The sequence below is a fragment of the Manis pentadactyla genome, chromosome 6 (genome assembly GCF_030020395.1).
Source record: "Manis pentadactyla isolate mManPen7 chromosome 6, mManPen7.hap1, whole genome shotgun sequence".
NCBI classification, from domain to species: domain Eukaryota; kingdom Metazoa; phylum Chordata; class Mammalia; order Pholidota; family Manidae; genus Manis; species Manis pentadactyla.
This window is the reverse complement of record NC_080024.1, coordinates 73,021,030-73,088,992: the sequence shown is the minus strand read 5'-3', so window position 1 is coordinate 73,088,992 and position 67,963 is coordinate 73,021,030.

Below are 67,963 nucleotides of genomic sequence, written 5' to 3'. Positions count from 1 at the left end.
AGTGAGTGTGAGTGCGTGTGTGTCTGTAAGTGTTTGTGTGAGTAGGGGTGTGAGTGTGTGTGACAGTGGGATTGTGTGTGTGAATGCGTGTGAGTCTTTGTGTCTGTGTGTTTGTGAAGTGTGTCTATATGTGTGTAGGTGTGTGACTGTTTATGGCACTGTGTCAATGTGCGTGAGTGCTCATGTGTTTGTGTGTGTGTGTGAGTTTGTGAGTGTGTAGGAGTGATTGGAAATGAGTGTGTGAGTGTGTATATGAGTGTGTCATTGTGTTTGTGTGTGTGTGAGTGTGATTTTGTTTAGGTGTGTGTGTGACATTGTGTGAGTCTATGTGGGAGTGTATTTCTGTCTGAGTGTGTGTGTGTCTGTGAGTAAGGGTGAGAGTGTGTTAGGGTGTTTGTGGGAGTGCAGGTGTGTGAGTGGGAGTGAGTGAGTGAATGTGTATATGAGTGGGTGACTGTGTGTGTGTGCATGTGTGTGCCTGACAGTCTGAATATGTGGGTGTCTCTGTGTGTAGGTGTGTGAGTGTGTGTGTGACATTGTGTGAGTGTGTGTGAGTGCATGAGAATCTGTGTGTGTTGGTGTGTGAGTAGGTGTGCGAGAGCTTGTGGCAGTGTGTGAGTGTGTGTGTTTGTGACATTCTGTGATTGTGTGTTGGTGTCTCTGTGTGTGTAGATGTGTGAGTGCAGCAGTGTGTGAGTGTGTGAGTGCGAATGAGTCTGTGAGTGTGTGTGGGTGTGCGTTTCTTTGTGAAATTCTAGTTGTGTGAGTGGGACTGATTGTGTGAGTGTGTATATAAGTGTGCGATTGTGAGTGAGTATGTGTGTGTGTCTATATGTGTGTGTATCTATGTGTAGGTGCTTAATTGTGTGTGTGCAATTGTGTGTGAGAATGTGGTTGTTTCTGTGTGTAGGTGTGTGAATGTGTGAGTGTGTTTGTGAGAGTGTAGTTGTGTGAGTGTTTGTGTGTGTGTGAGTGTGTATACGGATGTGTGATTCTGTCTGAGTTTTTGTGATTGTGTGTGAGAATGTGAGTGAATGTGTCTGTGTGTATGTGTGTGAGTGTGTGAAACAGTGTCTCAGTCTTCGTGATTTTGTGTGGGTGTGTGAGAGTGTGTGAGCGTTTGAGTGTAGGTGTTTCTGTTTGAGGGCATTTGTGGTTATTATATGTGTGTGTGTGAGTGTGTGTGTAAGTGTGAGTGGGAGTGATAGTGGGAGTGTGTGTACGTGTGTGTTATTGTGTGTGATTGTGTTTGTGGGGGAGTTTCTGAGCGTCTATGTGTGCAGGTGTGTGTGTCTGACCGTTTTAGTGTGGGTGTGAGTGCATGTGACTCTGAGAGTGAGTGTGTGTAGTTGTGTGTGTGGAAGTGTGTGTGTGAATGTGTATACGATTGGGTGATTGTGTGTGTGTGTGATTGTGTGTGAGAATGTGTGTGAGTGATTCTGTGTGTGTAGGTGTTTGATTGTGCTGAAATCTGCGTGATTGTGTGTGTTTGTGAGTGTGTGTGACAGTGTGTGTGAGTGTAGGAGTGTCTGAGTGCCTGTGTGATTTCTGTATGTGAGTGTGTGTGTGTTTGATGATGCGTTTATTTGTGTGTGTGTAGATGTGTTAGTGGGAGAGAGTGTGTATACGAGTGTGTGATTGTGTGTGAGTGTTTTTGTCTGTGAGTGGGTGTGAGTGTGTCTGTGTGTGCAGGTGAGAGTGTGTGACTATTTGTGAGTGTGTTTGTGTTTGCATGTGAGCATGTGTTTGTGTGTTGGTTTGTGTGAGTAGGTGTGTGAGTGTGTGTGACCGGGTGATTGTGTGTGTGAATGCTTGTGAGTCTGTGTGTCTGTGTGTTTGTGGGTGTGTCTACATGTGTGTAGGTGTGTGACTTTTTATGGCACTGTGTCAATGTGCGTGAGTGCTCATGTGTCTGTGTGTGTGTGTGAGTTTGTGAGAGTGTAGGTGTGATTGGGAATGAGTGTGTGAGTGTGTATATGAGTGTGTCATTGTGTTTGTGTGTGTGTGAGTGTGTTTCTGTTTAGGTGTGTGTGTGACATTGTGTGAGTCTATGTGGGAGTGCATTTCTGTCTGAGTGTGTGTGTGTCTGTGTGTAAGTGTGAGAGTGTGTTAGGGTGTTTGTGAGAGTGCAGGGGTGTGAGTGGGAGTGAGTGAGTGAATGTGTATATGAGTGGGTGACTGTGTGTGTGTGCATGTGTGTGCCTGACTGTCTGAATATGTGGGTGTTTCTGTGTGTAGGTGTGTGAGTGTGTGTGTGACATTGTGTGAGTGTGTGTGTGACATTGTGTGAGTGTGTGTGAGTGCATGTGAATCTGTGTGTGTTGGTGTGTGAGTAGGTGTGCGAGAGCTTGTGGCAGTGTGTGAGTGTGTCTGTTTGTGACATTCTGTGAATGTGTGTTGGTGTCTCTGTGTGTGTAGATGTGTGAGTGCAGCAGTGTGTGAGTGTGTGAGTGCGAATGAGTCTGTGAGTGTGTGCGTGTGTGAGTGTGTTTCTTTGTGAAATTTCAGTTGCGTGAGTTGGAGTGATTGTGTGAGTGTGTATATAAGTGTGCGATAGTGTGTGAGTGTGTGTGATTGTGTGTGAGTATGTGTGTGTGCCTATATGTGTTTGTGTCTATGTGTAGGTGCGTAATTGTGTGTGTGCAATTGTGTGTGAGAATGTGGTTGTTTCTGTGTGTAGGTGTGTGAATGTGTGAGCGTGTTTGTGAGAGTGTAGTTGTGTGAGTGTTTGTGTGTGTGTGAGTGAGTATACGGGTGTGTGATTGTGTCTGAGTTTTTGTGATTGTGTGTGAGAATGTGAGTGAATGTTTCTGTGTATGTGTGTGAGTGTGTGAAACAGTGTCTCAGTCTTCGTGATTTTGTGTGGGTGTGTGAGAGTGTGTGTGAGCGTTTGAGTGTAGGTGTGTCTTTTTGAGTGCCTTTGTGGTTATTATATGTGTGTGTGTGAAAGTGTGTGTGTAAGTGTGAGTGGGAGTGAGAGTGGGACTGTGTGTACGAGTGTGTTATTGAGTGTGATTGTGTTTGTGGTTGAGTGTCTGAGCGTCTTTGGGTGCAGGTGTGTGTGTCTGACCGTTTTAGTGTGGGTGTGAGTGCATGTGACTCTGAGAGTGAGTGTGTGTAGTTGTGTGTGTGGAAGTGTGTGTGTGAATGTGTATACGATTGGGTGATTGTGTGTGTGTGTGATTGTGTGTGAGAATGTGTGTGAGTGAGTCTGTGTGTGTAGGTGTGTGTTTGTGCCGAAATCTGTGTGATTGCGTGTGTTTGTGAGTGTGTGTGACAGTGTGTGTGAGTGTAGGAGTGTCTGAGTGCCTCTGTGATTTCTGTATGTGAGTGTGTGTGTTTGATGATGCGTTTTTTTTTGTGTGTGTAGGTGAGTTAGTGGGAGAGAGTGTGTATACGAGTGTGTGATTGTGTGTGAGTGTTTATGTCTGTGAGTGGGTGTGAGTGTGTCTGTGTGTGCAGGTGAGAGTGTGTCACTATTTGTGAGTGTGCTTGTGATTGCATGTGAGCCTGTGTTTGTGTTTTTGTTTGTTTGTGTGTGTAGGTGTGCGAGTGTGTTTGAAAGTGTTTCAGTGTTATTGCGTGTGTGTCTGTAAGTGTTTGTGTGAGTAGGTGTGTGAGTGTGTGTGACCGGGTGATTGTGAGTGTGAATGCATGTGAGTCTTTGTGTCTGTGTGTTTGTGGGTGTGTCTACATGTGTGTAGGTGTGTGACTGTTTATGGCACTGTGTCAATGTGCGTGAGTACTCATGTGTCTGTGTGTGTGTGTGAGTTTGTGAGAGTGTAAGTGTAATTGGGAATGAGTGTGTGAGTATGTATATGAGTGTGTCATTGTGTTTGTGTGTGTGTGAGTGTGTTTTTGTTTAGGTCTGTGTGTGACATTGTGTGAGTCTATGTGGGAGTGCATTTCTGTCTGAGTGTGTGTGTGTCTGTGAGTAACGGTGGGAGTGTGTTTGGGTGTTTGTGAGAGTGCAGGTGTGTGAGTGGGAGTGAGTGAGTGAATGTGTATATGAGTGGGTGACAGTGTGTGTGTGCATGTGTGTGCCTGACAGTCTGAATATGTGGGTGTTTCTGTGTGTAGGTGTGTGAGTGTGTGTGTGACATTGTGTGAGTGTGTGTGTGAGTGCATGTGTATCTGTGTGTGTTGGTGCGTGAGTATGTGTGCGAGAGTTGTGGCAGTGTGTGAGAGTGTGTGTTTGAGACATTCTGAGAATGTGTGTTGGTGTCTCTGTGTGTGTAGATGAGTGAGTGCAGCAGTGTGTGAGTGTGTGAGTGCGAATGGGTCTGTGAGTGTGTGTTGGTGTGAGTGTGTATCTTTGTGAAATTTATGTTGTGTGAGTGGGAGTGAATGTGTGAGTGTGTATATAAGTGTGTGATTGTGTGGGAGTGTGTGTGATTGTGTGTGATTATGTGTGTGTGCCTATATGTGTGTGCGTCTATGTGTAGGTGCGTAATTGTGTGTGTGCAATTGTGTGTGAAAATGTGGGTGATTCTGTGTGTACGTTTGTGAATGTGTGTGTTTGTGAGTGTGTAGTTGTGTGAGTGTTTGTGTGTGTGTGAGTGTGTAAACGGGTGTGTGATTGTGTCGGAGCTTTTGTCATTGTGTGTGAGAATGTGAGTGAATGTGTCTGTGTGTATGTGTGTGAGTGTGTGAAACTGTGTATCAGTCTTCGTGATTTTGTGTGGGTGTGTGAGAGTGTGTGTGAGCGTTTGAGTGTAGGTGTTTCTTTTTGAGGGCCTTTGTGGTTAATATATGTGTGTGTGTGTGAGTGTGTGTGTGTGTAAGTGTGAGTGGGAGTGAGAGTGGGAGTGTGTGTACGAGTGTGTTATTGTGTGTGATTGTGTTTGTGGTTGAGTTTCTGAGCGTCTTTGTGTGCATGTGTGTGTGTCTGACTGTTTCAGTGTGGGTGTGAGTGCATGTGACTCTGTGAGTGTGTGTGTGTGTAGTTGTGTGAGTGGGAGTGAGTGTGTGAATGTGTATACGATTGGGTGATTGTGTGTGTGTGATTGTGTGTGAGAATGTGTGTGAGTGAGTCTGTGTGTGTAGGTGTGTGATTGTGCCGAAATCTGTGTGATTGCGTGTGTTTGTGAGTGTGTGTGACAGTGTGTGTGAGTGTAGGAGTGTCTGAGTGCCTCTGTGATTTCTGTATGTGAGTGTGTGTGTGTTTGATGATGCGTTTGTTAGGGTGTGTGTAGGTGTGTTAGTGGGAGAGTGTGTGTATATGAGTGTGTGATTGTGTGTGAGTGATTTTGTCTGTGAATGGGTGTGAGTGTGTCTGTGAGTGCAGGTGAGAGTGTGTGACTATTTGTGAGTGTGTGTGTGATTGCATGTGAGCCTGTGTTTGTGTGTTGTTTTGTTTGTGTGTGTAGGGGTGCGAGTGTGTTTGACAGTGTTTGAGTGAGTGTTAGTGCGTGTGTGTCTGTAAGTGTTTGTGTGAGTAGGTGTGTGAGTGTGTGTGACAGTGTGATTGTGTGTGTGAGTGCGTGTGAGTCTGTGTGTCTGTGTGTTTGTGATGTGTGTCTATATGTGTGTAGGTGTGTGAGTCTTTATGGCACTGTGTCAATGTGCTTGAGTGCTCATGTGTCTGTGTCTGTGTGTGTGTTTGTGAGTGTGTAGGTGTGATTGGGAATGAGTGTGTGAGTGTGTATATGAGTGTGTCATTGTGTTTGTGTGTGTGTGTGAGTGTGTTTTTGTTTAGGTGTGTGTGTGACATTGTGTGAGTCTATGTGGGAGTGCATTTCTGTCTGAGTGTGTGTGTGTCTATGTGTAAGTGTGAGAGTGTGTTAGGGTGTTTGTGAGAGTGCAGGTGTGTGAGTGGGTGTGAGTGAGTGAATGTGTATATGAGTGGGTGACTGTGTGTGTGCATGTGTGAGCCTGACAATCTGAATATGTGGGTGTTTCTGTGTGTAGGTGTGTGAGTGTGTGTGTGACATTGTGTGAGTGTGTGTGTGACATTGTGTGAGTGTGTGTGAGTGCATGTGAATCTGTGTGTGTTGGTGTGTGAAAAGGTGTGCGAGAGCTTGTGGCAGTGTGTGAGTGTGTGTGTTTGTGACATTCGGAGATTGTGTGTTGGTGTCTCTGTGTGTGTAGATGTGTGAGTGCAGCACTGTGTGAGTGTGTGAGTGGGAATGTGTCTGTGAGTGTGTGTGGGTGTGAGTGTGTTTTTTTTGAAATTCTAGTTGTGTGTGTGGGAGTGATTGTGTGTGTGTATATAAGTGTGCGTTTGTGTGTGAGTTTGTGTGATTGTGTGTATGTGTGTGTAACTATATGTGTGTGTGTCTATGTGTAGGTGCGTAATTGTGTGTGTGAGAATGTGGGTGCTTCTGTGTGTAGGTCTGTGAATGTGTGAGTGTGTTTGTGAGAGTGAAGTTGTGTGAGTGTTTGTGTGTGTGTGAGTGTGTATACGGTGTGTGATTGTGTCTGAGTTTTTGTGACTGTGTGTGAGAATGTGAGTGAAGGTGTCTGTGTGTATGTGTGTGAATGTGTGAAACAGTGTCTCAGTCTTCGTGATTTTGTGTGGGTGTGTGAGAGTGTGTGTGAGCGTTTGAGTGTAGGTGTTTCTTTTTGAGGGCTTTTGTGGTTAATATATGTGTGTGTGTGAGTGTGTGTGTGTGTAAGTGTGAGTGTGAGTGAGAGTGGAAGTGTGTGTACAAGTGTGTTATTGTGTGTGATTGTGTTTGTGGGTGAGTTTCTGAGATTTGTGTGCAGGTGTGTGTGTCTGACGGTTTAGTGTGGGTGTGAGTGCATGAGACTGTGAGAGTGTGTGTGTAGTTGTGTGAGTGGGAGTGAGTGTGTGAATGTGTTCACGATTCTGTGATTGTGTGTGTGTGTGATTGTGTGTGAGAATGTGTGTGAGTGAGTCTGTGTGTGTAGGTGTGTGATTGTGCCGAAATCTATGTGATTGCGTGTTTTTGTGAGTGTGTGTGACAGTGTGTGTGAGTGTAGGAGTGTCTGAGTGCCTGTGTGATTTCTGTATGTGAGTGTGTGTGTGTTTGATGATGCGTTTTTTTTGTGTGTGTAGGTGTGTTAGTGGGAGAGTGTGTGTATACGAGTGTGTGAATGTGTGTGAGTGTTTATGTCTGTGAGTGGGTGTGAGTGTGTCTGTGTGTGCAGGTGTGAGTGTGTCAGTATTTGTGAGTGTGTTTGTGATTGAATGTGAGCCTGTGTTTGTGTGTTGGTTTGTTTGTGTGTGTAGGTGTGCGAGTGTGTTTGACAGGGTTTAAGTGTGAGTGCGTGTGTGTCTGTAAGTGTTTGTGTGAGTAGGTGAGTGAGTGTGTGTGACCGGGTGATTGTGTGAGTGAATGAGGGTGAGTCTGTGTGTCTGTGTGTTTGTGGGTGTGTCTACATGTGTGCAGGTGTGTGACTGTTTATGGCACTGTGTCAATGCGCGTGAGTGCTCATGTGTCTGTGTGTGTGTGTGTGAGTTGGTGAGAGTGTCAGTGTGATTGGGAATGAGTGTGTGAGTATGTATATGAGTGTGTCATTGTGTTTGTGTGTGTGTGAGTGTGTTTTTGTTTAGGTCTGAGTGTGACATTGTGTGAGTCTATGTGGGAGTGCATTTCTGTCTGAGTGTGTGTGTGTCTGTGTGTAAGTGTGAGAGTGTGTTAGGGTGTTTGTGAGAGTGCAGGGGTGTGAGTGGGAGTGAGTGAGTGAATGTGTATATGAGTGGGTGACTGTGTGTGTGTGCATGTGTGTTGCCTGACAGTCTGAATATGTGGGTGTTTCTGTGTGTAGGTGTGTGAGTGTGTGTGTGACATTGTGTGAGTGTGTGTGAGTGCATGTGAATCTGTGTGTGTTGGTGTGTGAGTAGGTGTGCGAGAGCTTGTGGCAGTGTGTGAGTGTGTGTGTTTGTGACATTCTCTGATTGTGTGTTGGTGTCTCGGTGTGTGTAGATGTGTGAGTGCAGCAGTGTGTGAGTGTGTGAGTGGGAATGTGTCTGTGAGTGTGTGTGGGTGTGAGTGTGTTACTTTTTGAAATTCTAGTTGTGTGAGTGGGAGTGATTGTGTGAGTGTGTATATAAGTGGGCGTTTGTGTGTGAGTGTGTGTGATTGTGTGTGAGTATGTGTGTGTGTCTATGTGTAGGTGCGTAATTGTGTGTGTACAAATGTGTGTGAGAATGTGGGGGCTTCTGTGTGTAGGTGTGTGAATGTGTGAGTGCGTTTGTGAGAGTGTAGTTGTGTGAGTGTTTGTGTGTGTGTGAGTGTGTATACGGGTGTGTGATTGTGTCTGAGTTTTTGTGATTGTGTGTGAGAATGTGAGTGAATGTGTCTGTGTGTATGTGTGTGAGTGTGTGAAACAGTGTCTCAGTCTTCGTGATTTTGTGTGGGTTTGTGAGAGTGTGTGTGAGCGTTTGAGTGTAGGTGTTTCTTTTTGAGGGCCTTTGTGGTTAATATATGTGTGTGTGTGAGTGTGTGTGTGTGTAAGTGTGAGTGTGAGTGAGAGTGGGAGTGTGTGTACGAGTGTGTTATTGTGTGTGATTGTGTTTGTGGTTGAGTTTCTGAGCGTCTGTGTGCAGGTGTGTGTGTCTGACAGTTTTAGTGTGGGTGTGAGTGCATGTGACTGTGAGAGTGTGTGTGTGTAGTTGTGTGAGTGGGAGTGAGTGTGTGAATGTGTATACGATTGGGTGATTGTGTGTGTGTGTGATTGTGTGTGAGAATGTGTGTGAGTGAGTCTGTGTGTGTAGGTTTGTGATTGTGCCAATATCTGTGTGATTGCGTGTGTTTGTGAGTGTGTGTGACAGTGTGTGTGAGTGTAGGATTGTCTGAGTGCCTGTGTGATTTCTGTATGTGAGTGTGTGTGTTTGATGATGCGTTTTTTTGTGTGTGTAAGTGTGTTAGTGGGAGAGAGTGTGTATACGAGTGTGTGATTGTGTGTGAGTGTTTTTGTCTGTGAGTGGGTGTGAGTGTGTCTGTGAGTGCAGGTGAGTGTGTGACTATTTGTGAGTGTGTTTGTGATTGCATGTGAGACTGTGTTTGTGTGCTGTTTTGTTTGTGTGTTGGTGTGCGAGTGGGTTTGACAGTGTTTGAGTGTTAGTGCGTGTGTGTCTGTAAGTGTTTGTGTGATTAGGTGTGTGTGTGTGTGACAGTGTGATTGTGTGTGTGAATGCGTGTGACTCTGTGTGTCTGTGTGTTTGTGGGTGTGTCTATATGTGTGTAGGTGTGTGACTGTTTATAGCACTGTGTCAATGTGCGTGATTGCGCATGTGTCTGCGTGTGTGTGAGTTTGTGAGAGTGTAGGTGAGATTGGGAATGAGTGTGTGAGTGTGTATATGAGTGTGTCATTGTGTTTGTGTGTGTGAGTGTGTTTTTGTTTAGGTGTGTGTGTGACATTGTGTGAGTCTATGTGGGAGTGCATTTCTGTCTGAGTGTGTGTGTGTCTGTGTGTAAGTGTGAGACTGTGTTAGGGTGTTTGTGAGAGTGCAGGTGTGTGAGTGGGAGTGAGTGAGTGAATGTGTATATGAGTGGGTGACAGTGTGTTTGCATGTGTGTTGCCTGACAGTCTGAATATGTGGGTGTTTCTGTGTGTAGGTGTGTGAGTGTGTGTGTGACATTGTGTGAGTGTGTGTGAGTGCATGTGAATCTGTGAGTGTTGGTGTGTGAGTAGGTGTGCGAGAGCTTGTGGCAGTGTGTGAGTGTGTGTGTTTGTGACATTCTGTGATTGTGTGTTGGTGGCTCTGTGTGTGTAGATGTGTGAGTGCAGCAGTGTGTGAGTGTGTGAGTGGGAATGTGTGTGGGTGTGAGTGTGTTTCTTTGTGAAATTCTAGCTGTGTGAGTGGGACTGATTGTGTGAGTGTGTATATAAGTGTGCGATTGTGTGTGAGTACGTGTGTGTGTCTATATGTGTGTGTATCTATGTGTAGTTGCGTAATTGTGTGTGTGCAATTGTGTGTGAAAATGTGGGTGATTCTGTGTGTAGGTGTGTGAATGTGTGAGTGTGTATGGAGAGTGTAGTTGTGTGAGTGTTTGTGTGTGTGTGAGTGTGTATACGGGTGTGTGATTGTGTCTGAGTTTTTGTGATTGGGTGTGAGAATGGGAGTGAATGTGTCTGTGTGTACGTGTGTGAGTGTGTTAAACAGTGTCTCAGTCTTCGTGATTTAGTGTGGGTTTGTGAGAGTGTGTGTGAGCGTTTGAGTGTAGGTATTTCTTTTTGAGGGACTTTGTGGTTAATATATGTGTGTGTGTGAGTGTGTGTGTGTAAGTATGAGTGGGAGTGAGAGTGGGAGTGTGTGTACAAGTGTGTTATTGTGTGTGATTGTGTTTGTGGTTGAGTTTCTGAGCTTTGTGTGCAGGTGTGTGTGTCTGACAGTTTTAGTGTGGGTGTGAGTGCATGTGACTGTGAGAGTGTGTGTGTGTAGTTGTGTGAGTGGGAGTGAGTGTGTGAATGTGTATACGATTGGGTGATTGTGTGTGTGTGTGATTGTGTGTGAGAATGTGTGTGAGTGAGTCTGTGTGTGTAGGTGTGTGATTGTGCCGAAATCTGTGTGATTGCGTGTGTTTGTGAGTGTGTGTGACAGTGTGTGTGAGTGTAGGAGTGTCTGAGTGCCTGTGTGATTTCTGCATGTGAGTGTATGTGTGTTTGATGATGCGTTTGTTTGTGTGTGTGTAGGTGTGTTAGTGGGAGAGAGTGTGTATACGAGTGTGTGATTGTGTGTGAGTGTTTTTGTCTGAGTGGGTGTGAGTGTGTCTGTGTGTGCAGGTGAGAGTGTGTGACTATTTGTGAGTGTGTTTGTGATTGCATGTGAGCCTGTGTTTGTGTGTTGGTTTGTTTGAGTGTGTAGGAGTGCGAGTGTGTTTGACAGTGTTTCAGAGTTAGTGCGTGTGTGTCTGTGTTTGTGTGAGTAGGTGTGTGAGTGTGTGTGACCGGGTGATTGTGAGTGTGAATGCGTGTGAGTCTGTGTGTCTGTGTGTTTGTGGGTGTGTCTACATGTGTGTAGGTGTGTGACTCTTTATGGCACTGTGTCAATGTGCGTGAGTGCTCATGTGTCTGTGTGTGTGTGTGAGTTTGTGAGAGTGTAAGTGTGATTGGGAATGAGTGTGTGAATATGTATATGTGTGTGTGTCATTGTGTTTGTGTGTGTGTGAGTGTGTTTTTGTTTAGGTCTGTGTGTGACATTGTGTGGGTCTATGTGGGAGTGCATTTCTGTCTGAGTGTGTGTGTGTCTGTGAGTAAGGGTGAGAGTGTGTTAGGGTGTTTGTGAGAGTGCAGGTGTGTGAGTGGGAGTGAGTGAGTGAATGTGTATATGAGTGGGTGACTGTGTGTGTGTGCATGTTTGTGCCTGACAGTGTGAATATGTGGGTGTTTCTCTGTGTAGGTGTGTGAGTGTGTGTGTGACATTGTGTGAGTGTGTGTGTGAGTGCATGTGAATCTGTGTGTGTTGGTGTGTGAGTAGGTGTGCGAGAGCTTGTGGCAGTGTGTGAGAGTGTGTGTTTGAGACATTCTGAGAATGTGTGTTGGTGTCTCTGTGTGTGTAGTTGAGTGAGTGCAGCAGTGTGTGAGTGTGTGAGTGCGAATGAGTCTGTGAGTGTGTGTGGGTGTGAGTGTGTTTCTTTGTGAAATTTCATTTGTGTGAGTGGGAGTGATTGTGTGAGTGTGTATATAAGTGTGCGATTGTGTGTGAGTGTGTGTGATTGTGTGTGAGTATGATTGTGTGCCTATATGTGTGTGTCTATGTGTAGGAGCGTAATTGTGTGTGTGCAATTGTTTGTGTGAATGTGGTTGTTTCTGTGTGTAGGTGTGTGAATGTGTGAGTGTGTTTGTGAGAGTGTAGTTGTGTGAGTGTTTGTGTGTGTGAGTGAGAATACGGGTGTGTGATTGTGTCTGAGATTTTGTGATTGTTTGTGAGAATGTGAGTGAACGTGTCTGTGTGTATGTGTGTGAGTGTGTGAAACAGTGTCTCAGTCTTCGTGAATTTGTGTGGGTGTGTGAGAGTGTGTGTGAGCGTTTGAGTGTAGGTGTTTCTTTTTGAGGGCTATTGTGGTTAATATATGTGTGTGTGTGAGTGTGTGTGTGTGTAAGTGGGAGTGGGAGTGAGAGTGGGAGTGTGTGTACGAGTGTGTTATTGTGTGTGATTGTGTTTGTGGGTTTGTTTCTGAGCGTCTTTGTGTGCAGGTGTGTGTGTCTGACGGTTTTAGTGTGGGTGTGAGTGCATGTGACTCTGTGAGAGTGTGTGTGTGTAGTTGTGTGAGTGGGAGTGAGTGTGTGAATGTGTATACGATTGGGTGATTGTGTGTGAGTGAGTGAGTGTGAATGAGTCTGTGAGTGTGTGTGGTTGTGAGTGTGTTTCTTTGTGAAATTCTAGTTGTGTGAGTGTGTGTGACCGGGTTATTGTGTGTGTGAATGCGTGTGAGTCTGTGTGTATGTGTGTTTGTGGGTGTGTCTACATGTGTGTAGGTGTGTGACAGTTTATGGCACTGTGTTAATATGCGTGAGTGCTCATGTGTCTGTGTGTGTGTGTTTGTGAGAGTGTAGGTGTGATTGGGAATGAGTGTGTGAGTGTGTATATGAGAGTGTCATTGTGTTTGTGTGTGTGTGAGTGTGTTTTTGTTTAGATGTGTGTGTGACATTGTGTGAGTCTATGTGGGATTGCATTTCTGTCTGAGAGTGTGTGTCTGTGTGTAAGTGTGAGAGTGTGTTAGGGTGTTTGTGAGAGTGCAGGGGTGTGAGTGGGAGTGAGTGAGTGAATGTGTATATGAGTGGGTGACTGTGTGTGTGTGCATGTGTGTGCCTGACAGTCTGAATATGTTGGTGTTTCTGTGTGTAGGTGTGTGAGTGTGTGTGTGACATTGTGTGAGTGTGTGTGTGACATTGTGTGAGTGTTTGTGAGTGCATGTGAATCTGTGTGTGTTTGTGTGTTAGTAGGTGTGCGAGAGCTTGTGGCAGTGTGTGAGAGTGTGTGTTTGAGACATTCTGAGAATGTGTGTTGGTGTCTCTGTGTGTGTAGATGAGTGAGTGCAGCAGTGTGTGAGTGTGTGAGTGCGAATGGGTCTGTGAGTGTGTGTGGGTGTGAGTGTGTTTCTTTGTGAAATTCTAGATGTGTGAGTGGGAGTGAATGTGTGAGTGTGTATATAAGTGTGCGATTGTGTGTGAGTGTGTGTGATTGTGTGTTAGTGTGTGTCTATATGTGTGTGTCTATATGTAGGTGCGTAATTGTGTGTGTGCAATTGTGTGTGAGAATGTGGTTGTTTCTGTGTGTAGGTGTGTGAATGTGTGAGTGTTTGTGAGAGTGTAGTTGTGTGAGTGTTTGTGTGTGTGTGAGTGTGTATACGGGTGTGTGATTGTGTCTGAGTTTTGTGATTGTGTGTGAGAATGTGAGTGAATGTGTCTGTGTGTACGTGTGTGAGTGTGTGAAACAGTGTCTCAGTCTTCGTGATTTTGTGTGGGTGTGTGAGAGTGTGTGTGAGCGTTTGAGTGTAGGTGTTTCTTTTTGAGGGCTTTGTGGTTAATATATGTGTGTGTGTGAGTGTGTGTGTGTAAGTGTGAGTGTGTGTGAGAGTGGGAGTGTGTGTACGAGTGTGTTATTGTGTGTGATTGTGTTTGTGGTTGAGTTTCTGTGCGTCTGTGTGCAGGTGTGAGAGTCTGAGTGTTTTAGTGTGGGTGTGAGTGCATGTGACTCTGTGAGAGTGTGTGTGTGTAGTTGTGTGAGTGGGAGTGAGTGTGTGAATGTGTATACGATTGGGTGATTGTGTGTGTGTGTGATTGTGTGTGAGAATGTGTGTGAGTGATTCTGTGTGTGTAGGTGTGTGATTGTGCCGAAATCTGTGTGATTGCGTGTGTTTGTGAGTGTGTGTGACAGTGTGTGTGAATGTAGGAGTGTCTGAGTGCCTGTGTGATTTCTGTATGTGAGTGTGTGTGTGTTTGATGATGCGTTTGTGTGTGTGTAGGTGTGTTAGTGGGAGTGAGTGTGTATACTAGTGTTTGATTGTGTGTGAGTGTTTTTGTCTGTGAGTGGGTGTGAGTGTGTCTGTGAGTGCAGGTGAGTGTGTGACTATTTGTGAGTGTGTTTGTGATTGCATGTGAGACTGTGTTTGTGTGCTGTTTTGTTTGTGTGTTGGTGTGCGAGTGGGTTTGACAGTGTTTGAGTGTTAGTGCGTGTGTGTCTGTAAGTGTTTGTGTGATTAGGTGTGTGTGTGTGTGACAGTGTGATTGTGTGTGTGAATGCGTGTGACTCTGTGTGTCTGTGTGTTTGTGGGTGTGTCTATATGTGTGTAGGTGTATGACTGTTTATAGCACTGTGTCAATGTGCGTGATTGCGCATGTGTCTGCGTGTGTGTGAGTTTGTGAGAGTGTAGGTGAGATTGGGAATGAGTGTGTGAGTGTGTATATGAGTGTGTCATTGTGTTTGTGTGTGTGAGTGTGTTTTTGTTTAGGTGTGTGTGTGACATTGTGTGAGTCTATGTGGGAGTGCATTTCTGTCTGAGTGTGTGTGTGTCTGTGTGTAAGTGTGAGACTGTGTTAGGGTGTTTGTGAGAGTGCAGGTGTGTGAGTGGGAGTGAGTGAGTGAATGTGTATATGAGTGGGTGACAGTGTGTTTGCATGTGTGTTGCCTGACAGTCTGAATATGTGGGTGTTTCTGTGTGTAGGTGTGTGAGTGTGTGTGTGACATTGTGTGAGTGTGTGTGAGTGCATGTGAATCTGTGAGTGTTGGTGTGTGAGTAGGTGTGCGAGAGCTTGTGGCAGTGTGTGAGTGTGTGTGTTTGTGACATTCTGTGATTGTGTGTTGGTGGCTCTGTGTGTGTAGATGTGTGAGTGCAGCAGTGTGTGAGTGTGTGAGTGGGAATGTGTGTGGGTGTGAGTGTGTTTCTTTGTGAAATTCTAGCTGTGTGAGTGGGACTGATTGTGTGAGTGTGTATATAAGTGTGCGATTGTGTGTGAGTACGTGTGTGTGTCTATATGTGTGTGTATCTATGTGTAGTTGCGTAATTGTGTGTGTGCAATTGTGTGTGAAAATGTGGGTGATTCTGTGTGTAGGTGTGTGAATGTGTGAGTGTGTATGGAGAGTGTAGTTGTGTGAGTGTTTGTGTGTGTGTGAGTGTGTATACGGGTTTGTGATTGTGTCTGAGTTTTTGTGATTGTGTGTGAGAATGGGAGTGAATGTGTCTGTGTGTACGTGTGTGAGTGTGTTAAACAGTGTCTCAGTCTTCGTGATTTAGTGTGGGTTTGTGAGAGTGTGTGTGAGCGTTTGAGTGTAGGTGTTTCTTTTTGAGGGCCTTTGTGGTTAATATATGTGTGTGTGTGAGTGTGTGTGTGTGTGTAAGTGTGAGTGTGAGTGAGAGTGGGAGTGTGTGTACGAGTGTGTTATTGTGTGTGATTGTGTTTGTGGTTGAGTTTCTGAGCGTCTGTGTGCAGGTGTGAGTGTCTGAGAGTTTTAGTGTGGGTGTGAGTGCATGTGACTCTGTGAGAGTGTGTGTGTGTAGGTGTGTGAGTGGGAGTGAGTGTGTGAATGTGTATACGATTGGGTGATTGTGTGTGTGTGTGATTGTGTGTGAGAATGTGTGTGAGTGAGTCTGTGTGTGTAGGTGTGTGTTTGTGCCGAAATCTGTGTGATTGCGTGTGTTTGTGAGTGTGTGTGACAGTGTGTGTGAGTGTAGGAGTGTCTGAGTGCCTCTGTGATTTCTGTATGTGAGTGTGTGTGTTTGATGATGCGTTTTTTTTTGTGTGTGTAGGTGAGTTAGTGGGAGAGAGTGTGTATACGAGTGTGTGATTGTGTGTGAGTGTTTATGTCTGTGAGTGGGTGTGAGTGTGTCTGTGTGTGCAGGTGAGAGTGTGTCACTATTTGTGAGTGTGCTTGTGATTGCATGTGAGCCTGTGTTTGTGTTTTTGTTTGTTTGTGTGTGTAGGTGTGCGAGTGTGTTTGAAAGTGTTTCAGTGTTATTGCGTGTGTGTCTGTAAGTGTTTGTGTGAGTAGGTGTGTGAGTGTGTGTGACCGGGTGATTGTGAGTGTGAATGCGTGTGAGTCTTTGTGTCTGTGTGTTTGTGGGTGTGTCTACATGTGTGTAGGTGTGTGACTGTTTATGGCACTGTGTCAATGTGCGTGAGTGCTCATGTGTCTGTGTGTGTGTGAGTTTGTGAGAGTGTAAGTGTAATTGGGAATGAGTGTGTGAGTATGTATATGAGTGTGTCATTGTGTTTGTGTGTGTGTGAGTGTGTTTTTGTTTAGGTCTGTGTGTGACATTGTGTGAGTCTATGTGGGAGTGCATTTCTGTCTGAGTGTGTGTGTGTCTATGAGTAACGGTGGGAGTGTGTTTGGGTGTTTGTGAGAGTGCAGGTGTGTGAGTGGGAGTGAGTGAGTGAATGTGTATATGAGTGGGTGACAGTGTGTGTGTGCATGTGTGTGCCTGACAGTCTGAATATGTGGGTGTTTCTGTGTGTAGGTGTGTGAGTGTGTGTGTGACATTGTGTGAGTGTGTGTGTGAGTGCATGTGTATCTGTGTGTGTTGGTGCGTGAGTATGTGTGCGAGAGTTGTGGCAGTGTGTGAGAGTGTGTGTTTGAGACATTCTGAGAATGTGTGTTGGTGTCTCTGTGTGTGTAGATGAGTGAGTGCAGCAGTGTGTGAGTGTGTGAGTGCGAATGGGTCTGTGAGTGTGTGTTGGTGTGAGTGTGTATCTTTGTGAAATTTATGTTGTGTGAGTGGGAGTGAATGTGTGAGTGTGTATATAAGTGTGTGATTGTGTGGGAGTGTGTGTGATTGTGTGTGATTATGTGTGTGTGCCTATATGTGTGTGCGTCTATGTGTAGGTGCGTAATTGTGTGTGTGCAATTGTGTGTGAAAATGTGGGTGATTCTGTGTGTACGTTTGTGAATGTGTGTGTTTGTGAGTGTGTAGTTGTGTGAGTGTTTGTGTGTGTGAGTGTGTAAACGGGTGTGTGATTGTGTCGGAGCTTTTGTCATTGTGTGTGAGAATGTGAGTGAATGTGTCTGTGTGTATGTGTGTGAGTGTGTGAAACTGTGTATCAGTCTTCGTGATTTTGTGTGGGTGTGTGAGAGTGTGTGTGAGCGTTTGAGTGTAGGTGTTTCTTTTTGAGGGCCTTTGTGGTTAATATATGTGTGTGTGTGTGAGTGTGTGTGTGTGTAAGTGTGAGTGGGAGTGAGAGTGGGAGTGTGTGTACGAGTGTGTTATTGTGTGTGATTGTGTTTGTGGTTGAGTTTCTGAGCGTCTTTGTGTGCATGTGTGTGTGTCTGACTGTTTCAGTGTGGGTGTGAGTGCATGTGACTCTGTGAGTGTGTGTGTGTGTAGTTGTGTGAGTGGGAGTGAGTGTGTGAATGTGTATACGATTGGGTGATTGTGTGTGTGTGATTGTGTGTGAGAATGTGTGTGAGTGAGTCTGTGTGTGTAGGTGTGTGATTGTGCCGAAATCTGTGTGATTGCGTGTGTTTGTGAGTGTGTGTGACAGTGTGTGTGAGTGTAGGAGTGTCTGAGTGCCTCTGTGATTTCTGTATGTGAGTGTGTGTGTGTTTGATGATGCGTTTGTTAGGGTGTGTGTAGGTGTGTTAGTGGGAGAGTGTGTGTATATGAGTGTGTGATTGTGTGTGAGTGATTTTGTCTGTGAATGGGTGTGAGTGTGTCTGTGAGTGCAGGTGAGAGTGTGTGACTATTTGTGAGTGTGTGTGTGATTGCATGTGAGCCTGTGTTTGTGTGTTGTTTTGTTTGTGTGTGTAGGGGTGCGAGTGTGTTTGACAGTGTTTGAGTGAGTGTTAGTGCGTGTGTGTCTGTAAGTGTTTGTGTGAGTAGGTGTGTGAGTGTGTGTGACAGTGTGATTGTGTGTGTGAGTGCGTGTGAGTCTGTGTGTCTGTGTGTTTGTGATGTGTGTCTATATGTGTGTAGGTGTGTGAGTCTTTATGGCACTGTGTCAATGTGCTTGAGTGCTCATGTGTCTGTGTCTGTGTGTGTGTTTGTGAGTGTGTAGGTGTGATTGGGAATGAGTGTGTGAGTGTGTATATGAGTGTGTCATTGTGTTTGTGTGTGTGTGTGAGTGTGTTTTTGTTTAGGTGTGTGTGTGACATTGTGTGAGTCTATGTGGGAGTGCATTTCTGTCTGAGTGTGTGTGTGTCTATGTGTAAGTGTGAGAGTGTGTTAGGGTGTTTGTGAGAGTGCAGGTGTGTGAGTGGGTGTGAGTGAGTGAATGTGTATATGAGTGGGTGACTGTGTGTGTGCATGTGTGAGCCTGACAATCTGAATATGTGGGTGTTTCTGTGTGTAGGTGTGTGAGTGTGTGTGTGACATTGTGTGAGTGTGTGTGTGACATTGTGTGAGTGTGTGTGAGTGCATGTGAATCTGTGTGTGTTGGTGTGTGAAAAGGTGTGCGAGAGCTTGTGGCAGTGTGTGAGTGTGTGTGTTTGTGACATTCGGAGATTGTGTGTTGGTGTCTCTGTGTGTGTAGATGTGTGAGTGCAGCACTGTGTGAGTGTGTGAGTGGGAATGTGTCTGTGAGTGTGTGTGGGTGTGAGTGTGTTTTTTTTGAAATTCTAGTTGTGTGTGTGGGAGTGATTGTGTGTGTGTATATAAGTGTGCGTTTGTGTGTGAGTTTGTGTGATTGTGTGTATGTGTGTGTAACTATATGTGTGTGTGTCTATGTGTAGGTGCGTAATTGTGTGTGTGAGAATGTGGGTGCTTCTGTGTGTAGGTCTGTGAATGTGTGAGTGTGTTTGTGAGAGTGAAGTTGTGTGAGTGTTTGTGTGTGTGTGAGTGTGTATACGGTGTGTGATTGTGTCTGAGTTTTTGTGACTGTGTGTGAGAATGTGAGTGAAGGTGTCTGTGTGTATGTGTGTGAATGTGTGAAACAGTGTCTCAGTCTTCGTGATTTTGTGTGGGTGTGTGAGAGTGTGTGTGAGCGTTTGAGTGTAGGTGTTTCTTTTTGAGGGCTTTTGTGGTTAATATATGTGTGTGTGTGAGTGTGTGTGTGTGTAAGTGTGAGTGTGAGTGAGAGTGGAAGTGTGTGTACAAGTGTGTTATTGTGTGTGATTGTGTTTGTGGGTGAGTTTCTGAGATTTGTGTGCAGGTGTGTGTGTCTGACGGTTTAGTGTGGGTGTGAGTGCATGAGACTGTGAGAGTGTGTGTGTAGTTGTGTGAGTGGGAGTGAGTGTGTGAATGTGTTCACGATTCTGTGATTGTGTGTGTGTGTGATTGTGTGTGAGAATGTGTGTGAGTGAGTCTGTGTGTGTAGGTGTGTGATTGTGCCGAAATCTATGTGATTGCGTGTTTTTGTGAGTGTGTGTGACAGTGTGTGTGAGTGTAGGAGTGTCTGAGTGCCTGTGTGATTTCTGTATGTGAGTGTGTGTGTGTTTGATGATGCGTTTTTTTTGTGTGTGTAGGTGTGTTAGTGGGAGAGTGTGTGTATACGAGTGTGTGAATGTGTGTGAGTGTTTATGTCTGTGAGTGGGTGTGAGTGTGTCTGTGTGTGCAGGTGTGAGTGTGTCAGTATTTGTGAGTGTGTTTGTGATTGAATGTGAGCCTGTGTTTGTGTGTTGGTTTGTTTGTGTGTGTAGGTGTGCGAGTGTGTTTGACAGGGTTTAAGTGTGAGTGCGTGTGTGTCTGTAAGTGTTTGTGTGAGTAGGTGAGTGAGTGTGTGTGACCGGGTGATTGTGTGAGTGAATGAGGGTGAGTCTGTGTGTCTGTGTGTTTGTGGGTGTGTCTACATGTGTGCAGGTGTGTGACTGTTTATGGCACTGTGTCAATGCGCGTGAGTGCTCATGTGTCTGTGTGTGTGTGTGTGAGTTGGTGAGAGTGTCAGTGTGATTGGGAATGAGTGTGTGAGTATGTATATGAGTGTGTCATTGTGTTTGTGTGTGTGTGAGTGTGTTTTTGTTTAGGTCTGAGTGTGACATTGTGTGAGTCTATGTGGGAGTGCATTTCTGTCTGAGTGTGTGTGTGTCTGTGTGTAAGTGTGAGAGTGTGTTAGGGTGTTTGTGAGAGTGCAGGTGTGTGAGTGGGAGTGAGTGAGTGAATGTGTATATGAGTGGGTGACTGTGTGTGTGTGCATGTGTGTTGCCTGACAGTCTGAATATGTGGGTGTTTCTGTGTGTAGGTGTGTGAGTGTGTGTGTGACATTGTGTGAGTGTGTGTGAGTGCATGTGAATCTGTGTGTGTTGGTGTGTGAGTAGGTGTGCGAGAGCTTGTGGCAGTGTGTGAGTGTGTGTGTTTGTGACATTCTCTGATTGTGTGTTGGTGTCTCGGTGTGTGTAGATGTGTGAGTGCAGCAGTGTGTGAGTGTGTGAGTGGGAATGTGTCTGTGAGTGTGTGTGGGTGTGAGTGTGTTACTTTTTGAAATTCTAGTTGTGTGAGTGGGAGTGATTGTGTGAGTGTGTATATAAGTGGGCGTTTGTGTGTGAGTGTGTGTGATTGTGTGTGAGTATGTGTGTGTGTCTATGTGTAGGTGCGTAATTGTGTGTGTACAAATGTGTGTGAGAATGTGGGGGCTTCTGTGTGTAGGTGTGTGAATGTGTGAGTGTGTTTGTGAGAGTGTAGTTGTGTGAGTGTTTGTGTGTGTGTGAGTGTGTATACGGGTGTGTGATTGTGTCTGAGTTTTTGTGATTGGGTGTGAGAATGGGAGTGAATGTGTCTGTGTGTACGTGTGTGAGTGTGTTAAACAGTGTCTCAGTCTTCGTGATTTAGTGTGGGTTTGTGAGAGTGTGTGTGAGCGTTTGAGTGTAGGTATTTCTTTTTGAGGGACTTTGTGGTTAATATATGTGTGTGTGTGAGTGTGTGTGTGTGTAAGTATGAGTGGGAGTGAGAGTGGGAGTGTGTGTACAAGTGTGTTATTGTGTGTGATTGTGTTTGTGGTTGAGTTTCTGAGCTTTGTGTGCAGGTGTGTGTGTCTGACAGTTTTAGTGTGGGTGTGAGTGCATGTGACTGTGAGAGTGTGTGTGTGTAGTTGTGTGAGTGGGAGTGAGTGTGTGAATGTGTATACGATTGGGTGATTGTGTGTGAGAATGTGTGTGAGTGAGTCTGTGTGTGTAGGTGTGTGATTGTGCCGAAATCTGTGTGATTGCGTGTGTTTGTGAGTGTGTGTGACAGTGTGTGTGAGTGTAGGAGTGTCTGAGTGCCTGTGTGATTTCTGCATGTGAGTGTATGTGTGTTTGATGATGCGTTTGTTTGTGTGTGTGTAGGTGTGTTAGTGGGAGAGAGTGTGTATACGAGTGTGTGATTGTGTGTGAGTGTTTTTGTCTGAGTGGGTGTGAGTGTGTCTGTGTGTGCAGGTGAGAGTGTGTGACTATTTGTGAGTGTGTTTGTGATTGCATGTGAGCCTGTGTTTGTGTGTTGGTTTGTTTGAGTGTGTAGGAGTGCGAGTGTGTTTGACAGTGTTTCAGAGTTAGTGCGTGTGTGTCTGTGTTTGTGTGAGTAGGTGTGTGAGTGTGTGTGACCGGGTGATTGTGAGTGTGAATGCGTGTGAGTCTGTGTGTCTGTGTGTTTGTGGGTGTGTCTACATGTGTGTAGGTGTGTGACTCTTTATGGCACTGTGTCAATGTGCGTGACTGCTCATGTGTCTGTGTGTGTGTGTGAGTTTGTGAGAGTGTAAGTGTGATTGGGAATGAGTGTGTGAATATGTATATGTGTGTGTGTCATTGTGTTTGTGTGTGTGTGAGTGTGTTTTTGTTTAGGTCTGTGTGTGACATTGTGTGGGTCTATGTGGGAGTGCATTTCTGTCTGAGTGTGTGTGTGTCTGTGAGTAAGGGTGAGAGTGTGTTAGGGTGTTTGTGAGAGTGCAGGTGTGTGAGTGGGAGTGAGTGAGTGAATGTGTATATGAGTGGGTGACTGTGTGTGTGTGCATGTTTGTGCCTGACAGTGTGAATATGTGGGTGTTTCTGTGTGTAGGTGTGTGAGTGTGTGTGTGACATTGTGTGAGTGTGTGTGTGAGTGCATGTGAATCTGTGTGTGTTGGTGTGTGAGTAGGTGTGCGAGAGCTTGTGGCAGTGTGTGAGAGTGTGTGTTTGAGACATTCTGAGAATGTGTGTTGGTGTCTCTGTGTGTGTAGTTGAGTGAGTGCAGCAGTGTGTGAGTGTGTGAGTGCGAATGAGTCTGTGAGTGTGTGTGGGTGTGAGTGTGTTTCTTTGTGAAATTTCATTTGTGTGAGTGGGAGTGATTGTGTGAGTGTGTATATAAGTGTGCGATTGTGTGTGAGTGTGTGTGATTGTGTGTGAGTATGATTGTGTGCCTATATGTGTGTGTGTCTACGTGTAGGAGCGTAATTGTGTGTGTGCAATTGTTTGTGTGAATGTGGTTGTTTCTGTGTGTAGGTGTGTGAATGTGTGAGTGTGTTTGTGAGAGTGTAGTTGTGTGAGTGTTTGTGTGTGTGAGTGAGAATACGGGTGTGTGATTGTGTCTGAGATTTTGTGATTGTTTGTGAGAATGTGAGTGAACGTGTCTGTGTGTATGTGTGTGAGTGTGTGAAACAGTGTCTCAGTCTTCGTGAATTTGTGTGGGTGTGTGAGTGTGTGTGTGAGCGTTTGAGTGTAGGTGTTTCTTTTTGAGGGCTATTGTGGTTAATATATGTGTGTGTGTGAGTGTGTGTGTGTGTAAGTGGGAGTGGGAGTGAGAGTGGGAGTGTGTGTACGAGTGTGTTATTGTGTGTGATTGTGTTTGTGGGTTTGTTTCTGAGCGTCTTTGTGTGCAGGTGTGTGTGTCTGACGGTTTTAGTGTGGGTGTGAGTGCATGTGACTCTGTGAGAGTGTGTGTGTGTAGTTGTGGGAGTGGGAGTGAGTGTGTGAATGTGTATAAGATTGGGTGACTGTGGGTGTGTGTGAGTGTGTGTGAGAAGGTGTGTGAGTTATTCTGTGTGTGTAGGTGTGTGATTGTGCCGACGTCTGTGTGATTGTGTGTGTTTGTGAGGGTGTGGGACAGTGTGTGTGTGTGTAGGAGTGTCTGAGTGCCTGTGTGATTTCTGTATGTGAGTGTGTGTGTGTTTGATGATGCCTTTGTTTGTGTGTGTGTAGGTGTGTTAGTGGGAGAGAGTGTGTATACGAGTGTGTGATTGTGTGTGTTTTTGTCTGTGAGTGGGTGTGAGTGTGTCTGTGTGTGCAGGTGAGATTGTGTCACTATTTGTGAGTGTGTTTGCGTTTGCATGGGAGCCTGTGTTTGTGTGTTGGTTTGTTTGTGTGTGTAGGTGTGCGAGTGTGTTTGGCAGTGTTTCAGTGTTATTGCGTGTGTGTCTGTAAGTGTTTGTGTGAGTAGGTGTGTGAGTGTGTGTGACCGGGTGATCGTGTGTGTGAATGCGTGTGAGTCTGTGTGTCTGTGTGTTTGTGGGTGTGTCTACATGTGTGTAGGTGTGTGACTGTTTAAGGCACTGTGTCAATGTGCGTGAGTGCTCATGTGTCTGTGTGTGTGTGTGAGATTGTGAGAGTGTAGTTGTGATTGGGAATGAGTGTGTGAGTGTGTATATGAGTGTGTCATTGTGTTTGTGTGTGTGTGAGTGTGTTTTTGTTTAGGTGTGTGTGTGACATTGTGTGAGTCTATGTGGGTGTGCATTTCTGTCTGTGTGTGTGTGTGTCTGTGTGTAAGTGTGAGAGTGTGTTAGGGTGTTTGTGAGAGTGCAGGGGTGTGAGTGGGAGTGAGTGAGTGTATGTGTATAAGAGTGGGTGACTGTGTGTTTGCATGTGTGTTGCCTGACAGTCTGAATATGTGGGTGTATCTGTGTGTAGGTGTGTGAGTGTGTGTGTGACATTGTGTGAGTGTGTGTGAGTGCATGTGAATCTGTGTGTGTTTGTGTGTGAGTAGGTGTGCGAGAGCTTGTGGCAGTGTGTGAGTGTGTGTGTTTGTGACATTCTGTGATTGTGTGTTGGTGTCTCTGTGTGTGTTGATGTGTGAGTGCAGCAGTGTGTTAGTGTGTGATTGGGAATGTGTCTGTGAGTGTGTGTGGGTGTGAGTGTGTTTCTTTGTGAAATTCTAGTTGTGTGATTGGGAGTGATTGTGTGAGTGTGTATATAAGTGTGCGATTGTGAGTGATTGTGTGTGATTGTGTGTATGTGTGTGTGTCTATATGTGTGGGTGTCTATGTGTAGGTGCGTAATTGTGTGTGTGAGAATGTGGGTGATTGTGTGTGTAGGTGTGTGAATGTGTGAATGTGTGCGTTTGTGAGGGTGTAGTTGTGTGAGTGTTTGTGTGTGTGTGAGTGTGTATACGGGTGTGTGATTGTGTCTGAGTTTTTGTGATTGTGTGTGAGAATGTGAGTGAATGTGTCTGTGTGTATGTGTGTGAGTGTGTGAAACAGTGTCTCAGTCTTCGTGATTTTGTGTGGGTGTGTGAGAGTGTGTGTGAGCGTTTGAGTGTAGGTGTTTCTTTTTTAGGGCCTTTGTGGTTAATATATGTGTGTGTGTGAGTGTGTGTGTGTAAGTGTGAGTGGGAGTGAGAGTGGGAGTGTGTGTACGAGTGTGTTATTGTGTGTGATTGTGTTTGTGGTTGAGTTTCTGAGCGTCTGTGTGCAGGTGTGAGTGTCTGAGAGTTTTAGTGTGGGTGTGAGTGCATGTGACTCTGTGAGAGTGTGTGTGTGTAGTTGTGTGAGTGGGAGTGAGTGTGTGAATGTGTATACGATTGGGTGATTGTGTGTGTGTGATTGTGTGTGAGAATGTGTGTGAGTGAGTCTGTGTGTGTAGGTGTGTGTTTGTGCAGAAATCTGTGTGATTGCGTGTGTTTGTGAGTGTGTGTGACAGTGTGTGTGAGTGTAGGAGTGTCTGAGTGCCTGTGTGATTTCTGTATGTGAGTGTGTGTGTGTTTGATGATGCGTTTGTTAGTGTGTGTGTAGGTGTGTTAGTGGGAGAGAGTGTGTATACGAGTGTGTGATTGTGTGTGAGTGATTTTGTCTGTGAGTGGGTGTGAGTGTGTCTGTGAGTGCAGGTGAGAGTGTGTGACTATTTGTGAGTGTGTGTTTGATTGCATGTGAGCCTGTGTTTGTGTGTGGTTTTGTTTGTGTGTGTAGGTGTGCGAGTGTGTTTGACAGTGTTTCAGTGTTAGTGCGTGGGTGTCTGTCAGTGTTTGTGTGAGTAGGTGTGTGAGTGTGTGTGACCGGGTGATTGTGAGTGTGAATGCGTGTGAGTCTGTGTGTCTGTGTGTTTTTGGGTGTGTCTACATGTGTGTAGGTGTGTGATTGTTTATGGCACTGTGTCAATGTGCGTGAGTGCTCATGTGTCTGTGTGTGTGTGTGAGTTTGTGAGAGTGTAAGTGTGATTGGGAATGAGTGTGTGAGTATGTATATGTGTGTGTGTCATTGTGTTTGTGTGTGTGTGAGTGTGTTTTTGTTTAGGTCTGTGTGTGACATTGTGTGGGTCTATGTGGGAGTGCATTACTGTCTGAGTGTGTGTGTCTGTGAGTAAGGGTGAGAGTGTGTTAGGGTGTTTGTGAGAGTGCAGGTGTGTGAGTGAGAGTGAGTGAGTGAATGTGTATATAAGTGGGTGACTGTGTGTGTGTGCATGTGTGAGCCTGACAGTCTGAATATGTGGGTGTTTCTGAGTGTAGGTGTGTGAGTGTGTGTGTGACATTGTGTGAGTGTGTGTGTGACATTGTGTGAGTGTGTGTGAGTGTATATGAAGCTGTGTGTTGGTGGGTGAGTAGGTGTGCGAGAGCATGTGGCAGTGTGTGAGTGTGTGTGTTTGTGACATTCTGTGATTGTGTGTTGGTGTCTCTGTGTGTGTAGATGTGTGAGTGCAGCAGTGTGTGAGTGTTTGACTGGGAATGTGTCTGTGAGTGTGTGTGGGTGTGAGTGTGTTTCTTTGTGAAATTCTAGTTGTGTGAGTGGGAGTGATTGTGTGAGTATGTATATAAGTGTGCGATTGTGAGTGATTGTGTGTGATTGTGTTTATGTGTGTGTGTCTATATGTGTGGGTGTCTATGTGTAGGTGCGTAATTGTGTGTGTGAGAATGTGGGTGATTGTGTGTGTAGGTGTGTGAATGTCTGAATGTGTGAGTGTGTATGTTAGAGTGAAGTTGTGTGAGTGTTTGTGTGTGTGTGAGTGTGTATACGGGTGTGTGATTGTGTCTGAGTTTTTGTGATTGTGTGTGAGAATGTGAGTGAATGTGTCTGTGTGTATGTGTGTAAATGTGTGAAACAGTGTCTCAGTCTTCGTGATTTTGTGTGGGTGTGTGAGAGTGTGTGTGAGCGTTTGAGTGTAGGTGTTTCTTTTTGAGGGCCTTTTTGGTTAATATATGTGTGTGTGTGAGTGTGTGTGTGTAAGTATGAGTGGGAGTGAGAGTGGGGGTGTGTGTACAAGTGTGTTATTGTGTGTGATTGTGTTTGTGGGTGAGTTTCTGAGCTTCTTTGTGTGCAGGTGTGTGTGTCTGACGGTTTTAGTGTGGGTGTGAGTGCATGTGACTGTGAGAGTGTGTGTGTGTAGTTGTGTGAGTGGGAGTGAGTGTGTGAATGTGTACACGATTGGGTGATTGTGTGTGTGTGTGATTGTGTGAGAGAATGTGTGTGAGTGAGTCTGTGTGTGTAGGTGTGTGATTGTGCCGAAATCTATGTGATTGCGTGTGTTTGCGAGTGTGTGTGACAGTGTGTGTGAGTGTAGGAGTGTCTGAGTGCCTGTGTGATTTCTGTATGTGAGTGTGTGTGTGTTTGATGATGCGTTTTTTTTGTGTGTGTAGGTGTGTTAGTGGGAGAGTGTGTGTATACGAGTGTGTGATTGTGTGTGAGTGTTTATGTCTGTGAGTGGGTGTGAGTGTGTCTGTGTGTGCAGGTGTGAGTGTGTCACTATTTGTGAGTGTGTTTGTGTTTGCATGTGAGCCTGTGTTTGTGTGTTGGTTTGTTTGTGTGTGTAGGTATGTGAGTGTGTTTGACAGTGTTTCAGTGTTATTGCGTGTGTGTCTGTAAGTGTTTGTGTGAGTAGGTGTGTGAGTGTGTGTGACCGGGTGATTGTGAGTGTGAATGCGTGTGAGTCTGTGTGTCTGTGTGTTTGTGGGTGTGTCTATATGTGTGTAGGTGTGTGACTGTTTATCGCACTGTGTCAATGTGCGTGATTGCGCATGTGTCTGTGTGTGTGTGAGTTTGTGAGAGTGTAGGTGTGATTGGGAATGAGTGTGTGAGTGTGTATATGAGTGTGTCATTGTGTTTGTGTGTGTGTGTGAGTGTGTTTTTGTTTACGTGTGTGTGTGACATTGTGTGAGTCTATGTGGGAGTGCATTTCTGTCTGAGTGTGTGTGTGTCTGTGAGTAAGGGTGAGAGTGTGTTAGGGTGTTTGTGAGAGTGCAGGTGTGTGAGTGGGAGTGAGTGAGTGAATGTGTATATGAGTGGGTGACTGTGTGTGTGTGCATGTTTGTGCCTGACCGTCTGAATATGTGGGTGTTTCTGTGTGTAGGTGTGTGAGTGTGTGTGTGACATTGTGTGAGTGTGTGTGTGAGTGCATGTGAATCTGTGTGTGTTGGTGTGTGAGTAGGTGTGCGAGAGCTTGTGGCAGTGTGTGAGTGTGTGTGTTTGTGACATTCTGTGGATGTGTGTTGGTGTCTCTCTGTGTGTAGATGAGTGAGTGCAGCAGTGTGTGAGTGAGTGATTGCGAATGAGTCTGTGAGAGTGAGTGGGTGTGACTGTGTTTCTTTGTGAAAGTCTAGTTGTGTGAGTGGGAGTGATTGTGTGAGTGTTTATATAAGTTTGCGACTGTGTGTATTTGTGTGTGTCTATATGTGTGTGTGTCTATGTGTAGGTGCGTAATTGTGTGTGTGCAATTGTGTGTGAGAATGTGGTTGTTTCTGTGTGTAGGTGTGTGAATTTGGGAGTGTCTTTGTGAGAGTGTAGTTGTGTGAGTGTTTGTGTGTGTGTGAGTGTGTATACGGGTGTGTGAATGTGTCTGAGTTTTTGTGATTGTGTGTGAGAATGTGAGTGAATGTGTCTGTGTGTATGTGTGTGAGTGTGTGAAACAGTGTCTCAGTCTTCGTGATTTTGTGTGGGTGTGTGAGAGTGTGTGTGAGCGTTTGAGTGTAGGTGTTTCGTTTTGAGGGCCTTTGTGGTTAATATATGTGTGTGTGAGTGTGTGTGTGTGTAAGTGTGAGTGTGAGTGAGAGTGGGAGTGTGTGTACGAGAGTGTTATTGTGTGTGATTGTGTTTGTAGTTGAGTTTCTGAGCGTCTGTGTGCAGGGGAGAATGTCTGAGTGTTTTAGTGTGTGTGTGAGTGCATGTGACAGTGAGAGTGTGTGTGTGTTGTTGTGTGAATGGGAGTGAGTGTGTGAATGTGTATACGATTGGGTGATTGTGTGTGTGTGTGATTGTGTGTGAGAATGTGTGTGAGTGAGTCTGTGTGTGTAGCTGTGTGATTGTGCAGAAATCTGTGATTGCGTGTGTTTGTGAGTGTGTGTGACAGTGTGTGTGAGTGTAGGAGTGTCTGAGTGCCTGTGTGATTTCTGTATGTGAGTGTGTGTGAGTTTGATGATGCATTTCTTTGTGTGTGTGTAGGTGTGTTAGTGGGAGAGAGTGTGTATACGAGTGTGTGATTGTGTGTGAGTGTTTTTGTCTGTGAGTGGGTGTGAGTGTGTCTGTGTGTGCAGGTGAGAGTGTGTCACTATTTGTGAGTGTGTTTGTGATTGCATGTGAGCCTGTGTTTGTGTGTTGGTTTGTTTGTGTGTGTAGGTGTGCGAGTGTGTTTGACAGTGTTTCAGTGTTATTGCGTGTGTGTCTGTATGTGTTTGTGTGAGCAGGTGTGTGAGTGTGTGTGACCGGGTGATTGTGAGTGTGAATGCGTGTGAGTCTGTGTGTCTGTGTGTTTGTGGGTGTGTCTACATGTGTGTAGGTGTGTGACTGTTTATGGCACTGTGTCAATGTGCGTGAGTGCTCATGTCTGTGTGTGTGTGTGAGTTTGTGAGAGTGTAAGTGTGATTGGGAATGAGTGTGTGAGTATGTATAGGAGTGTGTCATTGTGTTTGTGTGTGTGTGAGTGTGTTTTTGTTTAGGTGTGTGTGTGACATTTTGTGAGTCTATGTGGGAGTGCATTTCTGTCTGAGTGTGTGTGTTTCTGTGTGTAAGTTTGAGAGTGTGTTAGGGTGTTTGTGAGAGTGCAGGGGTGTGAGTGGGAGTGAGTGAGTGAATGTGTATATGAGTGGGTGACTGTGTGTGTGTGCATGTTTGTGCCTTACAGTCTGAATATGTGGGTGTTTCTGTGTGTAGGTGTGTGAGTGTGTGTGTGACATTGTGTGAGTGTGTGTGTGAGTGCAAGTGAATCTGTGTGTGTTGGTGTGTGAGTAGGTGTGCGAGAGCTTGTGGCAGTGTGTGAGAGTGTGTGCTGAGACATTCTGAGAATGTGTGTTGGTGTCTCTGTGTGTGTAGATGAGTGAGTGCAGCAGTGTGTGAGTGTGTGAGTGCGAATGGGTCTGTGAGTGTGTGTGGGTGTGAGTGTGTTTCTTTGTGAAATTTTGTTGTGTGAGTGGGAGTGAATGTGTGAGTGTGTATATAAGTGTGCGATTGTGTGTGAGTGTGTGTGATTGTGTGTTAGTGTGTGTGTGTCTATATGTGTGTGTGTCTATGTGTAGGTGCGTAATAGTGTGTGTGCAATTGTGTGTGAGGATGTGGTTGTTTCTGTGTGTAGGTGTGTGAATGTGTGAGTGTTTGTGAGAGTGTAGTTGTGTGAGTGTTTGTGTGTGTGTGAGTGTGTATACGGGTGTGTGATTGTGTCTGAGTTTTTGTGATTGTGTGTGAGAATGTGAGTGAATGTGTCTGTGTGTATGTGTGTGAGTGTGTGAAACAGTGTCTCAGTCTTCGTGATTTTGTGTGGGTGTGTGAGAGTGTGTGTGAGCGTTTGAGTGTAGGTGTCTCTTTTTGAGGGACTTTGTGGTTAATATATGTGTGTGTGAGTGTGTGTGTGTGTAAGTGTGAGTGGGAGTGAGAGTGGGAGTGTGTGTACGAGTGTGTTATTGTGTGTGATTGTGTTTGTGGTTGAGTTTCTGAGCGTCTTTGTGTGCAGGTGTGTGTGTCTGACTGTTTTAGTGTGGGTGTGAGTGCATGTGACTCTGTGAGTGTGTGTGTGTAGTTGTGTGAGTGGGAGTGAGTGTGTGAATGTGTATACGATTGTGTGATTGTGTGTGTGTGATTGTGTGTGAGAATGTGTGTGAGTGAGTCTGTGTGTGTAGGTGTGTGATTGTGCCGAAATCTGTGTGATTGCGTGTGTTTGTGAGTGTGTGTGACAGTGTGTGTGAGTGTAGGAGTGTCTGAGTGCCTGTGTGATTTCTGTATGTGTGTGTGTGTTTGATGATGCGTTTGTTAGTGTGTGTGTAGGTGTGTTAGTGGGAGAGAGTGTGTATACAACTCTGTGATTGTGTGTCAGTGTTTTTGTCTGTGAGTGGGTGTGAGTGTGTCTGTGAGTGCAGGTGAGAGTGTGTGACTATTTGTGAGTGTGTGTGTGATTGCATGTGAGCCTGTGTTTGTGTGTTGTTTTGTTTGTGTGTGTAGGTGTGCGAGTGTGTTTGACAGTGTTTGAGTGAGTGTTAGTGCGTGTGTGTCTGTAAGTGTTTGTGTGAGTAGATGTGTGAGTGTGTGTGACAGTGTGATTGTGTGTGTGAGTGCGTGTGATTCTGTGTGTCTGTGTGTTTGTGAATTGTGTCTATATGTGTGTAGGTGTGTGACTGTTTATGGCACTGTGTCAATGTGCGTGAGTGCTCTTGTGTTTGTGTGTGTGTGTGAGTTTGTGAGTGTGTAGGTGTGATTTGGAATGAGTGTGTGAGTGTGTATATGAGTGTGTCATTGTGTTTGTGTGTGTTAGTGAGTGTGTTTTTGTTTAGGTGTGTGTGTGACATTGTGTGAGTCTATGTGGGAGTGCATTTCTGTCTCAGTGTGTGTGTGTCTGTGTGTAAGTGTGTTAGGGTGTTTGTGAGAGTGCAGGTGTGTGAGTGGGAGTGAGTGAGTGAATATGTATATGAGTGGGTGACTGTGTGTGTGTGCATGTATGTGCCTGACAGTCTGAATATGTGGGTGTTTCTGTGTGTAGGTGTGTGAGTGTGTGTGTGACATTGTGTGAGTGTGTGTGACATTGTGTGAGTGTGTGTGAGTGCATATGAATCTGTGTGTGTTGGTGTGTGAGTAGGTGTGCGAGACCTTGTGGCAGTGTGTGAGTGTGTGTATTTGTGACATTCTGTGAATGTGTGTTGGTGTCTCTGTGTGTGTAGATGAGTGAGTGCAGGAGTGTGTGAGTGCAAATGAGTCTGTGAGTGTGTGTGGGTGTGAGTGTGTTTCTTTGTGAAATTTCAGTTGTTTGAGTGGGAGTGATTGTGTGAGTGTGTATATGTGTGCGAGTGTGTGTGAGAGTGTGTGATTGTGTGTGAGTATGTGTGTTTGCATATATGTGTGTGTCTATGTGTAGGTGTGTAAATGTGTGTGTGCAATTGTGTGTGAGAATGTGGTTGTTTCTGTGTGTAGGTGTGGGAATGTGTGAGTGTGTTTGTGAGAGTGTAATTGTGTGAGTGTTTGTGTGTGTGTGAGTGTGTATACGGGTGTGTGATTGTGTCTGATTTTTTGTGATTGTGTGTGAGAATGTGAGTGAAAGTGTCTGTGTGTATGTGTGTGAGTGTGTGAAACTGTGTGAGTGTGTGAAACAGTGTCTCAGTCTTCGTGATTTTGTGTGGGTGTGTGAGAGTGTGTGTGAGCGTTTGAGTGTAGGTGTTTCGTTTTGAGGGCCTTTGTGGTTAATATATGTGTGTGTGAGTGTGTGTGTGTGTAAGTGTGAGTGTGAGTGAGAGTGGGAGTGTGTGTACGAGTGTGTTATTGTGTGTGATTGTGTTTGTAGTTGAGTTTCTGAGCGTCTGTGTGCAGGGGAGAATGTCTGAGTGTTTTAGTGTGTGTGTGAGTGCATGTGACAGTGAGAGTGTGTGTGTGTTGTTGTGTGAATGGGAGTGAGTGTGTGAATGTGTATACGATTGGGTGATTGTGTGTGTGTGTGATTGTGTGTGAGAATGTGTGTGAGTGAGTCTGTGTGTGTAGCTGTGTGATTGTGCAGAAATCTGTGATTGCGTGTGTTTGTGAGTGTGTGTGACAGTGTGTGTGAGTGTAGGAGTGTCTGAGTGCCTGTGTGATTTCTGTATGTGAGTGTGTGTGAGTTTGATGATGCATTTCTTTGTGTGTGTGTAGGTGTGTTAGTGGGAGAGAGTGTGTATACGAGTGTGTGATTGTGTGTGAGTGTTTTTGTCTGTGAGTGGGTGTGAGTGTGTCTGTGTGTGCAGGTGAGAGTGTGTCACTATTTGTGAGTGTGTTTGTGATTGCATGTGAGCCTGTGTTTGTGTGTTGGTTTGTTTGTGTGTGTAGGTGTGCGAGTGTGTTTGACAGTGTTTCAGTGTTATTGCGTGTGTGTCTGTATGTGTTTGTGTGAGCAGGTGTGTGAGTGTGTGTGACCGGGTGATTGTGAGTGTGAATGCGTGTGAGTCTGTGTGTCTGTGTGTTTGTGGGTGTGTCTACATGTGTGTAGGTGTGTGACTGTTTATGGCACTGTGTCAATGTGCGTGAGTGCTCATGTCTGTGTGTGTGTGTGAGTTTGTGAGAGTGTAAGTGTGATTGGGAATGAGTGTGTGAGTATGTATAGGAGTGTGTCATTGTGTTTGTGTGTGTGTGAGTGTGTTTTTGTTTAGGTGTGTGTGTGACATTGTGTGAGTCTATGTGGGAGTGCATTTCTGTCTCAGTGTGTGTGTGTCTGTGTGTAAGTGTGTTAGGGTGTTTGTGAGAGTGCAGGTGTGTGAGTGGGAGTGAGTGAGTGAATATGTATATGAGTGGGTGACTGTGTGTGTGTGCATGTATGTGCCTGACAGTCTGAATATGTGGGTGTTTCTGTGTGTAGGTGTGTGAGTGTGTGTGTGACATTGTGTGAGTGTGTGTGACATTGTGTGAGTGTGTGTGAGTGCATATGAATCTGTGTGTGTTGGTGTGTGAGTAGGTGTGCGAGACCTTGTGGCAGTGTGTGAGTGTGTGTATTTGTGACATTCTGTGAATGTGTGTTGGTGTCTCTGTGTGTGTAGATGAGTGAGTGCAGGAGTGTGTGAGTGCAAATGAGTCTGTGAGTGTGTGTGGGTGTGAGTGTGTTTCTTTGTGAAATTTCAGTTGTTTGAGTGGGAGTGATTGTGTGAGTGTGTATATGTGTGCGAGTGTGTGTGAGAGTGTGTGATTGTGTGTGAGTATGTGTGTTTGCATATATGTGTGTGTGTCTATGTGTAGGTGTGTAAATGTGTGTGTGCAATTGTGTGTGAGAATGTGGTTGTTTCTGTGTGTAGGTGTGGGAATGTGTGAGTGTGTTTGTGAGAGTGTAATTGTGTGAGTGTTTGTGTGTGTGTGAGTGTGTATACGGGTGTGTGATTGTGTCTGAGTTTTTGTGATTGTGTGTGAGAATGTGAGTGAAAGTGTCTGTGTGTATGTGTGTGAGTGTGTGAAACAGTGTGTGAGTGTGTGAAACAGTGTCTCAGTCTTCGTGATTTTGTGTGGGTGTGTGAGAGTGTGTGTGAGCGTTTGAGTGTAGGTGTTTCGTTTTGAGGGCCTTTGTGGTTAATATATGTGTGTGTGAGTGTGTGTGTGTGTAAGTGTGAGTGTGAGTGAGAGTGGGAGTGTGTGTACGAGTGTGTTATTGTGTGTGATTGTGTTTGTAGTTGAGTTTCTGAGCGTCTGTGTGCAGGGGAGAATGTCTGAGTGTTTTAGTGTGTGTGTGAGTGCATGTGACAGTGAGAGTGTGTGTGTGTTGTTGTGTGAATGGGAGTGAGTGTGTGAATGTGTATACGATTGGGTGATTGTGTGTGTGTGTGATTGTGTGTGAGAATGTGTGTGAGTGAGTCTGTGTGTGTAGCTGTGTGATTGTGCAGAAATCTGTGATTGCGTGTGTTTGTGAGTGTGTGTGACAGTGTGTGTGAGTGTAGGAGTGTCTGAGTGCCTGTGTGATTTCTGTATGTGAGTGTGTGTGAGTTTGATGATGCATTTCTTTGTGTGTGTGTAGGTGTGTTAGTGGGAGAGAGTGTGTATACGAGTGTGTGATTGTGTGTGAGTGTTTTTGTCTGTGAGTGGGTGTGAGTGTGTCTGTGAGTGCAGGTGAGAGTGTGTGACTATTTGTGAGTGTGTGTGTGATTGCATGTGAGCCTGTGTTTGTGTGTTGTTTTGTTTGTGTGTGTAGGTGTGCGAGTGTGTTTGACAGTGTTTGAGTGAGTGTTAGTGCGTGTGTGTCTGTAAGTGTTTGTGTGAGTAGATGTGTGAGTGTGTGTGACAGTGTGATTGTGTGTGTGAGTGCGTGTGATTCTGTGTGTCTGTGTGTTTGTGAATTGTGTCTATATGTGTGTAGGTGTGTGACTGTTTATGGCACTGTGTCAATGTGCGTGAGTGCTCTTGTGTTTGTGTGTGTGTGTGAGTTTGTGAGTGTGTAGGTGTGATTTGGAATGAGTGTGTGAGTGTGTATATGAGTGTGTCATTGTGTTTGTGTGTGTTAGTGAGTGTGTTTTTGTTTAGGTGTGTGTGTGACATTGTGTGAGTCTATGTGGGAGTGCATTTCTGTCTCAGTGTGTGTGTGTCTGTGTGTAAGTGTGTTAGGGTGTTTGTGAGAGTGCAGGTGTGTGAGTGGGAGTGAGTGAGTGAATATGTATATGAGTGGGTGACTGTGTGTGTGTGCATGTATGTGCCTGACAGTCTGAATATGTGGGTGTTTCTGTGTGTAGGTGTGTGAGTGTGTGTGTGACATTGTGTGAGTGTGTGTGACATTGTGTGAGTGTGTGTGAGTGCATATGAATCTGTGTGTGTTGGTGTGTGAGTAGGTGTGCGAGACCTTGTGGCAGTGTGTGAGTGTGTGTATTTGTGACATTCTGTGAATGTGTGTTGGTGTCTCTGTGTGTGTAGATGAGTGAGTGCAGGAGTGTGTGAGTGCAAATGAGTCTGTGAGTGTGTGTGGGTGTGAGTGTGTTTCTTTGTGAAATTTCAGTTGTTTGAGTGGGAGTGATTGTGTGAGTGTGTATATGTGTGCGAGTGTGTGTGAGAGTGTGTGATTGTGTGTGAGTATGTGTGTTTGCATATATGTGTGTGTGTCTATGTGTAGGTGTGTAAATGTGTGTGTGCAATTGTGTGTGAGAATGTGGTTGTTTCTGTGTGTAGGTGTGGGAATGTGTGAGTGTGTTTGTGAGAGTGTAATTGTGTGAGTGTTTGTGTGTGTGTGAGTGTGTATACGGGTGTGTGATTGTGTCTGAGTTTTTGTGATTGTGTGTGAGAATGTGAGTGAAAGTGTCTGTGTGTATGTGTGTGAGTGTGTGAAACAGTGTGTGAGTGTGTGAAACAGTGTCTCAGTCTTCGTGATTTTGTGTGGGTGTGTGAGAGTGTGTGTGAGCGTTTGAGTGTAGGTGTTTCTTTTTGAGGGCCTTTGTGGTTAATATATGTGTGTGTGTGAGTGTGTGTGTGTGTAAGTGTGAGTGGGAGTGAGAGTGGGAGTGTGTGTACGAGTGTGTTATTGTGTGTGATTGTGTTTGTGGTTGAGTTTCTGAGCGTCTGTGTGCAGGTGTGAGTGTCTGAGAGTTTTAGGGTGGGTGTGAGTGCATGTGACTGTGAGAGTGTGTGTGTGTAGTTGTGTGAGTGAGAGTGAGTGTGTGAATGTGTATACGATTGGGTGATTGTGTGTGTGTGTGATTGTGTGTGAGAATGTGTGTGAGTGAGTCTGTGTGGGTAGGTGTGTGATTGTGCCGAAATCTGTGTGATTGCGTGTGTTTGTGAGTGTGTGTGACAGTGTGTGTGAGTGTAGGAGTGTCTGAGTGCCTGTGTGATTTCTGTATGTGAGTGTGTGTGTGTTTGATGATGCGTTTGTTTTTGTGTGTGTGCAGGTGTGTTAGTGGGAGTGAGTGTGTATACGAGAGTGTGATTGTGTGTGAGTGTTTTTGTCTGTGAGTGGGTGTGAGTGTGTCTGTGTGTGCAGGTGAGAGTGTGTCACTATTTGTGAGCGTGTTTGTGATTGCATTTGAGCCTGTGTTTGTGTGTTGGTTTGTTTGTGTGTTTAGGTGTGCGAGTGTGTTTGACAGTGTTTCAGTGTTATTGCGTGTGTGTCTGTAAGTGTTTGTGTGAGTAGGTGTGTGAGTGTGTGTGTCCGAGTGATTGTGAGTGTGAATGCGTGTGAGTCTGTGTGTCTGTGTGTTTGTGGGTGTGTCTACATGTGTGTAGGTGTGTGACTGTTTATGGCACTGTGTCAATGTGCGTGAGTGCTCATGTGTCTGTGTGTGTGTGAGTTTGTGAGAGTGTAAGTGTGATTGGGAATGAGTGTGTGAGTATTTATATGAGTGTGTCATTGTGTTTGTGTGTGTGTGAGTGTGTTTTTATTTAGGTCTGTGTGTGACATTGTTTGAGTCTATGAGGGAGTGCATTTCTGTCTGAGTGTGTGTGTGTCTGTGAGTAACGGTGAGAGTGTGTTTGGGTGTTTGTGAGAGTGCAGGTGTGTGAGTGGGAGTGAGTGAGTGAATGTGTATATGAGTGGGTGACAGTGTGTGTGCATGTGTGTGCCTGACAGTCTGAATATGTGGGTGTTTCTGTGTGTAGGTGTGTGAGTGTGTGTGTGACATTGTGTGAGTGTGTGTGTGAGTGCATGTGTATCTGTGTGTGTTGGTGCGTGAGTAGGTGTGCGAGAGTTGTGGCAGTGTGTGAGAGTGTGTGTTTGAGACATTCTGAGAATGTGTGTTGGTGTCTCTGTGTGTGTAGATGAGTGAGTGCAGCAGTGTGTGAGTGTGTGAGTGCGAATGGGTCTGTGAGTGTGTGTTGGTGTGAGTGTGTTTCTTTGTGAAATTTTTGTGTGAGTGGGAGTGAATGTGTGAGTGTGTATATAACTGTGTGATTGTGTGGGAGTGTGTGTGATTGTGTGTGATTATGTGTGTGTGCCTATATGTGTGTGCGTCTATGTGTAGGTGCGTAATTGTGTGTGTGCAGTTGTGTGTGAAAATGTGGGTGATTCTGTGTGTACGTGTGTGAATGTGTGAGTGTGTTTGTGAGAGTGTAGTTGTGTGAGTGTTTGTGTGTGTGAGTGTGTATACGGGTGTGTGATTGTGTTTGAGTTTTTGTGATTTTGTGTGAAAATGTGAGTGAATGTGTCTGTGTGTATGTGTGTGAGTGTGTTAAACAGTGTCTCAGTCTTCGTGATTTTGTGTGGGTGTGTGAGAGTGTGTGTGAGCGTTTGAGTGAAGGTTTGTCTTTTTGAGGGCCTTTGTGGTTATTATATGTGTGTGTGTGTGAGTGTGTGTGTGTAAGTGTGAGTGGGAGTGAGAGTGGGACTGTGTGTACGAGTGTGTTATTGTGTGTGATTGTGTTTGTGGTTGAGTGTCTGAGCGTCTGTGTGCAGGTGTGTGTGTCTGACGGTTTTAGTGTGGGTGTGAGTGCATGTGAGTGTGAGAGTGTGCATGTGTAGTTGTGTGAGTGGGAGTGAGTGTGTGAATGTGTATATGAGTGGGTGCCAGTGTGTTTGCATGTGTGTTGCCTGACAGTCTGAATATGTGGGTGTTTCTGTGTGTAGGTGTGTGAGTGTGTGTGTGACATTGTGTGAGTGTGTGTGAGTGCATGTGAGTCTGTGAGTGTTGGTGTGTGAGTAGGTGTGCGAGAGCTTGTGGCAGGGTGTGAGTGTGTGTGTTTGTGACATTCTGTGATTGTGTGTTGGTGGCTCTGTGTGTGTAGATGTGTGAGTGTAGCAGTGTGTGAGTGTGTGAGTGGGAATGTGTGTGGGTGTGAGTGTGTTTCTTTGTGAAATTCTAGTTGTGTGAGTGGGACTGATTGTGTGAGTGTGTATATAAGTGTGCGATTGTGTGTGAATGTGTGTGATTGTGAGTATGTGTGTGTGCCTATATGTGTGTGTGTCTATGTGTAGGTGCGTAATTGTGTGTGTGCAAATGTGTGTGAGAATGTGGGTGCTTCTGTGTGTAGGTGTGTGAATGTGTGAGTGTGTTTGTGAGAGTGTAGTTGTGTGAGTGTTTGTGTGTGTGTGAGTGTGTATACGGGTGTGTGATTGTGTCTGAGTTTTTGTGATTGTGTGTGAGAATGGGAGTGAATGTGTCTGTGTGTATGTGTGTGATTGTGTTAAACAGTGTCTCAGTCTTCGTGATTTTGTGTGGGTTTGTGAGAGTGTGTGTGAGCGTTTGAGTGTAGGTGTTTCTTTTTGAGGGACTTTGTGGTTAATATATGTGTGTGTGTGAGTGTGTGTGTGTGTAAGTGTGAGTGTGAGTGAGAGTTGGAGTGTGTGTACGAGTGTGTTATTGTGTGTGATTGTGTTTGTGGTTGAGTTTCTGAGCGTCTGTGTGCAGGTGTGTGTGTCTGACAGTTATAGTGTGGGTGTGAGTGCATGTGACTGTGAGAGTGTGTGTGTGTAGTTGTGTGAGTGGGAGTGAGTGTGTGAATGTGTATACGATTGGGTGATTGTGTGTGTGTGTGATTGTGTGTGAGAATGTGTGTGAGTGAGTCTGTGTGTGTAGGTGTGTGATTGTGCCGAAATCTATGTGATTGCGTGTGTTTGTGAGTGTGTGTGACAGTGTGTGTGAGTGTAGGAGTGTCTGAGTGCCTGTGTGATTTCTGTATGTGAGTGTGTGTGTTTGATGATGCGTTTGTTTGTGTGTGTGTAGGTGTGTTAGTGGGACAGAGTGTGTATACGAGTGTGTGACTGTGTGTGAGTGTTTTTGTCTGAGTGGGTGTGAGTGTGTCTGTGTGTGCAGGTGAGAGTGTGTGACTATTTGTGAGTGTGTTTGTGATTGCATGTGAGCCTGTGTTTGTGTGTTGGTTTGTTTGTGTGTGTAGGTGTGCGAGTGTGTTTGACATTGTTTCAGTGTTAGTGCGTGTGTGTCTGTGTTTGTGTGAGTAGGTGTGTGAGTGTGTGTGACCGGGTGATTGTGAGTGTGAATGCGTGTGAGTCTGTGTGTCTGTGTGTTTGTGGGTGTGTCTACATGTGTGTAGGTGTGTGACTGTTTATGGCACTGTGTCAATGTGCGTGAGGGCTCATGTGTGTGTGTGTGAGATTGTGAGAGTGCAAGTGTGATTGGGAATGAGTGTGTGAATATGTATATGTGTGTGTGTCATTGTGTTTGTGTGTGTGTGAGTGTGTTTTTGTTTAGGTCTGTGTGTGACATTGTGTGGGTCTATGTGGGAGTGCATTTCTGTCTGAGTGTGTGTGTGTCTGTGAGTAAGGGTGAGAGTGTGTTAGGGTGTTTGTGAGAGTGCAGGTGTGTGAGTGAGAGTGAGTGAGTGAATGTGTATATAAGTGGGTGACTGTGTGTGTGTGCATGTGTGAGCCTGACAGTCTGAATATGTGGGTGTTTCTGAGTGTAGGTGTGTGAGTGTGTGTGTGACATTGTGTGAGTGTGTGTGTGACATTGTGTGAGTGTGTGTGAGTGTATATGAAGCTGTGTGTTGGTGGGTGAGTAGGTGTGCGAGAGCATGTGGCAGTGTGTGAGTGTGTGTGTTTGTGACATTCTGTGATTGTGTGTTGGTGTCTCTGTGTGTGTAGATGTGTGAGTGCAGCAGTGTGTGAGTGTTTGACTGGGAATGTGTCTGTGAGTGTGTGTGGGTGTGAGTGTGTTTCTTTGTGAAATTCTAGTTGTGTGAGTGGGAGTGATTGTGTGAGTGTGTATATAAGTGTGCGATTGTGAGTGATTGTGTGTGATTGTGTTTATGTGTGTGTGTCTATATGTGTGGGTGTCTATGTGTAGGTGCGTAATTGTGTGTGTGAGAATGTGGGTGATTGTGTGTGTAGGTGTGTGAATGTCTGAATGTGTGAGTGTGTATGTTAGAGTGAAGTTGTGTGAGTGTTTGTGTGTGTGTGAGTGTGTATACGGGTGTGTGATTGTGTCTGAGTTTTTGTGATTGTGTGTGAGAATGTGAGTGAATGTGTCTGTGTGTATGTGTGTAAATGTGTGAAACAGTGTCTCAGTCTTCGTGATTTTGTGTGGGTGTGTGAGAGTGTGTGTGAGCGTTTGAGTGTAGGTGTTTCTTTTTGAGGGCCTTTTTGGTTAATATATGTGTGTGTGTGAGTGTGTGTGTGTAAGTATGAGTGGGAGTGAGAGTGGGGGTGTGTGTACAAGTGTGTTATTGTGTGTGATTGTGTTTGTGGGTGAGTTTCTGAGCTTCTTTGTGTGCAGGTGTGTGTGTCTGACGGTTTTAGTGTGGGTGTGAGTGCATGTGACTGTGAGAGTGTGTGTGTGTAGTTGTGTGAGTGGGAGTGAGTGTGTGAATGTGTACACGATTGGGTGATTGTGTGTGTGTGTGATTGTGTGAGAGAATGTGTGTGAGTGAGTCTGTGTGTGTAGGTGTGTGATTGTGCCGAAATCTATGTGATTGCGTGTGTTTGCGAGTGTGTGTGACAGTGTGTGTGAGTGTAGGAGTGTCTGAGTGCCTGTGTGATTTCTGTATGTGAGTGTGTGTGTGTTTGATGATGCGTTTTTTTTGTGTGTGTAGGTGTGTTAGTGGGAGAGTGTGTGTATACGAGTGTGTGATTGTGTGTGAGTGTTTATGTCTGTGAGTGGGTGTGAGTGTGTCTGTGTGTGCAGGTGTGAGTGTGTCACTATTTGTGAGTGTGTTTGTGTTTGCATGTGAGCCTGTGTTTGTGTGTTGGTTTGTTTGTGTGTGTAGGTATGTGAGTGTGTTTGACAGTGTTTCAGTGTTATTGCGTGTGTGTCTGTAAGTGTTTGTGTGAGTAGGTGTGTGAGTGTGTGTGACCGGGTGATTGTGAGTGTGAATGCGTGTGAGTCTGTGTGTCTGTGTGTTTGTGGGTGTGTCTATATGTGTGTAGGTGTGTGACTGTTTATCGCACTGTGTCAATGTGCGTGATTGCGCATGTGTCTGTGTGTGTGTGAGTTTGTGAGAGTGTAGGTGTGATTGGGAATGAGTGTGTGAGTGTGTATATGAGTGTGTCATTGTGTTTGTGTGTGTGTGTGAGTGTGTTTTTGTTTACGTGTGTGTGTGACATTGTGTGAGTCTATGTGGGAGTGCATTTCTGTCTGAGTGTGTGTGTGTCTGTGAGTAAGGGTGAGAGTGTGTTAGGGTGTTTGTGAGAGTGCAGGTGTGTGAGTGGGAGTGAGTGAGTGAATGTGTATATGAGTGGGTGACTGTGTGTGTGTGCATGTTTGTGCCTGACCGTCTGAATATGTGGGTGTTTCTGTGTGTAGGTGTGTGAGTGTGTGTGTGACATTGTGTGAGTGTGTGTGTGAGTGCATGTGAATCTGTGTGTGTTGGTGTGTGAGTAGGTGTGCGAGAGCTTGTGGCAGTGTGTGAGTGTGTGTGTTTGTGACATTCTGTGGATGTGTGTTGGTGTCTCTCTGTGTGTAGATGAGTGAGTGCAGCAGTGTGTGAGTGAGTGATTGCGAATGAGTCTGTGAGAGTGAGTGGGTGTGACTGTGTTTCTTTGTGAAAGTCTAGTTGTGTGAGTGGGAGTGATTGTGTGATTGTTTATATAAGTTTGCGACTGTGTGTATTTGTGTGTGTCTATATGTGTGTGTGTCTATGTGTAGGTGCGTAATTGTGTGTGTGCAATTGTGTGTGAGAATGTGGTTGTTTCTGTGTGTAGGTGTGTGAATTTGAGAGTGTCTTTGTGAGAGTGTAGTTGTGTGAGTGTTTGTGTGTGTGTGAGTGTGTATACGGGTGTGTGAATGTGTCTGAGTTTTTGTGATTGTGTGTGAGAATGTGAGTGAATGTGTCTGTGTGTATGTGTGTGAGTGTGTGAAACAGTGTCTCAGTCTTCGTGATTTTGTGTGGGTGTGTGAGAGTGTGTGTGAGCGTTTGAGTGTAGGTGTTTCGTTTTGAGGGCCTTTGTGGTTAATATATGTGTGTGTGAGTGTGTGTGTGTGTAAGTGTGAGTGTGAGTGAGAGTGGGAGTGTGTGTACGAGAGTGTTATTGTGTGTGATTGTGTTTGTAGTTGAGTTTCTGAGCGTCTGTGTGCAGGGGAGAATGTCTGAGTGTTTTAGTGTGTGTGTGAGTGCATGTGACAGTGAGAGTGTGTGTGTGTTGTTGTGTGAATGGGAGTGAGTGTGTGAATGTGTATACGATTGGGTGATTGTGTGTGTGTGTGATTGTGTGTGAGAATGTGTGTGAGTGAGTCTGTGTGTGTAGCTGTGTGATTGTGCAGAAATCTGTGATTGCGTGTGTTTGTGAGTGTGTGTGACAGTGTGTGTGAGTGTAGGAGTGTCTGAGTGCCTGTGTGATTTCTGTATGTGAGTGTGTGTGAGTTTGATGATGCATTTCTTTGTGTGTGTGTAGGTGTGTTAGTGGGAGAGAGTGTGTATACGAGTGTGTGATTGTGTGTGAGTGTTTTTGTCTGTGAGTGGGTGTGAGTGTGTCTGTGTGTGCAGGTGAGAGTGTGTCACTATTTGTGAGTGTGTTTGTGATTGCATGTGAGCCTGTGTTTGTGTGTTGGTTTGTTTGTGTGTGTAGGTGTGCGAGTGTGTTTGACAGTGTTTCAGTGTTATTGCGTGTGTGTCTGTATGTGTTTGTGTGAGCAGGTGTGTGAGTGTGTGTGACCGGGTGATTGTGAGTGTGAATGCGTGTGAGTCTGTGTGTCTGTGTGTTTGTGGGTGTGTCTACATGTGTGTAGGTGTGTGACTGTTTATGGCACTGTGTCAATGTGCGTGAGTGCTCATGTCTGTGTGTGTGTGTGAGTTTGTGAGAGTGTAAGTGTGATTGGGAATGAGTGTGTGAGTATGTATAGGAGTGTGTCATTGTGTTTGTGTGTGTGTGAGTGTGTTTTTGTTTAGGTGTGTGTGTGACATTTTGTGAGTCTATGTGGGAGTGCATTTCTGTCTGAGTGTGTGTGTTTCTGTGTGTAAGTTTGAGAGTGTGTTAGGGTGTTTGTGAGAGTGCAGGGGTGTGAGTGGGAGTGAGTGAGTGAATGTGTATATGAGTGGGTGACTGTGTGTGTGTGCATGTTTGTGCCTTACAGTCTGAATATGTGGGTGTTTCTGTGTGTAGGTGTGTGAGTGTGTGTGTGACATTGTGTGAGTGTGTGTGTGAGTGCAAGTGAATCTGTGTGTGTTGGTGTGTGAGTAGGTGTGCGAGAGCTTGTGGCAGTGTGTGAGAGTGTGTGCTGAGACATTCTGAGAATGTGTGTTGGTGTCTCTGTGTGTGTAGATGAGTGAGTGCAGCAGTGTGTGAGTGTGTGAGTGCGAATGGGTCTGTGAGTGTGTGTGGGTGTGAGTGTGTTTCTTTGTGAAATTTTGTTGTGTGAGTGGGAGTGAATGTGTGAGTGTGTATATAAGTGTGCGATTGTGTGTGAGTGTGTGTGATTGTGTGTTAGTGTGTGTGTGTCTATATGTGTGTGTGTCTATGTGTAGGTGCGTAATAGTGTGTGTGCAATTGTGTGTGAGGATGTGGTTGTTTCTGTGTGTAGGTGTGTGAATGTGTGAGTGTTTGTGAGAGTGTAGTTGTGTGAGTGTTTGTGTGTGTGTGAGTGTGTATACGGGTGTGTGATTGTGTCTGAGTTTTTGTGATTGTGTGTGAGAATGTGAGTGAATGTGTCTGTGTGTATGTGTGTGAGTGTGTGAAACAGTGTCTCAGTCTTCGTGATTTTGTGTGGGTGTGTGAGAGTGTGTGTGAGCGTTTGAGTGTAGGTGTCTCTTTTTGAGGGACTTTGTGGTTAATATATGTGTGTGTGAGTGTGTGTGTGTGTAAGTGTGAGTGGGAGTGAGAGTGGGAGTGTGTGTACGAGTGTGTTATTGTGTGTGATTGTGTTTGTGGTTGAGTTTCTGAGCGTCTTTGTGTGCAGGTGTGTGTGTCTGACTGTTTTAGTGTGGGTGTGAGTGCATGTGACTCTGTGAGTGTGTGTGTGTAGTTGTGTGAGTGGGAGTGAGTGTGTGAATGTGTATACGATTGTGTGATTGTGTGTGTGTGATTGTGTGTGAGAATGTGTGTGAGTGAGTCTGTGTGTGTAGGTGTGTGATTGTGCCGAAATCTGTGTGATTGCGTGTGTTTGTGAGTGTGTGTGACAGTGTGTGTGAGTGTAGGAGTGTCTGAGTGCCTGTGTGATTTCTGTATGTGTGTGTGTGTTTGATGATGCGTTTGTTAGTGTGTGTGTAGGTGTGTTAGTGGGAGAGAGTGTGTATACAACTCTGTGATTGTGTGTCAGTGTTTTTGTCTGTGAGTGGGTGTGAGTGTGTCTGTGAGTGCAGGTGAGAGTGTGTGACTATTTGTGAGTGTGTGTGTGATTGCATGTGAGCCTGTGTTTGTGTGTTGTTTTGTTTGTGTGTGTAGGTGTGCGAGTGTGTTTGACAGTGTTTGAGTGAGTGTTAGTGCGTGTGTGTCTGTAAGTGTTTGTGTGAGTAGATGTGTGAGTGTGTGTGACAGTGTGATTGTGTGTGTGAGTGCGTGTGATTCTGTGTGTCTGTGTGTTTGTGAATTGTGTCTATATGTGTGTAGGTGTGTGACTGTTTATGGCACTGTGTCAATGTGCGTGAGTGCTCTTGTGTTTGTGTGTGTGTGTGAGTTTGTGAGTGTGTAGGTGTGATTTGGAATGAGTGTGTGAGTGTGTATATGAGTGTGTCATTGTGTTTGTGTGTGTTAGTGAGTGTGTTTTTGTTTAGGTGTGTGTGTGACATTGTGTGAGTCTATGTGGGAGTGCATTTCTGTCTCAGTGTGTGTGTGTCTGTGTGTAAGTGTGTTAGGGTGTTTGTGAGAGTGCAGGTGTGTGAGTGGGAGTGAGTGAGTGAATATGTATATGAGTGGGTGACTGTGTGTGTGTGCATGTATGTGCCTGACAGTCTGAATATGTGGGTGTTTCTGTGTGTAGGTGTGTGAGTGTGTGTGTGACATTGTGTGAGTGTGTGTGACATTGTGTGAGTGTGTGTGAGTGCATATGAATCTGTGTGTGTTGGTGTGTGAGTAGGTGTGCGAGACCTTGTGGCAGTGTGTGAGTGTGTGTATTTGTGACATTCTGTGAATGTGTGTTGGTGTCTCTGTGTGTGTAGATGAGTGAGTGCAGGAGTGTGTGAGTGCAAATGAGTCTGTGAGTGTGTGTGGGTGTGAGTGTGTTTCTTTGTGAAATTTCAGTTGTTTGAGTGGGAGTGATTGTGTGAGTGTGTATATGTGTGCGAGTGTGTGTGAGAGTGTGTGATTGTGTGTGAGTATGTGTGTTTGCATATATGTGTGTGTGTCTATGTGTAGGTGTGTAAATGTGTGTGTGCAATTGTGTGTGAGAATGTGGTTGTTTCTGTGTGTAGGTGTGGGAATGTGTGAGTGTGTTTGTGAGAGTGTAATTGTGTGAGTGTTTGTGTGTGTGTGAGTGTGTATACGGGTGTGTGATTGTGTCTGAGTTTTTGTGATTGTGTGTGAGAATGTGAGTGAAAGTGTCTGTGTGTATGTGTGTGAGTGTGTGAAACAGTGTGTGAGTGTGTGAAACAGTGTCTCAGTCTTCGTGATTTTGTGTGGGTGTGTGAGAGTGTGTGTGAGCGTTTGAGTGTAGGTGTTTCGTTTTGAGGGCCTTTGTGGTTAATATATGTGTGTGTGAGTGTGTGTGTGTGTAAGTGTGAGTGTGAGTGAGAGTGGGAGTGTGTGTACGAGTGTGTTATTGTGTGTGATTGTGTTTGTAGTTGAGTTTCTGAGCGTCTGTGTGCAGGGGAGAATGTCTGAGTGTTTTAGTGTGTGTGTGAGTGCATGTGACAGTGAGAGTGTGTGTGTGTTGTTGTGTGAATGGGAGTGAGTGTGTGAATGTGTATACGATTGGGTGATTGTGTGTGTGTGTGATTGTGTGTGAGAATGTGTGTGAGTGAGTCTGTGTGTGTAGCTGTGTGATTGTGCAGAAATCTGTGATTGCGTGTGTTTGTGAGTGTGTGTGACAGTGTGTGTGAGTGTAGGAGTGTCTGAGTGCCTGTGTGATTTCTGTATGTGAGTGTGTGTGAGTTTGATGATGCATTTCTTTGTGTGTGTGTAGGTGTGTTAGTGGGAGAGAGTGTGTATACGAGTGTGTGATTGTGTGTGAGTGTTTTTGTCTGTGAGTGGGTGTGAGTGTGTCTGTGTGTGCAGGTGAGAGTGTGTCACTATTTGTGAGTGTGTTTGTGATTGCATGTGAGCCTGTGTTTGTGTGTTGGTTTGTTTGTGTGTGTAGGTGTGCGAGTGTGTTTGACAGTGTTTCAGTGTTATTGCGTGTGTGTCTGTATGTGTTTGTGTGAGCAGGTGTGTGAGTGTGTGTGACCGGGTGATTGTGAGTGTGAATGCGTGTGAGTCTGTGTGTCTGTGTGTTTGTGGGTGTGTCTACATGTGTGTAGGTGTGTGACTGTTTATGGCACTGTGTCAATGTGCGTGAATGCTCTTGTGTTTGTGTGTGTGTGTGAGTTTGTGAGTGTGTAGGTGTGATTTGGAATGAGTGTGTGAGTGTGTATATGAGTGTGTCATTGTGTTTGTGTGTGTTAGTGAGTGTGTTTTTGTTTAGGTGTGTGTGTGACATTGTGTGAGTCTATGTGGGAGTGCATTTCTGTCTCAGTGTGTGTGTGTCTGTGTGTAAGTGTGTTAGGGTGTTTGTGAGAGTGCAGGTGTGTGAGTGGGAGTGAGTGAGTGAATATGTATATGAGTGGGTGACTGTGTGTGTGTGCATGTATGTGCCTGACAGTCTGAATATGTGGGTGTTTCTGTGTGTAGGTGTGTGAGTGTGTGTGTGACATTGTGTGAGTGTGTGTGACATTGTGTGAGTGTGTGTGAGTGCATATGAATCTGTGTGTGTTGGTGTGTGAGTAGGTGTGCGAGACCTTGTGGCAGTGTGTGAGTGTGTGTATTTGTGACATTCTGTGAATGTGTGTTGGTGTCTCTGTGTGTGTAGATGAGTGAGTGCAGGAGTGTGTGAGTGCAAATGAGTCTGTGAGTGTGTGTGGGTGTGAGTGTGTTTCTTTGTGAAATTTCAGTTGTTTGAGTGGGAGTGATTGTGTGAGTGTGTATATGTGTGCGAGTGTGTGTGAGAGTGTGTGATTGTGTGTGAGTATGTGTGTTTGCATATATGTGTGTGTGTCTATGTGTAGGTGTGTAAATGTGTGTGTGCAATTGTGTGTGAGAATGTGGTTGTTTCTGTGTGTAGGTGTGGGAATGTGTGAGTGTGTTTGTGAGAGTGTAATTGTGTGAGTGTTTGTGTGTGTGTGAGTGTGTATACGGGTGTGTGATTGTGTCTGAGTTTTTGTGATTGTGTGTGAGAATGTGAGTGAAAGTGTCTGTGTGTATGTGTGTGAGTGTGTGAAACAGTGTGTGAGTGTGTGAAACAGTGTCTCAGTCTTCGTGATTTTGTGTGGGTGTGTGAGAGTGTGTGTGAGCGTTTGAGTGTAGGTGTTTCTTTTTGAGGGCCTTTGTGGTTAATATATGTGTGTGTGTGAGTGTGTGTGTGTGTAAGTGTGAGTGGGAGTGAGAGTGGGAGTGTGTGTACGAGTGTGTTATTGTGTGTGATTGTGTTTGTGGTTGAGTTTCTGAGCGTCTGTGTGCAGGTGTGAGTGTCTGAGAGTTTTAGGGTGGGTGTGAGTGCATGTGACTGTGAGAGTGTGTGTGTGTAGTTGTGTGAGTGAGAGTGAGTGTGTGAATGTGTATACGATTGGGTGATTGTGTGTGTGTGTGATTGTGTGTGAGAATGTGTGTGAGTGAGTCTGTGTGGGTAGGTGTGTGATTGTGCCGAAATCTGTGTGATTGCGTGTGTTTGTGAGTGTGTGTGACAGTGTGTGTGAGTGTAGGAGTGTCTGAGTGCCTGTGTGATTTCTGTATGTGAGTGTGTGTGTGTTTGATGATGCGTTTGTTTGTGTGTGTGCAGGTGTGTTAGTGGGAGTGAGTGTGTATACGAGAGTGTGATTGTGTGTGAGTGTTTTTGTCTGTGAGTGGGTGTGAGTGTGTCTGTGTGTGCAGGTGAGAGTGTGTCACTATTTGTGAGCGTGTTTGTGATTGCATTTGAGCCTGTGTTTGTGTGTTGGTTTGTTTGTGTGTTTAGGTGTGCGAGTGTGTTTGACAGTGTTTCAGTGTTATTGCGTGTGTGTCTGTAAGTGTTTGTGTGAGTAGGTGTGTGAGTGTGTGTGTCCGAGTGATTGTGAGTGTGAATGCGTGTGAGTCTGTGTGTCTGTGTGTTTGTGGGTGTGTCTACATGTGTGTAGGTGTGTGACTGTTTATGGCACTGTGTCAATGTGCGTGAGTGCTCATGTGTCTGTGTGTGTGTGAGTTTGTGAGAGTGTAAGTGTGATTGGGAATGAGTGTGTGAGTATTTATATGAGTGTGTCATTGTGTTTGTGTGTGTGTGAGTGTGTTTTTATTTAGGTCTGTGTGTGACATTGTTTGAGTCTATGAGGGAGTGCATTTCTGTCTGAGTGTGTGTGTGTCTGTGAGTAACGGTGAGAGTGTGTTTGGGTGTTTGTGAGAGTGCAGGTGTGTGAGTGGGAGTGAGTGAGTGAATGTGTATATGAGTGGGTGACAGTGTGTGTGCATGTGTGTGCCTGACAGTCTGAATATGTGGGTGTTTCTGTGTGTAGGTGTGTGAGTGTGTGTGTGACATTGTGTGAGTGTGTGTGTGAGTGCATGTGTATCTGTGTGTGTTGGTGCGTGAGTAGGTGTGCGAGAGTTGTGGCAGTGTGTGAGAGTGTGTGTTTGAGACATTCTGAGAATGTGTGTTGGTGTCTCTGTGTGTGTAGATGAGTGAGTGCAGCAGTGTGTGAGTGTGTGAGTGCGAATGGGTCTGTGAGTGTGTGTTGGTGTGAGTGTGTTTCTTTGTGAAATTTTTGTGTGAGTGGGAGTGAATGTGTGAGTGTGTATATAACTGTGTGATTGTGTGGGAGTGTGTGTGATTGTGTGTGATTATGTGTGTGTGCCTATATGTGTGTGCGTCTATGTGTAGGTGCGTAATTGTGTGTGTGCAGTTGTGTGTGAAAATGTGGGTGATTCTGTGTGTACGTGTGTGAATGTGTGAGTGTGTTTGTGAGAGTGTAGTTGTGTGAGTGTTTGTGTGTGTGAGTGTGTATACGGGTGTGTGATTGTGTTTGAGTTTTTGTGATTTTGTGTGAAAATGTGAGTGAATGTGTCTGTGTGTATGTGTGTGAGTGTGTTAAACAGTGTCTCAGTCTTCGTGATTTTGTGTGGGTGTGTGAGTGTGTGTGTGAGCGTTTGAGTGAAGGTTTGTCTTTTTGAGGGCCTTTGTGGTTATTATATGTGTGTGTGTGTGAGTGTGTGTGTGTAAGTGTGAGTGGGAGTGAGAGTGGGACTGTGTGTACGAGTGTGTTATTGTGTGTGATTGTGTTTGTGGTTGAGTGTCTGAGCGTCTGTGTGCAGGTGTGTGTGTCTGACGGTTTTAGTGTGGGTGTGAGTGCATGTGAGTGTGAGAGTGTGCATGTGTAGTTGTGTGAGTGGGAGTGAGTGTGTGAATGTGTATATGAGTGGGTGCCAGTGTGTTTGCATGTGTGTTGCCTGACAGTCTGAATATGTGGGTGTTTCTGTGTGTAGGTGTGTGAGTGTGTGTGTGACATTGTGTGAGTGTGTGTGAGTGCATGTGAGTCTGTGAGTGTTGGTGTGTGAGTAGGTGTGCGAGAGCTTGTGGCAGGGTGTGAGTGTGTGTGTTTGTGACATTCTGTGATTGTGTGTTGGTGGCTCTGTGTGTGTAGATGTGTGAGTGTAGCAGTGTGTGAGTGTGTGAGTGGGAATGTGTGTGGGTGTGAGTGTGTTTCTTTGTGAAATTCTAGTTGTGTGAGTGGGACTGATTGTGTGAGTGTGTATATAAGTGTGCGATTGTGTGTGAATGTGTGTGATTGTGAGTATGTGTGTGTGCCTATATGTGTGTGTGTCTATGTGTAGGTGCGTAATTGTGTGTGTGCAAATGTGTGTGAGAATGTGGGTGCTTCTGTGTGTAGGTGTGTGAATGTGTGAGTGTGTTTGTGAGAGTGTAGTTGTGTGAGTGTTTGTGTGTGTGTGAGTGTGTATACGGGTGTGTGATTGTGTCTGAGTTTTTGTGATTGTGTGTGAGAATGGGAGTGAATGTGTCTGTGTGTATGTGTGTGATTGTGTTAAACAGTGTCTCAGTCTTCGTGATTTTGTGTGGGTTTGTGAGAGTGTGTGTGAGCGTTTGAGTGTAGGTGTTTCTTTTTGAGGGACTTTGTGGTTAATATATGTGTGTGTGTGAGTGTGTGTGTGTGTAAGTATGAGTGGGAGTGAGAGTGGGAGTGTGTGTACAAGTGTGTTATTGTGTGTGATTGTGTTTGTGGTTGAGTTTCTGAGCGTCTGTGTGCAGGTGTGTGTGTCTGACAGTTTTAGTGTGGGTGTGAGTGCATGTGACTGTGAGTGTGTGTGTGTGTAGTTGTGTGAGTGGGAGTGAGTGTGTGAATGTGTATACGATTGGGTGATTGTGTGTGTGTGTGATTGTGTGTGAGAATGTGTGTGAGTGAGTCTGTGTGTGTAGGTGTGTGATTGTGCCGAAATCTATGTGATTGCGTGTGTTTGTGAGTGTGTGTGACAGTGTGTGTGAGTGTAGGAGTGTCTGAGTGCCTGTGTGATTTCTGTATGTGAGTGTGTGTGTTTGATGATGCGTTTGTTTGTGTGTGTGTAGGTGTGTTAGTGGGACAGAGTGTGTATACGAGTGTGTGACTGTGTGTGAGTGTTTTTGTCTGAGTGGGTGTGAGTGTGTCTGTGTGTGCAGGTGAGAGTGTGTGACTATTTGTGAGTGTGTTTGTGATTGCATGTGAGCCTGTGTTTGTGTGTTGGTTTGTTTGTGTGTGTAGGTGTGCGAGTGTGTTTGACATTGTTTCAGTGTTAGTGCGTGTGTGTCTGTGTTTGTGTGAGTAGGTGTGTGAGTGTGTGTGACCGGGTGATTGTGAGTGTGAATGCGTGTGAGTCTGTGTGTCTGTGTGTTTGTGGGTGTGTCTACATGTGTGTAGGTGTGTGACTGTTTATGGCACTGTGTCAATGTGCGTGAGGGCTCATGTGTGTGTGTGTGAGATTGTGAGAGTGTAAGTGTGATTGGGAATGAGTGTGTGAATATGTATATGTGTGTGTGTCATTGTGTTTGTGTGTGTGTGAGTGTGTTTTTGTTTAGGTCTGTGTGTGACATTGTGTGGGTCTATGTGGGAGTGCATTTCTGTCTGAGTGTGTGTGTGTCTGTGAGTAAGGGTGAGAGTGTGTTAGGGTGTTTGTGAGAGTGCAGGTGTGTGAGTGGGAGTGAGAGAGTGAATGTGTATATGAGTGGGTGACTGTGTGTGTGTGCATGTGTGTGCCTGACAGTCTGAATATGTGGGTGTTTCTGTGTGTAGGTGTGTGTGTGTGTGTGTGACATTGTGTGAGTGTGTGTGTGAGTGCAAGTGAATCTGTGTGTGTTGGTGTGTGAGTAGGTGTGCGAGAGCTTGTGGCAGTGAGTGAGAGTGTGTGTTTGAGACATTCTGAGAATGTGTGTTGGTGTCTCTGTGTGTGAAGATGAGTGAGTGCAGCAGTGTGTGAGTGTGTGAGTGCGAATGAGTCTGTGAGTGTGTGTGGGTGTGAGTGTGTTTCTTTGAGAAATTTCATTTGTGTGAGTGGGAGTGATTGTGTGAGTGAGTATATAAGTGTGCGATTGTGTGTGAGTGTGTGTGATTGTGTGTGAGTATGTGTGTGTGCCTATATGTGTGTGTGTCTATGTATAGGAGCGTAATTGTGTGTGTGCAATTGTTTGTGTGAATGTGTTTGTTTCTGTGTGTAGGTGTGTGAAAGTGTGAGTGTGTTTGTGAGAGTGTAGTTGTGTGAGTGTTTGTGTGTGTGTGAGTGAGAATACGGGTGTGTGATTGTGTCTGAGATTTTGTGATTGTTTGTGAGAATGTGAGTAAACGTGTCTGTGTGTATGTGTGTGAGTGTGTGAAACAGTGTCTCAGTCTTCGTGAATTTGTGTGGGTGTGTGAGAGTGTGTGTGAGCGTTTGAGTGTAGGTGTTTCTTTTTGAGGGCTATTGTTGTTAATATATGTGTGTGTGTGAGTGTGTGTGTGTGTAAGTGGGAGTGGGAGTGAGAGTGGGAGTGTGTGTACGAGTGTGTTATTGTGTGTGATTGTGTTTGTGGGTTTGTTTCTGAGCGTCTTTGTGTGCAGGTGTGTGTGTCTGACGGTTTTAGTGTGGGTGTGAGTGCATGTGACTCTGTGAGAGTGTGTGTGTGTAGTTGTGTGAGTGGGAGTGTGTGTCTGAATGTGTATACGATTGGGTGACTGTGGGTGTGAGTGTGTGTGAGAATGTGTGTGAGTGAGTCTGTGTGTGTAGGTGTGTGATTGTGCCGACGTCTGTGTGATTGTGTGTGTTTGTGAGGGTGTGGGACAGTGTGTGTGAGTGTAGGAGTGTCTGAGTGCCTGTGTGATTTCTGTATGTGAGTGTGTGTGTGTTTGATGATGCCTTTGTTTGTGTGTGAGTAGGTGTGTTAGTGGGAGAGAGTGTGTATACGAGTGTGTGATTGTGTGTGAGTGTTTTTGTCTGTGAGTGGGTGTGAGTGTGTCTGTGTGTGCAGGTGAGAGTGTGTCACTATTTGTGAGTGTGTGTGTGATTGCATGTGAGCCTGTGTTTGTGTGTTGGTTTGTTTGTGTGTGTAGGTGTGCGAGTGTGTTTGGCAGTGTTTCAGTGTTATTGCGTGTGTGTCTGTAAGTGTTTGTGTGAGTAGGTGTGTGAGTGTGTGTGACCGGGTGATTGTGTGTGTGAATGCGTGTGAGTCTGTGTGTCTGTGTGTTTGTGGGTGTGTCTACCTGTGTGTAGGTGTGTGACTGTTTATGGCACTGTGTCAATGTGCGTGAGTGCTCATGTGTCTGTGTGTGTGTGTGAGATTGTGAGAGTGTAGGTGTGATTGGGAATGAGTGTGTGAGTGTGTATATGAGTGTGTCATTGTGTTTGTGTGTGTGTGAGTGTGTTTTTGTTTAGGTGTGTGTGTGACATTGTGTGAGTCTATGTGGGAGTGCATTTCTGCCTGAGTGTGTGTGTGTCTGTGTGTAAGTGTGAGAGTGTGTTAGGGTGTTTGTGAGAGTGCAGGGGTGTGAGTGGGAGTGAGTGAGTGTATGTGTATATGAGTGGGTGACTGTGTGTTTGCATGTGTGTTGCCTGACAGTCTGAATATGTGGGTGTATCTGTGTGTAGGTGTGTGAGTGTGTGTGTGACATTGTGTGAGTGTGTGTGAGTGCATGTGAATCTGTGTGTGTTTGTGTGTGAGTAGGTGTGCGAGAGCTTGTGGCAGTATGTGAGTGTGTGTGTTTGTGACATTCTGTGATTGTGTGTTGGTGTCTCTGTGTGTGTTGATGTGTGAGTGCAGCAGTGTGTGAGTGTGTGATTGGGAATGTGTCTGTGAGTGTGTGTGGGTGTGAGTGTGTTTCTTTGTGAAATTCTAGTTGTGTGAGTGGGAGTGATTGTGTGAGTGTGTATATAAGTGTGCGATTGTGTGTGAGTGTGTGTGATTGTGTGTGAGTATGTGTGTGTGTCTATATGTGTGTGTGTCTATGTGTAGGTGCGTAATTGTGTGTGTGCAAATGTGTGTGAGAATGTGGGTGCTTCTGTGTGTAGGTGTGTGAATGTGTGAGTGTGTTTGTGAGAGTGTAGTTGTGTGAGTGTTTGTGTGTGTGTGAGTGTGTATACGGGTGTGTGATTGTGTCTGAGTTTTTGTGATTGTGTGTGAGAATGTGAGTGAATGTGTCTGTGTGTGAGTGTGTGAAACAGTGTCTCAGTCTTCGTGATTTTGTGTGGGTGTGTGAGAGTGTGTGTGAGCGTTTGAGTGTAGGTGTTTCTTTATGAGGGCCTTTGTGGTTAATATATTTGTGTGTGTGCGTGTGTGTGTGTGTGTAAGTGTGAGTGTGAGTGAGAGTGGGAGTGTGTGTACGAGTGTGTTATTGTGTGTGATTGTGTTTGTGGTTGAGTTTCTGAGCGTCTGTGTGCAGGTGTGTGTGTCTGACATTTTTAGTGTGGGTGTGAGTGCATGTGACTGTGAGAGTGTGTGTGTAGTTGTGTGAGTGGGAGTGAGTGTGTGAATGTGTATACGATTGGGTGATTGAGTGTGTGTGTGATTGTGTGTGAGAATGTGTGTGAGTGAGTCTGTGTGTGTAGGTGTGTGATTGTGCCGAAATCTGTGTGATTGCGTGTGTTTGTGAGTGTGTGTGACAGTGTGTGTGAGTGTAGGAGTGTCTGAGTGCCTGTGTGATTTCTGCATGTGAGTGTATGTGTGTTTGATGATGCGTTTGTTTGTGTGTGTGTAGGTGTGTTAGTGGGAGAGAGTGTGTATACGAGTGTGTGATTGTGTGTGAGTGTTTTTGTCTGAGTGGGTGTGAGTGTGTCTGTGTGTGCAGGTGAGAGTGTGTGACTATTTGTGAGTGTGTTTGTGATTGCATGTGAGCCTGTGTTTGTGTGTTGGTTTGTTTGTGTGTGTAGGTGTGCGAGTGTGTTTGACAGTGTTTCAGTGTGAGTGCGTGTGTGTCTGTAAGTGTTTGTGTGAGTAGGTGTGTGAGTGTGTGTGACCGGGTGATTGTGTGTGTGAATGAGTGTGAGTCTGTGTGTCTGTGTGTTTGTGGGTGTGTCTACATGTGTGTAGGTGTGTGACTGATTATGGCACTGTGTCAATGCGCGTGAGTGCTCATGTGTCTGTGTGTGTGTGTGTGAGTTGGTGAGAGTGTCAGTGTGATTGGGAATGAGTGTGTGAGTATGTATATGAGTGTGTCATTGTGTTTGTGTGTGTGTGAGTGTGTTTTTGTTTAGGTCTGTGTGTGACATTGTGTGAGTCTATGTGGGAGTGCATTTCTGTCTGAGTGTGTGTGTGTCTGTGTGTAAGTGTGAGTGTGTTAGGGTGTTTGTGAGAGTGCAGGTGTGTGAGTGGGAGTGAGTGAGTGAATGTGTATATGAGTGGGTGACTGTGTGTGTGTGCATGTGTGTTGCCTGACAGTCTGAATATGTGGGTGTTTCTGTGTGTAGATGTGTGAGTGTGTGTGTGACATTGTGTGAGTGTGTGTGAGTGCATGTGAATCTGTGTGTGTTGGTGTGTGAAAAGGTGTGCGAGAGCTTGTGGCAGTGTGTGAGTGTGTGTGTTTGTGACATTCTCTGATTGTGTGTTGGTGTCTCGGTGTGTGTAGATGTGTGAGTGCAGCAGTGTGTGAGTGTGTGAGTGGGAATGTGTCTGTGAGTGTGTGTGGGTATGAGTGTGTTACCTTATGAAATTCTAGTTGTGTGAGTGTGAGTGATTGTGTGAGTGTGTATATAAGTGGGCGTTTGTGTGTGAGTGTGTGTGGTTGTGTGTGAGTATGTGTGTGTGTCTATGTGTAGGTGCGTAATTGTGTGTGTGCAAATGTGTGTGAGAATGTGGGTGCTTCTGTGTGTAGGTGTGTGAATGTGTGAGTGTGTTTGTGAGAGTGTAGTTGTGTGAGTGTTTGTGTGTGTGTGAGTGTGTATACGGGTGTGTGATTGTGTCTGAGTTTTTGTGATTGTGTGTGAGAATGTGAGTGAATGTGTCTGTGTGTATGTGTGTGAGTGTGTGAAACAGTGTCTCAGTCTTCGTGATTTTGTGTGGGTGTGTGAGAGTGTGTGTGAGCGTTTGAGTGTAGGTGTTTCTTTTTGAGGGCCTTTGTGGTTAATATATGTGTGTGTGTGAGTGTGTGTGTGTGTAAGTGTGAGTGGGAGTGAGAGTGGGAGTGTGTGTACGAGTGTGTTATTGTGTGTGATTGTGTTTGTGGTTGAGTTTCTGAGCGTCTGTGTGCAGGTGTGAGTGTCTGAGAGTTTTAGGGTGGGTGTGAGTGCATGTGACTGTGAGAGTGTGTGTGTGTAGTTGTGTGAGTGAGAGTGAGTGTGTGAATGTGTATACGATTGGGTGATTGTGTGTGTGTGTGATTGTGTGTGAGAATGTGTGTGAGTGAGTCTGTGTGGGTAGGTGTGTGATTGTGCCGAAATCTGTGTGATTGCGTGTGTTTGTGAGTGTGTGTGACAGTGTGTGTGAGTGTAGGAGTGTCTGAGTGCCTGTGTGATTTCTGTATGTGAGTGTGTGTGTGATTGATGATGCGTTTGTTTGTGTGTGTGCAGGTGTGTTAGTGGGAGTGAGTGTGTATACGAGAGTGTGATTGTGTGTGAGTGTTTTTGTCTGTGAGTGGGTGTGAGTGTGTCTGTGTGTGCAGGTGAGAGTGTGTCACTATTTGTGAGCGTGTTTGTGATTGCATTTGAGCCTGTGTTTGTGTGTTGGTTTGTTTGTGTGTTTAGGTGTGCGAGTGTGTTTGACAGTGTTTCAGTGTTATTGCGTGTGTGTCTGTAAGTGTTTGTGTGAGTAGGTGTGTGAGTGTGTGTGTCCGAGTGATTGTGAGTGTGAATGCGTGTGAGTCTGTGTGTCTGTGTGTTTGTGGGTGTGTCTACATGTGTGTAGGTGTGTGACTGTTTATGGCACTGTGTCAATGTGCGTGAGTGCTCATGTGTCTGTGTGTGTGTGAGTTTGTGAGAGTGTAAGTGTGATTGGGAATGAGTGTGTGAGTATTTATATGAGTGTGTCATTGTGTTTGTGTGTGTGTGAGTGTGTTTTTATTTAGGTCTGTGTGTGACATTGTTTGAGTCTATGAGGGAGTGCATTTCTGTCTGAGTGTGTGTGTGTCTGTGAGTAACGGTGAGAGTGTGTTTGGGTGTTTGTGAGAGTGCAGGTGTGTGAGTGGGAGTGAGTGAGTGAATGTGTATATGAGTGGGTGACAGTGTGTGTGCATGTGTGTGCCTGACAGTCTGAATATGTGGGTGTTTCTGTGTGTAGGTGTGTGAGTGTGTGTGTGACATTGTGTGAGTGTGTGTGTGAGTGCATGTGTATCTGTGTGTGTTGGTGCGTGAGTAGGTGTGCGAGAGTTGTGGCAGTGTGTGAGAGTGTGTGTTTGAGACATTCTGAGAATGTGTGTTGGTGTCTCTGTGTGTGTAGATGAGTGAGTGCAGCAGTGTGTGAGTGTGTGAGTGCGAATGGGTCTGTGAGTGTGTGTTGGTGTGAGTGTGTTTCTTTGTGAAATTTTTGTGTGAGTGGGAGTGAATGTGTGAGTGTGTATATAACTGTGTGATTGTGTGGGAGTGTGTGTGATTGTGTGTGATTATGTGTGTGTGCCTATATGTGTGTGCGTCTATGTGTAGGTGCGTAATTGTGTGTGTGCAGTTGTGTGTGAAAATGTGGGTGATTCTGTGTGTACGTGTGTGAATGTGTGAGTGTGTTTGTGAGAGTGTAGTTGTGTGAGTGTTTGTGTGTGTGAGTGTGTATACGGGTGTGTGATTGTGTTTGAGTTTTTGTGATTTTGTGTGAAAATGTGAGTGAATGTGTCTGTGTGTATGTGTGTGAGTGTGTTAAACAGTGTCTCAGTCTTCGTGATTTTGTGTGGGTGTGTGAGAGTGTGTGTGAGCGTTTGAGTGAAGGTTTGTCTTTTTGAGGGCCTTTGTGGTTATTATATGTGTGTGTGTGTGAGTGTGTGTGTGTAAGTGTGAGTGGGAGTGAGAGTGGGACTGTGTGTACGAGTGTGTTATTGTGTGTGATTGTGTTTGTGGTTGAGTGTCTGAGCGTCTGTGTGCAGGTGTGTGTGTCTGACGGTTTTAGTGTGGGTGTGAGTGCATGTGACTGTGAGAGTGTGCATGTGTAGTTGTGTGAGTGGGAGTGAGTGTGTGAATGTGTATATGAGTGGGTGCCAGTGTGTTTGCATGTGTGTTGCCTGACAGTCTGAATATGTGGGTGTTTCTGTGTGTAGGTGTGTGAGTGTGTGTGTGACATTGTGTGAGTGTGTGTGAGTGCATGTGAGTCTGTGAGTGTTGGTGTGTGAGTAGGTGTGCGAGAGCTTGTGGCAGGGTGTGAGTGTGTGTGTTTGTGACATTCTGTGATTGTGTGTTGGTGGCTCTGTGTGTGTAGATGTGTGAGTGTAGCAGTGTGTGAGTGTGTGAGTGGGAATGTGTGTGGGTGTGAGTGTGTTTCTTTGTGAAATTCTAGTTGTGTGAGTGGGACTGATTGTGTGAGTGTGTATATAAGTGTGCGATTGTGTGTGAATGTGTGTGATTGTGAGTATGTGTGTGTGCCTATATGTGTGTGTGTCTATGTGTAGGTGCGTAATTGTGTGTGTGCAAATGTGTGTGAGAATGTGGGTGCTTCTGTGTGTAGGTGTGTGAATGTGTGAGTGTGTTTGTGAGAGTGTAGTTGTGTGAGTGTTTGTGTGTGTGTGAGTGTGTATACGGGTGTGTGATTGTGTCTGAGTTTTTGTGATTGTGTGTGAGAATGGGAGTGAATGTGTCTGTGTGTATGTGTGTGATTGTGTTAAACAGTGTCTCAGTCTTCGTGATTTTGTGTGGGTTTGTGAGAGTGTGTGTGAGCGTTTGAGTGTAGGTGTTTCTTTTTGAGGGACTTTGTGGTTAATATATGTGTGTGTGTGAGTGTGTGTGTGTGTAAGTATGAGTGGGAGTGAGAGTGGGAGTGTGTGTACAAGTGTGTTATTGTGTGTGATTGTGTTTGTGGTTGAGTTTCTGAGCGTCTGTGTGCAGGTGTGTGTGTCTGACAGTTTTAGTGTGGGTGTGAGTGCATGTGACTGTGAGTGTGTGTGTGTGTAGTTGTGTGAGTGGGAGTGAGTGTGTGAATGTGTATACGATTGGGTGATTGTGTGTGTGTGTGATTGTGTGTGAGAATGTGTGTGAGTGAGTCTGTGTGTGTAGGTGTGTGATTGTGCCGAAATCTATGTGATTGCGTGTGTTTGTGAGTGTGTGTGACAGTGTGTGTGAGTGTAGGAGTGTCTGAGTGCCTGTGTGATTTCTGTATGTGAGTGTGTGTGTTTGATGATGCGTTTGTTTGTGTGTGTGTAGGTGTGTTAGTGGGACAGAGTGTGTATACGAGTGTGTGACTGTGTGTGAGTGTTTTTGTCTGAGTGGGTGTGAGTGTGTCTGTGTGTGCAGGTGAGAGTGTGTGACTATTTGTGAGTGTGTTTGTGATTGCATGTGAGCCTGTGTTTGTGTGTTGGTTTGTTTGTGTGTGTAGGTGTGCGAGTGTGTTTGACATTGTTTCAGTGTTAGTGCGTGTGTGTCTGTGTTTGTGTGAGTAGGTGTGTGAGTGTGTGTGACCGGGTGATTGTGAGTGTGAATGCGTGTGAGTCTGTGTGTCTGTGTGTTTGTGGGTGTGTCTACATGTGTGTAGGTGTGTGACTGTTTATGGCACTGTGTCAATGTGCGTGAGGGCTCATGTGTGTGTGTGTGAGATTGTGAGAGTGTAAGTGTGATTGGGAATGAGTGTGTGAATATGTATATGTGTGTGTGTCATTGTGTTTGTGTGTGTGTGAGTGTGTTTTTGTTTAGGTCTGTGTGTGACATTGTGTGGGTCTATGTGGGAGTGCATTTCTGTCTGAGTGTGTGTGTGTCTGTGAGTAAGGGTGAGAGTGTGTTAGGGTGTTTGTGAGAGTGCAGGTGTGTGAGTGGGAGTGAGAGAGTGAATGTGTATATGAGTGGGTGACTGTGTGTGTGTGCATGTGTGTGCCTGACAGTCTGAATATGTGGGTGTTTCTGTGTGTAGGTGTGTGTGTGTGTGTGTGACATTGTGTGAGTGTGTGTGTGAGTGCAAGTGAATCTGTGTGTGTTGGTGTGTGAGTAGGTGTGCGAGAGCTTGTGGCAGTGAGTGAGAGTGTGTGTTTGAGACATTCTGAGAATGTGTGTTGGTGTCTCTGTGTGTGAAGATGAGTGAGTGCAGCAGTGTGTGAGTGTGTGAGTGCGAATGAGTCTGTGAGTGTGTGTGGGTGTGAGTGTGTTTCTTTGAGAAATTTCATTTGTGTGAGTGGGAGTGATTGTGTGAGTGAGTATATAAGTGTGCGATTGTGTGTGAGTGTGTGTGATTGTGTGTGAGTATGTGTGTGTGCCTATATGTGTGTGTGTCTATGTATAGGAGCGTAATTGTGTGTGTGCAATTGTTTGTGTGAATGTGTTTGTTTCTGTGTGTAGGTGTGTGAAAGTGTGAGTGTGTTTGTGAGAGTGTAGTTGTGTGAGTGTTTGTGTGTGTGTGAGTGAGAATACGGGTGTGTGATTGTGTCTGAGATTTTGTGATTGTTTGTGAGAATGTGAGTAAACGTGTCTGTGTGTATGTGTGTGAGTGTGTGAAACAGTGTCTCAGTCTTCGTGAATTTGTGTGGGTGTGTGAGAGTGTGTGTGAGCGTTTGAGTGTAGGTGTTTCTTTTTGAGGGCTATTGTTGTTAATATATGTGTGTGTGTGAGTGTGTGTGTGTGTAAGTGGGAGTGGGAGTGAGAGTGGGAGTGTGTGTACGAGTGTGTTATTGTGTGTGATTGTGTTTGTGGGTTTGTTTCTGAGCGTCTTTGTGTGCAGGTGTGTGTGTCTGACGGTTTTAGTGTGGGTGTGAGTGCATGTGACTCTGTGAGAGTGTGTGTGTGTAGTTGTGTGAGTGGGAGTGTGTGTCTGAATGTGTATACGATTGGGTGACTGTGGGTGTGAGTGTGTGTGAGAATGTGTGTGAGTGAGTCTGTGTGTGTAGGTGTGTGATTGTGCCGACGTCTGTGTGATTGTGTGTGTTTGTGAGGGTGTGGGACAGTGTGTGTGAGTGTAGGAGTGTCTGAGTGCCTGTGTGATTTCTGTATGTGAGTGTGTGTGTGTTTGATGATGCCTTTGTTTGTGTGTGAGTAGGTGTGTTAGTGGGAGAGAGTGTGTATACGAGTGTGTGATTGTGTGTGAGTGTTTTTGTCTGTGAGTGGGTGTGAGTGTGTCTGTGTGTGCAGGTGAGAGTGTGTCACTATTTGTGAGTGTGTGTGTGATTGCATGTGAGCCTGTGTTTGTGTGTTGGTTTGTTTGTGTGTGTAGGTGTGCGAGTGTGTTTGGCAGTGTTTCAGTGTTATTGCGTGTGTGTCTGTAAGTGTTTGTGTGAGTAGGTGTGTGAGTGTGTGTGACCGGGTGATTGTGTGTGTGAATGCGTGTGAGTCTGTGTGTCTGTGTGTTTGTGGGTGTGTCTACCTGTGTGTAGGTGTGTGACTGTTTATGGCACTGTGTCAATGTGCGTGAGTGCTCATGTGTCTGTGTGTGTGTGTGAGATTGTGAGAGTGTAGGTGTGATTGGGAATGAGTGTGTGAGTGTGTATATGAGTGTGTCATTGTGTTTGTGTGTGTGTGAGTGTGTTTTTGTTTAGGTGTGTGTGTGACATTGTGTGAGTCTATGTGGGAGTGCATTTCTGCCTGAGTGTGTGTGTGTCTGTGTGTAAGTGTGAGAGTGTGTTAGGGTGTTTGTGAGAGTGCAGGGGTGTGAGTGGGAGTGAGTGAGTGTATGTGTATATGAGTGGGTGACTGTGTGTTTGCATGTGTGTTGCCTGACAGTCTGAATATGTGGGTGTATCTGTGTGTAGGTGTGTGAGTGTGTGTGTGACATTGTGTGAGTGTGTGTGAGTGCATGTGAATCTGTGTGTGTTTGTGTGTGAGTAGGTGTGCGAGAGCTTGTGGCAGTATGTGAGTGTGTGTGTTTGTGACATTCTGTGATTGTGTGTTGGTGTCTCTGTGTGTGTTGATGTGTGAGTGCAGCAGTGTGTGAGTGTGTGATTGGGAATGTGTCTGTGAGTGTGTGTGGGTGTGAGTGTGTTTCTTTGTGAAATTCTAGTTGTGTGAGTGGGAGTGATTGTGTGAGTGTGTATATAAGTGTGCGATTGTGTGTGAGTGTGTGTGATTGTGTGTGAGTATGTGTGTGTGTCTATATGTGTGTGTGTCTATGTGTAGGTGCGTAATTGTGTGTGTGCAAATGTGTGTGAGAATGTGGGTGCTTCTGTGTGTAGGTGTGTGAATGTGTGAGTGTGTTTGTGAGAGTGTAGTTGTGTGAGTGTTTGTGTGTGTGTGAGTGTGTATACGGGTGTGTGATTGTGTCTGAGTTTTTGTGATTGTGTGTGAGAATGTGAGTGAATGTGTCTGTGTGTATGTGTGTGAGTGTGTGAAACAGTGTCTCAGTCTTCGTGATTTTGTGTGGGTGTGTGAGAGTGTGTGTGAGCGTTTGAGTGTAGGTGTTTCTTTATGAGGGCCTTTGTGGTTAATATATTTGTGTGTGTGCGTGTGTGTGTGTGTGTAAGTGTGAGTGTGAGTGAGAGTGGGAGTGTGTGTACGAGTGTGTTATTGTGTGTGATTGTGTTTGTGGTTGAGTTTCTGAGCGTCTGTGTGCAGGTGTGTGTGTCTGACATTTTTAGTGTGGGTGTGAGTGCATGTGACTGTGAGAGTGTGTGTGTAGTTGTGTGAGTGGGAGTGAGTGTGTGAATGTGTATACGATTGGGTGATTGTGTGTGTGTGTGATTGTGTGTGAGAATGTGTGTGAGTGAGTCTGTGTGTGTAGGTGTGTGATTGTGCCGAAATCTGTGTGATTGCGTGTGTTTGTGAGTGTGTGTGACAGTGTGTGTGAGTGTAGGAGTGTCTGAGTGCCTGTGTGATTTCTGCATGTGAGTGTATGTGTGTTTGATGATGCGTTTGTTTGTGTGTGTGTAGGTGTGTTAGTGGGAGAGAGTGTGTATACGAGTGTGTGATTGTGTGTGAGTGTTTTTGTCTGAGTGGGTGTGAGTGTGTCTGTGTGTGCAGGTGAGAGTGTGTGACTATTTGTGAGTGTGTTTGTGATTGCATGTGAGCCTGTGTTTGTGTGTTGGTTTGTTTGTGTGTGTAGGTGTGCGAGTGTGTTTGACAGTGTTTCAGTGTTAGTGCGTGTGTGTCTGTAAGTGTTTGTGTGAGTAGGTGTGTGAGTGTGTGTGACCGGGTGATTGTGAGTGTGAATGCGTGTGAGTCTTTGTGTCTGTGTGTTTGTGGGTGTGTCTACATGTGTGTAGGTGTGTGACTGTTTATGGCACTGTGTCAATGTGCGTGAGTGCTCATGTGTCTGTGTGTGTGTGTGAGTTTGTGAGAGTGTAAGTGTGATTGGTAATGAGTGTGTGAGTATGTATATGTGTGTGTGTCATTGTGTTTGTGTGTGTGTGAGTGTGTTTTTGTTTAGGTCTGTGTGTGACATTGTGTGGGTCTATGTGGGAGTGCATTTCTGTCTGAGTGTGTGTGTGTCTGTGAGTAAGGGTGAGAGTGTGTTAGGGTGTTTGTGAGAGTGCAGGTGTGTGAGTGGGAGTGAGAGAGTGAATGTGTATATGAGTGGGTGACTGTGTGTGTGTGCGTGTTTGTGCCTGACAGTCTGAATATGTTTGTGTTTCTGTGTGTAGGTGTGTGAGTGTGTGTGTGACATTGTGTGAGTGTGTGTGTGAGTGCATGTGAATCTGTGTGTGTTGGTGTGTGAATAGGTGTGCGAGAGCTTGTGGCAGTGTGTGAGTGTGTGTATTTGTGATATTCTGTGAATGTGTGTTGGTGTCTCTGTGTGTGTAGATGAGTGAGTGCAGCAGTGTGTGAGTGCGAATGAGTCTGTGAGTGTGTGTGGGTGTGAGTGTGTTTCTTTGTGAAATTTCAGTTGTGTGAGTGGGAGTGATTGTGTGAGTGTGTATATAAGTGTGCGATTGTGTGTGAGTGTGTGTGATAATGTGTGTGTGCTTATATGTGTGTGTGCCTATGTGTAGGTGCGTAATTGTGTGTGTGCAATTGTGTGTGAAAATGTGGGTGATTCTGTGTGTAGGTGTGTGAATGTGTGAGTGTGTATGGAGAGTGTAGTTGTGTGAGTGTTTGTGTGTGTGTGAGTGTGTATACGGGTGTGTGATTGTGTCTGAGTTTTTTGTGATTGTGTGTGAGAATGTGAGTGAATGTGTCTGTGTGTATGTGTGTGAGTGTGTGAAACAGTGTCTCAGTCTTCGTGATTTTGTGTGGGTGTGTGAGAGTGTGTGTGAGCGTTTGAGTGTAGGTGTTTCTTTTTGAGGGCCTTTGTGGTTAATATATGTGTGTGTGTGAGTGTGTGTGTGTGTAAGTGTGAGTGGGAGTGAGAGTGGGAGTGTGTGTACGAGTGTGTTATTGTGTGTGATTGTGTTTGTGGGTGAGTTTCTGAGCGTCTTTGTGTGCAGGTGTGTGTGTCTGACGGTTTTAGTGTGTGTGTGAGTGCATGTGACTCTGTGAGAGTGTGTGTGTGTAGTTGTGTGAGTGGGAGTGAGTGTGTGAATGTGTATACGATTGGGTGACTGTGGGTGTGTGTGAGTGTGTGTGAGAATGTGTGTGAGTTAGTCTGTGTGTGTAGGTGTGTGATTGTGCCGACGTCTGTGTGATTGCGTGTGTTTGTGAGTGTGTGTGACAGTGTGTGTGAGTGTAGGATTGTCTGAGTGCCTGTGTGATTTCTGTATGTGAGTGTGTGTGTTTGATGATGCGTTTTTTTGTGTGTGTGTATGTGTGTTAGTGGGAGAGAGTGTGTATACGAGTGTGTGATTGTGTGTGAGTGTTTTTGTCTGTGAGTGGTTGTGAGTGTGTCTGTGAGTGCAGGTGAGTGTGTGACTATTTGTGAGTGTGTGTGTGATTGCATGTGAGCCTGTGTTTGTGTGCTGTTTTGTTTGTGTGTGTAGGTGTGCGAGTGTGTTTGACAGTGTTTGAGTGAGTGTTAGTGCGTGTGTGTCTGTAAGTGTTTGTGTGAGTAGGTGTGTGAGTGTGTGTGACAGTGTGATTGTGTGTGTGAATGCGTGTGAGTCTGTGTGTCTGTGTGTTTGTGAAGTGTGTCTATATGTGTGTAGGTGTGTGAGTCTTTATGGCACTGTGTCAATGTGCGTGAGTGCTCATGTGTCTGTGTGTGTGTGTGAGTTTGTGAGAGTGTAGGTGTGATTGCGAATGAGTGTGTGAGTATGTATATGTGTGTGTGTCATTGTGTTTGTGTGTGTGTGAGTGTGTTTTTGTTTAGGTCTGTGTGTGACATTGTGTGGGTCTATGTGGGAGTGCATTTCTGTCTGAGTGTGTGTGTGTCTGTGAGTAAGGGTGAGAGTGTGTTAGGGTGTTTGTGAGAGTGCAGGTGTGTGAGTGGGAGTGAGTGAGTGAATGTGTATATGAGTGGGTGACTGTGTGTGTGCATGTTTGTGCCTGACAGTCTGAAAATGTTTGTGTTTCTGTGTGTAGGTGTGTGAGTGTGTGTGTGACATTGTGTGAGTGTGTGTGAGTACATATGAATCTGTGTGTGTTGGTGTGTGAAAAGGTGTGCGAGAGCTTGTGGCAGTGTGTGAGTGTGTGTATTTGTGACATTCTGTGAATGTGTGTTGGTGTCTCTGTGTGTGTAGATGAGTGAGTGCAGCAGTGTGTGAGTGCGAATGAGTCTGTGAGTGTGTGTGGGTGTGAGTGTGTTTCTTGGTGAAATTTCAGTTGTGTGAGTGGGAGTGATTGTGTGAGTGTGTATATAAGTGTGCGATTGTGTGTGAGTGTGTGTGATAATGTGTGTGTGCTTATATGTGTGTGTGCCTATGTGTAGGTGCGTAATTGTGTGTGTGCAATTGTGTGTGAAAATGTGGGTGATTCTGTGTGTAGGTGTGTGAATGTGTGAGTGTGTTTGTGAAAGTGTAGTTGTGTGAGTGTTTGTGTGTGTGTGAGTGTGTATACGGGTGTGTGATTGTGTCTGAGTTTTTTGTGATTGTGTGTGAGAATGTGAGTGAATGTGTCTGTGTGTATGTGTGCGAGTGTGTGAAACAGTGTCTCAGTCTTCGTGATTTTGTGTGGGTGTGTGAGAGTGTGTGTGAGCGTTTGAGTGTAGGTGTTTCTTTTTGAGGGCTTTTGTGGTTAATATAAGTGTGTGTGTGAGTGTGTGTGTATGTAAGTGTGAGTGGGAGTGAGAGTGGGAGTGTGTGTACGAGTGTGTTATTGTGTGTGATTGTGTTTGTGGGTGAGTTTCTGAGCGTCTTTGTGTGCAGGTGTGTGTGTCTGACGGTTTTAGTGTGTGTGTGAGTGCATGTGACTCTGTGAGAGTGTGTGTGTGTAGTTGTGTGAGTGGGAGTGAGTGTGTGAATGTGTATACGATTGGGTGACTGTGGGTGTGTGTGAGTGTGTGTGAGAATGTGTGTGAGTTAGTCTGTGTGTGTACGTGTGTGTTTGTGCCGACGTCTGTGTGATTGCGTGTGTTTGTGAGTGTGTGTGACAGTGTGTGTGAGTGTAGGATTGTCTGAGTGCCTGTGTGATTTCTGTATGTGAGTGTGTGTGTTTGATGATGCGTTTTTTGTGTGTGTGTATGTGTGTTGGTGGGAGAGAGTGTGTATACGAGTGTGTGATTGTGTGTGAGTGTTTTTGTCTGTGAGTGGGTGTGAGTGTGTCTGTGAGTGCAGGTGAGTGTGTGACTATTTGTGAGTGTGTGTGTGATTGCATGTGAGCCTGTGTTTGTGTGTTGGTTTGTTTGTGTGTGTAGGTGTGCGAGTGTGTTTGACAGTGTTTCAGTGTTATTGCGTGTGTGTCTGTAAGTGTTTGTGTGAGTAGGTGTGTGAGTGTGTGTGACAGTGTGATTGTGTGTGTGAGTGCGTGTGAGTCTGTGTGTCTGTGGGTTTGTGATGTGTGTCTATATGTGTGTAGGTGTGTGAGTCTTTATGGCACTGTGTCAATGTGCGTGAGTGCTCATGTGTCTGTGTGTGTGTGTGAGTTTGTGAGTGTGTAGGTGTGATTGGGAATGAGTGTGTGTGTATATGAGTGTGTCATTGTGTTTGTGTGTGTGTGTGAGTGTGTTTTTGTATAGGTGTGTGTGTGACATTGTGTGAGACTATGTGGGAGTGCATTTCTGTCTGACTGTGTGTGTGTCTGTTTGTAAGTGTGAGAGTGTGTTAGGGTCTTTGTGAGAGTGCAGGTGTGTGAGTGGGAGTGAGTGAGTGAATGTGTATATGAGTGGGTGATTGTGTGTGTGCATGTGTGTGCCTGACAGTCTGAATATGTGGGTGTTTCTGTGTGTAGGTGTGTGAGTGTGTGTGTGACATTGTGTGAGTGTGTGTGTGACATTGTGTGAGTGTGTGTGAGTGCATATGAATCTGTGTGTGTTGGTGTGTGAAAAGGTGTGCGAGAGCTTGTGGCAGTGTGTGAGTGTGTGTGTTTGTGACATTCTGAGCATGTGTGTTGGTGTCTCTGTGTGTGTAGATGTGTGAGTGCAGCAGTGTGTGAGTGTGTGAGTGGGAATGTGTCTGTGAGTGTGTGTGGGTGTGAGTGTGTTTTTTTGAAATACTATTTGTGTGTGTGGGAGTGATTGTGTGTGTGTATATAAGTGTGCGTTTGTGTGTGAGTGTGTGTGATTGTGTGTATGTGTGTGTGACTATATGTGTGTGTGTCTATGTGTAGGTGCGTAATTGTGTATGTGAGAATGTGGGTGCTTCTGTGTGTAGGTCTGTGAATGTGTGAGTGTGTTTGTGAGAGTGAAGTTGTGTGAGTGTTTGTGTGTGTGTGAGTGTGTATACGGGTGTGTGATTGTGTCTGAGATTTTGTGATTGTGTGTGAGAATGTGAGTGAATGTGTCTGTGTGTATGTGTGTGAGTGTGTGAAACAGTGTCTCAGTCTTCGTGATTTTGTGTGGGTGTGTGAGAGTGTGTGTGAGCGTTTGAGTGTAGGTGTTTCTTTATGAGGGCCTTTGTGGTTAATATATGTGTGTGTGTGCGTGTGTGTGTGTGTGTAAGTGTGAGTGTGAGTGAGAGTGGGAGTGTGTGTACGAGTGTGTTATTGTGTGTGATTGTGTTTGTGGTTGAGTTTCTGAGCGTCTCTGTGCAGGTGTGTGTGTCTGACATTTTTAGTGTGGGTGTGAGTGCATGTGACTGTGAGAGTGTGTGTGTGTAGTTGTGTGAGTGGGAGTGAGTGTGTGAATGTGTATACGATTGGGTGATTGTGTGTGTGTGTGATTGTGTGTGAGAATGTGTGTGAGTGAGTCTGTGTGTGTAGGTGTGTGATTGTGCCGAAATCTGTGTGATTGCGTGTGTTTGTGAGTGTGTGTGACAGTGTGTGTGAGTGTAGGAGTGTCTGAGTGCCTGTGTGATTTCTGCATGTGAGTGTATGTGTGTTTGATGATGCGTTTGTTTGTGTGTGTGTAGGTGTGTTAGTGGGAGAGAGTGTGTATACGAGTGTGTGATTGTGTGTGAGTGTTTTTGTCTGAGTGGGTGTGAGTGTGTCTGTGTGTGCAGGTGAGTGTGTGTGACTATTTGTGAGTGTGTTTGTGATTGCATGTGAGCCTGTGTTTGTGTGTTGGTTTGTTTGTGTGTGTAGGTGTGCGAGTGTGTTTGACAGTGTTTCAGTGTTAGTGCGTGTGTGTCTGTAAGTGTTTGTGTGAGTAGGTGTGTGAGTGTGTGTGACCGGGTGATTGTGAGTGTGAATGCGTGTGAGTCTGTG